Raw genomic sequence first — 70,113 nt, 5'->3', positions numbered from 1 at the left:
TATTGAGTCAGTTTTAGGTACAGGCGAGCTTCTTCGTAAGGATCACCATTTCCACGGTTCAGATGTTACGCCTAAGGGCTGTTGGTTAAATTTGAAGCCTAGAGTCAAAATATGAAATTTGAATATGAGGTTCGAAAATTTATTTGTTAACTGTTAAAAATAAGTGTGAAAATTAAATACAGAATCTAAAATTATTTGTTTGTTAATAAACCTAGAATATCTTAAATCTATTAATTTGACATATTTGCTATGTCTAGAGTTTGAAAACATGGGTCATTTGACATGATGGATTTTATTATTATTATTTTTTTTTGGAAGGGTGAGGGAGGGCTTGGGGATTTGAGAGGAGCAACCGGGGGTTTACAAATCCTCCGATTTGAAATCCAAGGTGAAAGCTTTGATTATATTTAAAATGTTTTCAAAAGTTGCATGTGTAAGATGTGTGACATTAGACTATTAATTTACTGGGCACATGGGTTATTGATGATATCTCAAAAACAATTAGATTTTCCATTGAATCACTATTAATACGATGATCTTAATTGTCCAAACATTGTCCATGTATATCAATAGTTTAAAATAATTGGTTAGTCATTCCGATATGATATTGTGCTTGTGGCCCATTCGAGATTTGAAATTTCATCATTTTTTAGCAAAGTATATATTTCAACGGGCTTATTAGAACCATTGTATCAAACAGTACATACATTAATTAAAGATGTTAATGTTGATTTATTAATTAAATTCAAACCCATTTAAATATATTATGCATAACTATTTTTGGATTACAAGAATTTTGAATCCAATGTGCTAAACACAACAGGAGGATTTGAAATCTAGGGGGTTACGGGCCCTTTTATCCACATTGTCCATCCTTTTTAAAAACTCATTTTAGCGTATGATGTCAAAAACTTCTCCTACGCCACAAATGTTTTGGATCAAGTTGGTATTTGTGTGTGTGAATGCTCAAGGAAACTTTTCCCCAACTTGCCCACTAAGTGTCTTAGTTAGATCGCTTGATGCTGCATAAGATTCATATATATATATATGAGAGAAAGAAAGAGGAATGCTCACCTCACATTCTAGTGAAAACTTTTAAGCCACAAATGTTTTGGATCAAGTTGATATTTGTGTGTGTGAATGCTCAAGGAAACTTTTCCCCAACTTGCCCACTAAGTGTCTTAGTTAGATCGTTTGATGCTGCATAAGATTCATATATACATGAGAGAGAAAGAAAGAGGAATGCTCACCTCACATTCTAGTGAAAACTTTTAAGCCACAAATGTTTTGGATCAAGTTGATATTTGTGTGTGTGAATGCTCAAGGAAACTTTTCCCCAACTTGCCCACTAAGTGTCTTAGTTAGATCGTTTTATGCTGCATAAGATTCATATATACATGAGAGAGAAAGAAAGAGGAATGTTCACCTCACATTCTAGTGAAAACTTTTAAAGAACTCATCTCTCGTGATATGAGCCTAAAATTTAAAGGGTCTACATAATGTAGAACCCCATGAAACCCCGGGCCCCAACTCTTACCCTTATCCAAAACTTTAGTGGACCTTGGCAAAAAAAAAGAAGGCAAATCAAGGGAAGAAACTGTTTCCATTTTCCATGGCCAACCAAAGTTTTAGATCAAGGTAAAAGTTGGGTCATGGGGGTTCCATAGGGTGTTATATCACGTGGACCATTTAGATTTTGGGATCATATCATGGGATATGAATTCTCAAAAAGTTCCAACAAGCTCTCGTGAGAATTGGTGCGCGGGTTAGCATTTTTTTATACGTGCGTGCACATGTGGTAATAGATTACTCGGATTTCTAATATGACATGATCTAGATACCTGGTAAGTCACAATGCATACTTATTTCATAAACCTATAGCATGGTATGCTCATTTGATATAAGTGATAGCATGTGAAGGCCCAAATCCAAGGTATATTCAGATTCAGTAAAACTCATAACTAAGACTTTCATACCCAAATCTTGTAAGAGAGGTTGATAATTTTAGATGCTTGGTTGATATGGGCAAGAACGTATAAAGGCTTATAATCAAAATCTATCTATATCCAATAGAACCCATAATTAAGATCTCTATATTCGAACTTTGCGGAGAGATTGAGAAGAAAAGCCCATAATTATACTTATATTGTTCATAACCCCTTATACAATATACTTGTATTCTTGGATGCTGAGCCCTTGAAGGATGGGGTGGGGTGCACTTGGTTTGCAATAACCCAATGTGATTATGAGTTGTAGACTACCTTTCACAAGATAAATAGAAGGCCCGATTGAGCATTGTTTTGGAGTTGACACTAGTCAAAATAAAGGCTTTAGAATCAATTACTGGCTAGAATCCGTAAAATTTCCTGGAGATAGGAAAAATCAAAGAAATCTTGACTCGAGTGACTCCTGTTTTGATATGCGCCATAGATTCTAGGTAAGGGCCTTGGTTACAGAAAAGAAAGAAGTTAGGTACTCTGTTCCGCCCTATGTAAAGAACGGTGTCTACTTTGTCGGGTTATACACTTTCAAAAGGGATTCAGAAAACTTCAAGTAAAATACTAAACTTTAAATGACTAAACTAAAAACGAAATTGTAACAGTTGAAAAAAGATTTTTCTATAAAAGTATAAAAAGAAAAAAAATACAGAGTTTTCGATTATTCCTTTAAGGCATGTATTCTTATACATAAGATCTTCAAGAAGGGTAATTGTAAAGCATACTTTACGTGATATTATAATAGAGCCTACTACCTCAAGTGTTCAAAGTAGTGAAGTTGGAATATACAAACTGAAAGAGAATAAATCGAAAGTATAAAGTTGGCTTTAAAGTTGAAATTGTTATGGACAGATGTCTTAAATCTGTCTGGTGGTCTGTCGATGATATCGATAGGGTTTTAATGACATCGAAGCCAGTCATCGATGACATCGACGGTTGCTCGATGCCATCGATAATTCAGATAAATTTTCACCCCTAGTCGCTGGACAGTTTTGGTCCGTTCTCGATGACATCGATGGCCCTTCAATGACATCGAAGATGCTACGCAGATTTTCTACGGAAACGCAGATTTTACGTTTTTTGTTTCCTATTCCGATTCTACTTCTTTCTAAACTTATATAAAGGGGTGTATGCGGGATTGGGAGGTATTCAAAGGCTTTCTAAAGGGTGTAGCAAGGGTGAGATTCGAAGTTGTTCGAATCGAGTAAGTCATCTCTCTTTGTAATTTCTATTTTCATAGTGGAGATCTGTCGCTTTGTGCCGTGGTTTTTTCCCGCAAGAGTTTTCCACGTTAAATCTGTATTCTCTTGTGTGTGTTTGGTGCTATTAGATTGCTACCCTAGATCTAGATCTGTGTGATTCTGCAGCGCAAATCCCTAACAAGTGGTATCAAAGCAATCGTTGGGGCACAGATCCGAATCTGCAGGATTAGTAATAATGGTGAGCACCAGGTATGATATTGAGAAGTACTCAGGGAAAAATAATTTTGAGTTATGGAAGATCAAGATGATGAGTTCCTTAATTAAGCAAGGCGAAGATGGTGCTCTTGAGGAGCGAAAGTCTACTATGACTGATGATGATTGGAATACTCTTGATAAGAAGGTTTTATCATCAATACGTTTATGTCTCACAGATGATGTTCTCTACAACGTCATGAGGGAGAAAACTACGGCTAAGTTATGGACGAAGTTAGAGGATGTCTATGCGAAAAAATTCTCTGAAAATCGCTTACAGTTGAAGTGGCAGTGGTATAACTTCAAGATGGCAGAGGGTGGAGATATGAAGGCTCACATCAACAACTTTAATAAATTGATTTGCAAGTTGCTGGATATGAAGGAAGTGATGAAAAATGAAGAACAAGCATGTATGTTGCTGAATTCTATTCCGGCGTCGTATGAGTCATTCAAGGACACTATGTGCAGCACGAATAAAACCTTGAATGTCGACACCGTTATCTCAGCCCTTCAAGAGAAGGCTATGAGAAAGCTAAATGGTGACATGAGGATATCTTTTGAGGCACTATTTACGAGGGACAAAAATTCTGAGCAAGGTATAGGTTCTTCAAGTTATAGATCCAAATCCAAGGGCAAGGACAAAGGAAAGGTAAAATGCTGGAATTGTGGGAAGGAAGGACATATGAAGAAGGATTGTGAAAATCCTAAATCGAAGAGAGAAGATTCTAAGACTTCATACAGGGAGGCCAATGCTGTCACGTAGATGGATCGAGTGGATGTGATGATAATGTTTTGTTTGTGTCTACTATCAGGCAACCATATGATGATCGTAAGGACGAGTGGATGCTAGACACAGGGGCATCTTTTCACATGACTCCTCATCGGAGTTGGTTCACCAGCTACAAGGAGTGTGATGGTGGATAGGTATTTATGGGCAATGACATTGCCTGTAATGTTGTGGCTGTTGGTTCGGTGCGCATTAAGATATTTGATGGGGTGAAGCGTACCTTGACTGATGTCAGGCACGTTCCTGATTTGAAGCAGAATCTGATTTCTCTTGGTGTACTTGAGGCAAAAAGATACAGGTACACAGGTATTGATGATGCTCTTAATGTATCTAAGGGGGCACGGATAATCATGAAAGCGCAATGACTCGGTAACTTGTACAGGTTGATCGGGATCACTTCAAAAGGCGGAGCTGCAGTGGATGTAGCGGATTCCACCTCTGCACGTGTATGGCATGTTGGGCATGGCCACATGAGCGGGCAGGGCATGAGGGTTGAGACACGCAGACAGGGATACAGAGTAGGTGAAGCAGCTACCTATGAGAAGAATCATATGGCATGATCTCAGGATATCGGCGAGGTACATGAACGACTCCAATATCGCAGGAGATTCATTTTCTATTCAGATGGCTCTAGGTGAGCATAGTGCTGAGAAGTGAAAGGTGACTATGGGCGATGTGATGGATTCGTTGTACCAGACCGACATATGGAAGCTGGTGGAGCTTCCAGTTGGCTAGAAAGCGATTGGATGCAAGTGGATCTTTAGGAGGATACGACATAGATACATGACGAGGTTGGTAGCGAATGGTTATGCTCAGAGAGAAGGGATCGGCTTCTCAGAGATATTCGCGCCGACGATATAGCAGGTGTCTATTAGATCCGTGATTGGCGTTGGTTGGCCAATGTGATCTTAAGTTGGAAGGATGGATGTGGAGTCTGCACTTCTACAAGGGAAAATGAAAAGCAGATCTACATGAAGCAACCAGAGCAGTTCGAAGTTAAAGGGGCTGAGAAAAGACTTTGCAGGAGGTCGTGGTTCGACCTGTCGCCTAGGTAGTGGTTTGATTCCTTCATGGTGAGTCAAGAATTGATGACATGTAGATCGCCAATTATGACATGTCTGAAATCAATGTACTGAAGACTCGGTTAAGTGGGACATTTAGGATGAAGGATCGGGGGACTGCAAAGATAGTTCTTGGCATTGAGACTGAAGGAAGAGTAGGTTTTGGTAATCACAGGTGGAATACCTTGTGTGTAGGTGTTGATCAATGATGTGATGGGCCAGGTAAAGCCGGAGAGCATTCCCTGCGAGTCTCTCCTCAAGTTTTCCTCAGGACATGTCCCAAAACAGATGAGGAAAAGCAAAATATCTCATGAGCCTTATTCGAATGCAATTGGTAGTGTATGCCATGGTATGGATTAGACCAGTTAATTCATAGGCTATCAATGTTGTGAGCAGGTACCCCGACAAACAATATTGGGTAGCGATGAGATGGTAAGAAGACTACGTCCTTCCTTATGAGAAGACAGGAGCAAAGATGGTTGAGCATGTAGATTCTGATCCAACGGACATGCTCTCCTAGATCGTTCCTATAGAGAAGTTCAAGGTTTGTAAAACTTCTCTGGTCTTGGCGATGGCATAAAAGGAAGACGGAGTGTGCAAGAGAAACTATGATGTGGTGTAGAAATAAAAGAAGAGGACAAGAAGCTACACGGATGAAGATTGAAGACATGGTGGAGATTGTTATGGACAGATGTCTTAAATCTGTCTGGTGGTCTGTCGATGATATCGACAGGGTTTCGATGACATCGAAGCCAGTCGTCGATGACATCAACGGTTGCTCGATGCCATCGATAATTCACAAAATTTTTCACCCCTGGTCGCTGGATAGTTTTGGTCCGTTCTCGATGACATCGATGGCCCTTCGATGACATCGAAGATGTTACGCAGATTTTCTGCAGAAACTCAGATTTTGTGTTTTTTGTTTTCTATTCCGATTCTACTTCTTTCTAAACTTATATAAAGGGGTGTATGCGGGATTGGGAGGTATTCAAAGGCTTTCTAAAGGGTGTAGCAAGGGTGAGATTCGAGGTTGTTCGAATCGGGTAAGTCCTCTCTCTTTGTAATTTCTATTTTCATAGTGGAGATCTGTCGCTTTGTGCCATGGTTTTTTCCCGCAAGGGTTTTCCACGTTAAATCTGTGTTCTCTTGTGTGTGCTTGGTGCTATTGGATTGCTACCCTAGATCTAGATCTGTGTGATTCCGCAACGCAAATCCCCAACAGAAATAAAATAGAATAGATCAAAAGACCAGAAGTGATTGAGAGAAAGGAAAAGATCTAGAGAGCATGAGCCTTTGTCTCGGACCCTCTTGTCTCTTTTCCTTTTCTAGTTGTGAGGGAGAAACCCTCTTTTATAGCGTTTGAGGTAGGAACACAAAAACTTGAATGGATAAGATTGAGCAGGTTCGGTTCTCTTGAGACTTGGGCTTTGACATTGATGTCAGGCTCGAGCAAACCGATCACTACTAAAGAGATAAGAGCAGCTGAGCCTAGGATGGAGCCTAGGATGGAGCCTACGTGAGCCTCTTGAAGAGATAAGAGCAACTGAACCTGAGACAAAGCGCCCACCGCATGAAATGACATTGAAATCCGTAAAAAAACCCGTAGACAACAGTATCATTGGCTTTGTGCAAAAAGTTGGCACTCATCCTCTTGTGCTGCTGGCTAATTTTGGCTCAATTGGGACTGTTAGTTGCCTTCCTATGGTGATTTTAGCTATGTGTACCCTCTCGGATTGATGGCCACCAAAGTTACAAAGCTACGTTATCGTGTTTTGATTAGTGGGGTTTCTATATTTTGGTCTCTTCATCTAGGTCTTTGTGACATTATTAACAAGTTGGATGACAAATAAATATGCAATTGGTCCCTTGAAATTTTTAATGGTGGGGATTTAGGTCTTTGTGACCTAATCAACAAGTTGGATGGAAAATAAATATTCCCGATGGCCCCTTTGAAGTTTTTAATGGTGGGGATTCAATCATGACTGTTGCCTGTGGTAAGGGTAGCATCTAATCCACTCTCACCGTAGTAAGCAATCCTGTCCAAATCAGGGATCCACCAAAGTCAGGCCCGCACCTAGCTAGAGATCGATGGTCCTATCAGGGGCTCTATGGGGCCTACCATGACGTATATATTTTATCCACACCGTCCATCCATTTTTCCATGCTATTTTAGGGCATATGACCAAAATGAGGCAGATGGTAAGGCACACTACAGGAAGTAGTGGGAATTAGGTGTCTGCCATTAAAAACCTTTTGGCCCCACAGAAGGCACTGATGAAGCTAATTTTCATCATTTTTTTTTCCCTTCATTCAGGTCTCTGTTACGTAATCAACAAGTTGGATGGTAAATAAACATTACTGTGGGCTGTAGGAAGTTTTTAATGGTGAACGTTCAATCACCACAGTTTTCTTGTGGTGTGGTTCACTTGAGATTTGGATTTGCCTCTTTTTATGTATCATGCACTAAAATAATCTCTCAAAATAGATGAATAGTTTTGATATAACGTATATGTCATGGTGGGGCCCACATAACTTGACGTCAGGTCAGTAGTGGCACACCATGCAATCATTGTCATACACAATCGAAATGCAGATTTCTTGCTAAAGCCTTTCACGGAAACTTCCTGTGCTGGGATGCTAAGTGGGGCCCACCGTGAAGTTTATGGGAAATTTACCATGTCCATTCCTTTCGCAAGCTTATTTTAGGACAAAATAATAAACAAGGTGGATCCAAAACTCAAGTGGGCCACATAACAGGGAACAATGGGAATTCGGTGCCTAGCATTGAAAAATTATTAGGGACATGGAAGACATAAAAATGTTAGATGGCAAATAAACCTCACAATGGTCCTCAAGAAAGTTTCAATGATAGTCATTCAATTCCCGCTGCCTTCTTTGGTGTGGTCCACTTGAGCTTTGGATGTACTTCATATTTTGGGCTCATTCTTTTGAATGATCCGGAAAAGTTGATGGATGGTGTGGATCTAACACAAAAATCATGGTGGGGCCTAGAAAAGTTCTACAAGTTAAAAGTTGGGTTGTGTATCTACTCCCCATTAAAAAATAATAATAATAATTCTTGACAATATGCATAAGGGTAAATTTGAAATTAAAATATTTTTTAAAAGGAGGATTTTTATTTTTATTTTTGAAATTCCCTCACTGAAGAAACTCTGTGAGGTTCATCATGATTTATGTATTTTATCCACTCTGTGGATCTATTTTACCAGATAATTTTAGGATTAAACACAAAAATAAAGAATATCCAAATATCAAATGAATCACACCACAGGAAAAAGTGGGAATTAAACTTCTAGGTTGAAAATTTCTTGGGGCTGGAGAAGTTTTGGATCAAGCTTATATTTGTGTTTTCCCTTCATCATCTCTGCATGATCTTATAACAGGTTGGATGACAAATAAACATCACTGTGGGCCCTATCCAGGTTTCAACACTAGAAATTATTATTCCCACTGTTTCCTCTGTTATGATCCACTTGAGCTTTGGATATGCTTCTATTTTGAGCTCAACCCCTTAAATGAGCTGAAAAAACGGATGGACAGAGTGGATAAACTACATACATTCACGGTGGGCCCAACTGAGTTTACTCAGTACAGTAAGAGTGTTAAGAGTAACTCAGTAGGCAGTCCGATTTCGTGAAGGCCACCATATTTTGTAGGACAAAAATCTACGTACACTGTCATTACGCACTATTATTTACACGTGATGCAGGGTCGGCTGGCCCCCACACACACAAGTAAAGAGCAATTCTCGTTGGAGAGCTTGTATTTGGAATGGATCAGAATCCAAATCACAAATACATTGGAGTCAAGGTCATTACAAATCCTTGGCCATTGTGATTGAAGTGCACTTTTTTCAGTTCTCTTTTTTAATTGGAATGCACTTGTTTGGCTCAAAGTCAGTAACACGTGCGCACTATGTGAGGCGTGCTGGAGCTATATGTGGTGAGATTCAAACCGAACTCTTTTAACCCCAAGTGTAGAGATGGACTGTGAGACCAAAAACCGAAGGGTCCAGCCTTGTGTTCGGCTATTTATTGATTGAGATCATGCAATTTGCAAAGGGGGGCTGCATTCTTCTACAAGTTTTTTTTTTTTCCTCTCCCAGTCAAAAGGATAATTTACAACTGCATTAGTGATAGTCATTCAATAAAGATAAAAACCTTAACAAATAGGAGAATTGGAATCACATTAACAATATTCCAGAGAATATACTTAGAAACAACTTGATGAGTGATTGTCCAATGGTGATGAGGTTAATGATGAAATCAATTACAATTAATACCTTTTGCAATCTAGTGGTTGTGGCATATAGACGAATGGAGTGCCTCAGTGGTAGAGACTAGCAAGAGTTTCAACACAAGGTCATGGATTCGAGTGTACCCATTGTGGTGAAATTCCACTGTGGTATGAGTGTGTGGGTGTATAAAAAAACAAAACAAAACAAAAGACGAATGGATCTAAATAAAACTAAAAATCTATACTGAAAGCAACTTTATGTTTACTTTACTCTTACGACTCTTTTTGTTCGTTCTTATCTTCTCAGTTATCCAACATGTGTGCCATGACCTTGTGCAGTTAGACAACATTTTTATGACCTCACATGACTCTTCTGCTTTCAGTCATAACAGTTGTTCGACCGTCAGTGTAGTTGTGAAGATCTTGAATTTGTCTTATCTTTAGATATTGTTGCCACATGGCATTATTTGTACAGTCCGATCTAACACTGTCAAATTAAATATCATCAACATTGGAATCCAAGCTTTCCATTTGGAATCTTGTGATTAGAATGTGTTGGAATTCTTTAGTATATTTATAGAACTGAAATTTGATTAACTAGATCAGCTTTAATATTCGACATTAGTATACATATATGATATTGATAGAATTTTTGTAATAAGCCTATTGAAATATATACTCTGGCAAAAAATGAGAAAATTTCGAGACTTAGGTGGGCCACAAGCATAAGGATCACAAACGAGTGACTCATTGATGTTTTTTACCCCTCAATTTAGTTGGTCAATGTTTAGGCAGTTTGGATCATTCTATTGATTTGATTTTAGTGTTGAAGCTAATAATTGAATTGCTTTGGGGTATCATCAGTGTGCTACGTGTATGACGGATTAATAACTTAGTAACACATTTGTTACACTTGTGACTCTTCTACCTTTAAAAGAAGTTAAAATGGCATTTCACTCAAATTACAACCGAATCTCAGCAAAGATATGATATTTGAAAACACACCAAAAAGTATATTTCAAATACATTCGATTACATTTACCTCCAAATACAAAGGCACCAAAAAATGAATTTAAGGCAAAATCCACCCGTATCCCTTCAAAGACCCTCAAATACAAGGCGCCAAACAGTATCTTAAGTATAAGAGTGGAAAAGTACATTAAGCTTTCTACAGGAAACTTGAAGAAAAGGAAATTAATTTCTTAATCTCTTTTCTTTTACAACCGAGAAAAATTATCACATCTAAGGAAATTATTTTCATCTCCTCAGCTACTCCTTTTTTTTTTCTTTTTTAAAATTTTATAAAATCCCATTTGGAATTTTACCATAAATTCCTTGGAAATCAGGATTTTATTAAATAATGGCTCTACCAACCAAAATGTCAGCGAAGTACTTTGAAAGACATGAAATTATGATAATGCCATTGTACACTTTACCGTATATAAGTGGAAAAGTTGAGAACTGTGGAGCCCACATTATATTTATGTGATATTCAATCTGTGCAATAGATGTAAGCCACCACGATGCTTAGAAGATCCAAAAATTTGGCTCATCTAAACATAAAGTTGGCCACACCATAAAAAATAATATACACCACTTAACAACATTAAAATGCATGTGCAGTCCATCATAAAGGCTTTGTTGAGTGTGATTATCATGATTGGATGCATATATTTGATAGGTTGGATGTCATATACATAACATGAAGGTAGGCCCTAAAATTTTCTGACTTTAAACTTAAAATAATAAAAAATATATAAAGTTACTTTGGTAACTTCCCTTCTCAAAAAGCGCTACCAGGTATTTTGATTCACGAAGGAAATCTTTGGTAAATGTGGGGTTTGTGAGGAATTTCCCCCCAAAAAAAATCTTCTACCAATTGAGAAAAGAACTCAATTTCAATGTAATAGTGAAAACTCGGCATAATGTATTGTATAAGTATTTATAGTAAGCCTTTGTTATTCTAGACAATTTAGACAATTGACTTATTATTCTAGCCTATAATTGTTGAACAGCTTGAACGAGTGTACTGATGCGATTTGATTTGATGGTATCCACACAACCTTGTGAACCTTCACACAAAGATAAATATGAACGGTACGTTCAACAGTTTACCTAGCCACTATGAAAGCAGAGAGGATCTTATCACCCTTCTAACTTTGTAGTTAAAATGAGCCATAGGTTATGATTAACGATTTAAATCGTCTAAAGACAGTCTTAATGAACAGTAGGTATTATTCCTCTTTCTTCTTCTTCTTTTTTTTGCTGGAAAATTCCCTATATTGAGATGCTTTCTAAAATTTGATATTTAAAATTCTGAGATAATTGAAATAGGCATATCAGGAAAAAAAAAACATGTGGGACCCACCCACTAGTGGTTACATACAAGTGCGCCTACGAGCCATATCCAACAATAATCTCAACCATACAATGGTTAAAAAAAAGGTAAAACTAGTTCTAACTTGAACAAGAAAACCAAATAGAAAAATTTGCCTCAACACAAGAAAATTTGTCTGACAGAAATTAGATTGCCATCAACCAGTTAGGGAACCTAGATCATCACTGTCTGGTAGAAATCCAATATCCATGGGCCAATGATGTCCATAACTGCTATTCCCCTCCCTGTTTTACAATTTTGATTAGCTTGGTCTGGGAGTTCATCAAGATGTGTCTATCTCCAAACATGGAACCTGATGCTTGTTACCTTAGACTCTTCTAGTTGAAAAGGACTTGTCCTCGAGTATCATGTAGAGGAAATCCTTACAGTGATAGATACTTCCTGTGCAAATAGAATGTGTCACAACTCATGAATTCCAAGAGAGGTAACTAAATTGGCTTAGTGAAGACTTCTCACAATTAATCTCCAAATAGGCCATACAAAAGACTTCTATCATTGTAACTCAAACGAGAATAAATGGAAGTTGGCATATTGTCTGCACTTGACCTTAACAATCACAACAAGTCTATCCAAACCAGCAAAGTGTTGATGCAGCTACATCTAGCTGCTCATCATCATTAAAGGTCATGCCAACCTCTTGTATCTTTTCGTCGAAGATTGGATCTCCAACACCATTTTAATACTCAGCAAGTTTCCCGTCGAAGGTGGGATCTCCATTGAAGTCCTAGTACTCGTTAGCTTCCTCATCAAAATATTTGATCTTTTTTAAATTCAACTCTCTAGCATGTACATTGGGTACACAGAGATGCTAAAAGCCTAAGAAATTCATTGATGGCTGTGGGCCATTGGATTCATGATCAACAAGACCAAACCTTTTGAGCATCAAGTCATCCACGGCCTCAAGTTAACGAAGCCATGAGTGAAGCATGAATTGAATTTGTGAAAGCTGTGGAGCATATTGGAGTTTTGGGATGGTGATGGGTGTTAGATTCAGGCTGATGATAGCTGCAAGAAGGTGCACAATTTGGGTATAGACAGTGTGGTGCGCAGTGACGGAAAGGAAATAGAGATGATAGGGGAGAGTGAGATATGGATTGATAAATTCTCAAACGTGTGGTGTGTGTAGTTACAGTCGCCCCTCTCAAAAAAATTCAGTGATGGTCAGGCGATCCATTAAATTCATGCAGATTAAAGCTAGTTCTAAAACTCAGTGGGTTGACTTGAAAACCTGCCGAGTCAACTTGACTCAGTGAGATTTCAAGCTGAGGCTGTTGGAAACTCGCTGGTGACCCTGACTCAATCTGGACTTGGCATGACTCATTGAGTTGACTAAAAACATGGCCAAGTTTATTCAACCAAGTCAAAATTTGAGTAGGCAACTTAAATGTAGGAGTTTAGAGTCATTAACACTGGTATATTGAGCCTGCTTTGTTTTCTCTTAGATATTTTACTACTTTATAACTTTCTAAGAAATTTAAGGTTTTTCCACCTTTTTAGATATTTTAAATTTGATTATTAAATACCAAGTTGAGTGTTCGAGTTAACCCAACCTGGCTAGACATTGATTTGAGTCAAAATTTTGAGTTTTTGAACTATGGATTGAAGCTGCAACGGATCCCTCCAAAGAGCCTAAATGCGGATATGGCAGTCATACTCTACAGTCACCATTCTTCATCAAGCTTTGGTGCTAATCAAGAATACTGTTGACTAGTCGTGATCCAGCCGACACAGGATAGGTAATGTCAAATCCATGACATGATCCGCTGCATGGAGAGAATTCCAACATGGTGCTCAATTCAATCGCTGGAAAAAAAAATCATATGAAATTAAGCGATCCTCGAGTGACTCAAGTGACAATAAGACCCAAAATCAATAAACAAGAGAAGGATTCCATCCACCTTCCTCCCTCTCAAAAAAATAAATAATAGATAATAAATAAATAAATAAAACTGTTGCCCATTACATTGTGTAAGTACTTGTACTAAGCCATGACATCTAACAATCTAGACCATTGACTCATCACTTCAGTTTCTACTATCAACCATCTAATATTAAAATAAATGAACGTATTAAATTCAACCTTGAACTCAAGTAAGAAAGAAAAATAAGAAGAAATTTCTCCAAGTAGGAAGTAATGTCCAGTGGAAATCAGATGCCAATCAATGAGGGATCCCTAAACATCACTTTCTAGTGGAATGGGATTCCCACCAACCAGTGAGAGGAAATCCATTATTCACTGGCCAGTGATGCCTCGCAATAATATTGTTTTCCCCTGACTATATATGGTTTGATTGCTGTGGTCTTGAGACAATCGTGGCCCAAAATGGAGCTTAGTCATGGGTCTTTGTCAACAAATTTCAATTGTTTGGTTTGATTTTTTTGAATAAGTTTTCCTTATTTGGCAAATAAAGCAAGTCATTATAGACCGAGGGATAATAAAAAATAAAAAATTTGATTCATTCATGTGCAGATCATGAATGTTCAGAATTCATATTATGCAAGGAGACATTGCTTTTGCTAATTCAAATTGAGGGGTGATATCAAATCTAGCTATCCTCATGTACCATCTTTTACCCTACAGTTCCCCTTGATCTCTAATATCCGCCACAGGATAAACCACCACTTCACCAAATACCCATGCAGAAGCACATCATAGCACATGCATGCTGAATTTTACTAAAAATGGAAGCTTATGTATTGATTCGGATCAATGAATGCCCATTCTATATTTTCTCCTTGGCAAGATAACTAAAATTTAAAACGGTTTGAAAGATAAGGGTTAAGGTTTCTAAGTCATTTTCAGACTTTGGAAAAAAAAATCCTTCAATAACAAGAAGAATTTGATCACTCTTAGTACAAGAGGGCGTTATTGAGAAATGTCTCTGCTTCAAATCATTCAGAATATGTTTTTTTTTTTTTTGAAAGATAACTTGTATTAAAAGATAGAAAAAAAAAAAAAGACAAAAGAAGGGAGCTGCTGAGGAGGCAAACCCTTAAGACAAAAGAAAAGAAAGATCTACATTGAGCCCATCCCTATGGTACACCCATTCAGCAATGAAACATTTAACATAGGAGGAAACTAAGTGGGAGGGCTTCGCTTCATTTTGAAAACACCTCTTGTTTCTTTCAATCCAAAGATCCCACCAAACCGCCAAAATTACCATCCGCCAGATCCTAGATTTGGATTTGCCTAATCTGACCCCATGCCAGGCTTTAAGGAGCATGTCCACATCCTTAGGAAAGCACCAACTAATCTTGAAGCAAGAAAGAATGGCAGACCATACTGAATAGGCGAAAGAACAATGGATTAACAAGTGGTTTACCAATTCTTCAAAGGACATACAACATAAACAGACATTCGAGAGGATCATTCCTTTTTTCCTAAGGTTATCCAGAGTAAGAATTCTATTGTTCCCAACCAGCCAACTAAAAACCTGAAGCTTTGGAGGAACAACGTATTTCCAAATGAAATGGGGATGTTGAGGGGGGACAGTACCATTGTTGGCCGACAAAATCTTGAAAACGGACCTCATCGTGAAGACAGACGACTTATCAACTTTCCAAATGATGTTGTCGTTGCGGGCCTGCTTAAGAGAGACGTCTTGGATGAACTGCATCAATTCCACGAGCTGATCAACTTCCCAATCCTCAAGGTTCCTCCTGAAGGGAACATTCCAAACAACCTTGTCTGCTACAAGGGAGTAGTTATCAACTATGGAGTTGTTCTTCTTGCTCGCCACCCGGAAGATGGAAGGAAATTTGTCCTTGAGCGGCATATCTCCTATCCAAGTGTTTTGCCAGAATCGAATAGTCTCCCTTGCCCACTTCAAAACCGATCATACGGGTGACCTCTTCTTTCATCCGACTGATTCCTCTCCATATAGCAGAGGCCCCATAGAGGGAAGAATCATCCGTCCACCAGCCTCCATTCGATCTCCCATATTTACCTTTAATAATAATATTCCATAGACTATCCTTTTCATAGCCAAGTCTCCAGATCCATTTACCTAAAAGGGCCCGATTCATCAGTCTAAGATCTTTGATGCCGGCACCACCATCTTTGAAATGTTTACAAACTCTTATCCATTCCATCAGACTGAATTTCTTCCTGTCTTCCTTGCCACTCCAGAGGAAGTTGTGTTTGAGCGTTTCGATGGACTTGAGGACTGCAGCTGGGCAACGATAAAGAGACATGAAATAGGTGGGAAGATTGGACAAAGCAGCTTTAATAAGTGTGAGTCTCCCACCGATGGAGAGGTAACGACCCTTCCACCCAGCTAAATGGTGATGGAAACTCTGAAAGACTTTATCCCATTGCTGCTTTTTGGGCTGACCAACACACAAGGGAAGGCCAACAAAAACAGTTGGGAAGGACCCCGAAACGCATCCGATAAGATCAGCCAACTCTGCGGTCTCCTGGGCATCCAAATTAGCCCCAAATAATTTGGATTTAGACATATTCACCTTCAGCCTTGCAACAACTTCAAAACATCTAATCACTGTATGCAGATTGGCAATGGATTTAGGACTTGCTTCAGAGAAGATGAGGATGTCGTCCGCAAATTGGATGTGGGATAACGAATCTTTCACACCTTTCATTTGAACTCCCCTGAAGATGTCTTCCGTTTGAGCTTTTAGGAGCATAGCAGATAAGGCTTCACCGATGATGAGGCAGAGGAAGGGGGAAAGGGGATCTCCTTGTCTAAGACCGTGACAACTTTTAAAAAATTCTTTCAGGGATCCGTTTAAAATGACGGAGAAGTAGGCCAAACTGATGCATTCCTCAATTCATCTTCTCCAGAGATCACCGAAACCCATACGCTTCATCAGGTAGAGGAGGAAATCCCAATCCACGTGATCGTATGCCTTCTCCATGTCCAAGTTGCAGAGGATGAACTTCTTCTTCGACCGATGGCTGGAGTCAAGGCATTCGTTGGCGATAAGAGCAACGTCGGTAATTTGTCTTCCTGGGATGAACGCACACTGATTTGGGTTTATAAACGAACCAATCACTTTCTGCAATCTGTTGGCGAGCACCTTAGCCAGAACTTTGTACAAACTGCCAATGAGACTGATAGGTCTATAATCCTTCAACTCAGAGGCTCCCGGGCGTTTCGGAATCAGCGCAATAAAGGTGGCACCAATGTTTTTTGACAATCTTCCTCTTTCATAGAATTCGTTGAAGAAAGACATCACTTCCTCATGGAGGAGGTCCCAGAACGTCTGAAAGAAGAAAATGGAAAACCCGTCTGGGCCGGGAGCCTTATCACCACCCAGGTCCATCACGGCTTTTTGGACTTCTTCCAGGGAGAAACGAACTCCAGAAATCTACCATCTTCTTCACAGATGCGTTTGAATGGAAGGTTGTCCAACCGTGGTCTGGCTCAGCTCTCTTTTTGGAGGAGTCCTTGAAAGAAGGATACCGCAGTTCTACTGATCGTGTCTCTATCATCAGTCCAGACACCATCTGAAGTAATACAGCTGATACAGTTGACTGTAGCTTGAAACGTAGCGACGTTGTGGAAGTAGCTTGTATTCTTATCACCTTCCTTGATCCACTTCGCGCGGGCTTTCTATTTCCAAGAAATTTCCTTCTGATAAATTTTTGCTGAGAGAGGTTAAACTAACTGGATTCTGTTCGCCAGAGTCTGGATTGACATAGGACTACTTTCAGCTTGAGAATCGATCTTCTGAATTTCCACAAGGATCGAATCCAACTCCTGCTCCGATCTGTGCTTTTCCTCTTTAGACCATTGCCAGAATATGTTTTTTGACATGGCAATCTACAAAAGTAGTTAGAAATAAATTGCATACAATAGCTTTTGAACCTATACCAAAGGTTTAGAAGACCTCTGTCCCATCCATTAGACAATGACTCCAAATGAATATCCAAATGCAGTGCATGTGCAGCCCACAAGTAAAAACCCTTGCTGTCCATGTGAAGCTTCCAAACTTTGGTTATTCACAGACCATGAATACGATCGGCTCAGTGATGAACAATGTGGCAAATGTTGTAGATAATTTGAGCTTTGTACAAGGTGGCCTCGTTACAACAATGGTCACAGAAAAATCAGGCCAGTTCGACATAGACCATTGGCAATTTTAATTAAACAGATCATCTTTTTGTGTAGGGGTGACCCACTTGATGAGTGGATCAGCACAACTTCTGGGCACAGTCTTCTTTAGGTGGGAGCAATACCTTTGCTCAAATGTCCCACACTGTTCAGGTTGGCGAGTGTGCTGCATGTAAATGTTCATGTGAATAACTTGCATGTGAGGTGGCGATCCAACAGTCACATGCAATGCCCATGCAGTGTGAGAGGGTTAGGACCCATCAGGCCAGAGAAGTGCGCAGGTGAGTTGTTCGGGGAGAGATCAAAGAAGTATTTTGTAGGACACGGCCTCGTAGTATTTGTGTGCAAAATTTGAACCTTCCATCTGACAGCCCCTACAAACTTTCTCTGGCCCAAAAATCAAGGAGATCCACTCGTTAGGTGCGCCAACGTATTGGAAAATGAAACAGTTGGGAAAAAGATGCCTAGATTGGATTCTCATCTCACAGATGAGACCCACCCAATGAGTGGAACTGCACTTTCTAGATCACCTGGGCCTAATGTCAGGCTGGTTAACTCATAAGGTGGGCCACAGTGTACAAATCAAATGGGCAGCTAGGAAAAGAAAATCATTTAACCCTTTCATTTCTTTTGTGCCCTCTGGCCTACCTGATTTTTGGGCCAGATAATATAGATAATGTGCCTGAAAGAGGCGCAGTTCACTCAAAAGGAAGAAGTTGTCCACGTCCAACAGGAAAAACTCAGACCTTGATGGTCACGGCTGTCCAATCATTGTGATTTTCCCCTATCCACACTTGGTGGCCCTCTAGTTCAACTGCCCCTATCACATACACGTTTGATAGACTTTTAGATTCATACTCTAACGAGATCAACTGGGTGGAGTTGACTCCACGTAGTTTTTAATCTCCTGTGAATCTGTTATCAAGGAACTCTGAACTCAGTCCTAGTCACTGAAAAATCAAGCTAACATCTAAACAGAATCTAGGGTTTCCGGACATAGGTGGCTCTGTTTTGAATCCAAGCCTAACTACAGCTTAGGCATGCAGCAGACCCACAAGTAATACCAACGAAACCCAAAGAAAACATTAGAAAACCCCAAAAGTCTCCCCAGATCAAACAGATTCCAGATTTCAGCTTGCTTGTGTCAATCTCCAGCTTCGTCTTCTCACGGCTTGGCATGTTGGAGATCTTTTAATGGCTTGGCATGCAGTGGCCCTTTGGAAAAAATTAAAATTAAAATTGTTTGGAGGCTGTCTTCTCACTAGTCTATGGTCAAAATGGGGAGAAAGGAATGGTAGATGCTTCCACAACGAGTGTAGAAGTGTTGAGTGGGTTTCTAATTCTGATTGGCTACTTGTAAATCTGTGCCGCGGTTAAGGGATGGTTAGAAAAGCTGTAATTAATTATTATTATTTTTTCTTCCTTTGGCCTTTGTTGGATTTGCTTGTGTTTCTGTTTGTGGCGCTACCTCAGCGCCCCTTTTAATAGAAACTTTTGTTATCTTTCAAAAAAAAAATCTCCAGCTTTGTGCATCCAACCAGTGGGGACCATACCATTCAAGAGAATCAAAAGGTCGTGTTAAATGTAATCAGAAACCTTTTCTAATCACCGTGTACCAATAAAAACGCCGCCCCATTTCTCTCTAGCTAAATTCGCCAGATCAGACTCCTTGGCTTCCTGAAATGGTGTAAAAGCAAGTGCTGCAAAGCCTCGGAATTCTAGGACAAGTTCAAAATGGAATCTTGAACAAGTAAAGTTCCGAAACAGATCCTCTTAAAAGAAAGATCTAGTCTCATAGAAGCATTCCATATCAATCTACCAAATCTAACTCAACAGGATATATTGTGCATCCATCCTCCCTAACTAGAATAGATTTGTTAAGGCCCTGTTTGGTGTTGGCACTTAAAAAAAATGGTTTCATCACATTGTAGTTGATATTAACTATCTATCAGAGATCACATTTTATATAATTGTGGATTACCAAGATTATTTCTAACCCCTACAATTATGGCAAATATCACAGAGATTTTGAAAATCTTGCGGAAAATTGCTTAGACGACTTATTGCAAAAATACCACAAGATTTTTACAATCTCGGCACTTAAAAAATCGTCACAAGATTATCACAGTTTTAATGCATATACTTAAAAATTCTTAATTAAAAAAAGTATTTTTTTAATATGTTATTTTCTGCAATATTTTTTTTTCTGAAAATATCACAAGAAAACGTCAACATATAACAATAACCCAAGACCAGAATGGCAAAATCTAACTGTCAACTAAAATGAGATGAGCTCATTTTTAAGTGGCAACCAAACAGGCCTAAATGGTTTAGAACTCCACTTTGGTCAATAATAAATTTTAACATGTTTGTTGTCTTCAATAAGAATGAAGCATTGTTGGTTTCTGTACCTCCTTCTTATATAAGAGTCTTCTAGAAGATGACTATCTTGTTTTTTAATGCTAACTCTGATGGGGACATCATGCACACGCTCCCCACCCTACGCACATATTCAAGGAGGAGGCGGGTCCCACTTTCGATCTGGATCGACGACGACGACATCTTTAGAGGGCCTCACAGTTAGGGGCTGCGCTATGAGGCTTTGGAGTGGACCTGATCATCACATAGATTCTACCATCAGATCTCATGATCGTGGCCCACTAATTTAGATGATCTAGGATTTTTAGTTTTAATTACTTTTGTTATTAGAAACTTCATGAACTGTTTTGATTGCTTAGTATTTATTTGCTTTAAGTTTTGGTATTAATGCGCGCGCATGGCGCAAGGGTAAAATTGTTTTTTGGGATTTAGGGTTTTCTTATAAATAAAGCAGCCCCACGTAGGTATTGGCATGATCTTTATGAATAAAAATTCCTACATTTTCTTCTTCTCTCTTTCTTTAGGTTGAAGAATTGAATTGGGTGTGAAGCCCTCCCTTCCTCGAAGGGCTAACTACTGTGGTGCGAAGCTACATCCAATCCAAACCATCTCCATCTTCTTACACACAAATTCCATCACCCTCAACACCCCTCCCATCATCAGATTCACCTCTTTTTGCATCTAAGTTTTCTCCTACAGCAGTGCACAAGCAGATTTCAAATTCTGACCCATTTGAAGGGCCGAAACTTCGGTGAAGTACTACACACAAACCGTGCATCAGATCGACACGAAACTTGGAATGAAACCTATCCATCTCTGGCCGATCCCAACCTAGGAGGCATTTTTCGATTTTGTGGGTCTCACGCACGTGCAGACGATCCATCACGCACGTGCGTCCAGGCCCCATGGCTGTCTAGCGTGCACAACCTTCCCAAGTGGTCTCTTTCCTTCTATTTCCTTCTCTTTTGACTTTGAAAACTCCTTAATCCCAAATCCATAACCCTAAAAAGTCCCAAATCCTAATTATCCCCAATTTGCAAACTCTGGATTTTTTCTTCAAATTGAAATTTAGTGAATCTCTTGAATGGGGAATAATCCTTTGCAAGAATGGATGGTTCTTACACTCCGTTGGGCTTGTTTGGCTTGTAATTTTATTTGATCCTGCCCTAAAGTTGTGTAGGCTTGGGCCCCATAGATTCCCCTCTTTGAATGTTTGATAGTATGTAGGATGTGGAATTTTGTGATTATTTAAAATTGGTATAATCTCAAGCTTGATCTCTTGCATTACATATTTAATTTCATGTCCTGCATCAAACTCATTAAATGAAGCTGAATATGGTAAGTAAAATTGAATGGTGCAGGTACAAAAATCACAAGTCTTATTAGATAGAACATTGCATATACGGTTTTTTCTAAATGGTAATATTGCATATACAACAACGATTTTGTGATTACCTTTCCAATAAATATAATTACAATGTATGAAATGGCCAGTATGAAGGATACCATTGCATATACAATAATGATTTTGGTATTACCTTTTCAATATATATAAATACAGTTTATGTAATGGCTAGTATGGAGGCTTTCATCAGAAACGATCTGCAATCTGTGGAAACCGTTGTAGTAGCCAAGTCACTCCACTAATAGCAACCTGTATGTTCATGCAGGCAATCCTTTAAGCTTTGACTAGTATCTATACTACCTAAAAAGGTTTTTAAAAATAAAAAACAAAAAACCTGACCTGATCAGGATTTTACACCTGCTACTTTAGTTGACAAAACCACCCCTAAGGGACCCTACAAATATTCCCTCTAATCTAAGGTTAGCAAAGCCCAGATATTTCTACAAGGGAGCCCATCTGCATGTCAATCCAAGCCATTCATCAGATGGGTTCTGCTGTGTTGTCCTTGCCCAGAAATTGGACCGGTCCAATGGATGGATCAAGAACCTATGCAAGCTTTTCTAAACAGTTCTTTCGTTCATAACAACGTGGACCATTTGATGAATGGACCATACTGATTGCCGGGCAAGGGCTTTTATATGTTGAGACCCAACTAATGGACGGCTTGGATCTCACTCCGTTCACCACTTGGATCCAATGGCTTATCTTATAAACAAAGATAGCAAACCTCCTTACAAGATGCACAGGTACTTTATTCCATGTACTAGACCAAGTTTTATTATTATTATTATTTGAATTAAACTATTGAGGTTGGTGTCATCTCAAAAATAAAATAAAATAAAATAAATCTATTGAGGTATCTGACCATGCATAGGGTGCTTCATCATAAGTATGGCAAAAAATCAGGACGTTCTTATCTACAGGAGTGGTGCAGGTGTCCAATGAATGTGGAACATTGGCAAGTTTTCCAAACCATCAACGGATTTCACGTAGGCATGGTCCATTTGATGAGCAGCCTGGCCAGATATTTGGGTAAGGGCATAGATATGGTGGAACCCACTTTATGGACAGATTGTATCTCACACTTGTGGCAATTGGGCACGTGAGATAGTGTGTAGTTGTGCTCCCTTATATGCATGTGAGCTAAGCTCTTCCACTTTTAATATAACTGTCGCCACATGGCTGATCCACTCCTTTTGGCTTCTTGTTATTATGATACACAGGGACTATTTCCATTGGATTTGGGGTGTTGTTCCCCAACTGTTGATCTGACAGGATACACATCTTAAGGTGGCTGCAGCAGAGATCATAAAGATCAGAATATCCTAAACTTCAGATAAATTGCCCACAATAAAGTCGCTAAGGAGACTCCATATTCAAAGGAAAGGAGTTAAATGACCAAAGGGTTGAAATATTCTGATCTGAGAGCTTTCACGAGTATCCCCCATCTACAATGACACCCAGCATATAAAAAGTTTATATAATTGAGACACGACCATGGTTCAACTGAAATATTCATAGCGTATCCTAATAACAATCATGTCCAACTGAAATAGCACCAGTATTGTAGCAAATCTCCTCTAGCCACAAAATCCTATGATAGTTCACCAATATGTCAAGAATGATGGTGACTCCTTAACCATAGAAATGACATGGTTGTATCTTGTATGACAATCCAGACTGTGCTAATCACTAGCCAATTGTGGATGGAGCATAACTCGAGAGTTACACTGAGAAGATGAGACTAACCATCTGTTTGGCCATTGGAATTCAGGCAACTCACTATTTTATGTTTTAACCATCCATCTGATAGCCATCAACTGGATGGTTAGATTGTTGATCAGTGTAATTTTACAGATATGTTCAATCCACAATCATCATCATCTAAGCTTTATCCCAATTACTTGCAGTCAGCTACATGATCCCTGTTCTGCTTGCTTGATCTGCAATGTGCCTCACAATTTGGCTGGCCTAGATAGCCATGCATGAGTGCCATATGAGAGGAGGATTAGCCAGCACCATCTTCAAACTGGGTGTACTATAATCGGAGCTTAGCGCAACTCCTGAAACGCAAATTAGTATTCTTTTCTTGGAGATTTTCCAAGGCCATGCATTTGTACAAGGAAATCCATCAACATGCCAACCCATGTGCCATGTGGAACACATATTTGAGATCAAAGTCATCCATCAAATGGGCCCCACAATGTAGATACCCTTGCCCAAAAATTGGGCCATTCAATAGATACGGTAAGCTACATTTAAGAAAGTCTGAAAATGACAACATGAAGTTTTGTTGATCGAGTGTTGCCAAAACATGTGCATTTTACTTGTAAAAGAGAAGGGGAAAAAAAAAAGAAAAGAAAAAAAAAAGAGGGTTTAAAACTGAAAATATAAGTAGAATGTGTATGATGCACTTAAAGAAGAATTATAGTGTCCTCAATCCAAGGCTTATTACAGTATACTCAGGTGTTTTATTCGAACAATTGAGGCCAATCATTTGGTAATCCAGACCATTGGTCTATTTTGACCTACCCATAAAAGATCTCAGTTGGAAGATCCTAGCCACTCTATTTTAACCATTGGGAATTTTTAAGTTGAACTAGAAGGTTGCTGTAATTCTTTTCTTGACCATTTATTTGTAGGCTGCCAATTGAAAGGTTAGCATTTTCCTATCAAGCTGGTTTCTTGGGTGTGGTCCATCTACAGCAGTAAGTGACAAAACAGAAGGCTAAAAAACTGATTTCTTAGATGGTTTCTTTGATCTTGTTAAAAACTGGTGGCAGAGCTTTGAAATAGAAGGCCCAGCTGTATACCAATTATTGCAAAAACTCAAGTTACTAAAAGCCAAACTAAATGAGTGGAAAACGGAATTCCTAAACAATAGAAATAAGGCTGTGGAAGAACTAACCAGTGAAATTCATGAACTAGACATTAAGGAAGAAGGGGGTGGCTTAACTGAGGAAGAGTACCAAAGATGCCCGCTGTTATCTTTGGAATATTCAAAGCACTTGAAAGAAGAAGAAATCAAATGGTGTAAGAGATCAAGGGCATTGTGGTTAAAGGAAGGCAACAAGAATACAAGTTTCTTTCATATCATGGCTAGTGCAAGAGTGTGAAACAATCGGATAAGCAGTTTACAGGTTGAAGGACAGAGGGTGGAAGAGAAGAACCAAGTATGTTCCGCTATTGTGTAGTTTTATTCAAGCCTACTATCAAAAGAAGAGGGGCGAAGACCTATGTGAGATCATCTCTCATTCGAAAGCTTGTTGATTCTGGAAAGGGAGTCTCTCAAAAAGCTGGTAACGTAAGAGGAAATCAAAAGGGTTGTCGACTTAATGCAGGGGCATTTTCACACCAAGCTCGAGTGGGGTAGCTTGTGGGATGCAAGGACACACTCGGGGTGGGCGGCCCATGTGAGGCGGGCCCCACCCGTGTGAGGCAAGTGGCTCACATGAGGCGGAACCCATGTGAAGTGGGGCCCACGAGGGGGTTCAGCCGAGTCCTAACCCATGAGATGTGGGGCCTGGGCTATGAGATAAAGAGATTGATTCGCCATGCTCTATCAGTTCGAGCTTTTAGAGTAAGTGGTTAATTATCCTGCATCAAAGTGGTATCAGAGCAGGAGGTCCCGTGTTCAAAACTCCTCACCGGGGGTGATTAATGCAGGGGCATTTTCACACTGGGCTCGAGTGGGGTAGCATGTGGGATGCGGGGACACACTCGGGGTGGGCAACCTGTGTGAGGCGGGGCCCACCCATGTGAGGCAAAACCCATGTGAAGTGGGGCCCACGAGGGGGGTCCGACCGAGGTCCTAACCCATGAGATGTGGGGCTATGGGTATGAGATAAGGGGATTGATTCGTCATGCTCTATCAGTTCAAGCTTTTAGAGCAAGTGGTTAATTGTCCTGCATCACGATTCCTTACATAAAGACAAAGCCCCGGGGCTTGACGAATTCCCTTTAGCTTTCTATCAAACTTTTTGAAACATGGTAAAGAAGGATGTGTTGAGTTAGTGGAGGAATTTTGGACATCAGGGCAATTAGCAAAAGGGATGGGGGCTACCTTCATAGCTCTAGTACCGAAAAAGGATGGGGCTGAATCGTTGAAAGACTTTATACTGATTGGCCTTATTGGAAGCCCATATAAAATCTTGGCTAAGATATTAGCATCTATATTTAGATTGGTGTTAGCCTCAGTTATTTCGGAGAATCAATGAGCCTTTGTTGTGAACAGATAGATTCTAAATAGTGTTCTTTTAGCCCACAAATGCATAGATTCAAGACACAAAGAAAGGAACAAAGGTGTGGTGTGCAAACTAGATATTGAGAAGGCCTATGACCACATCGATTGGGGGGTTTTTGGAATATATGTTGAGAAGTATAGGGTGTGGAAACAAATGGATAACTTGGATGCATGGATGTTACTCTTCTACATCTTTCTAGATTTTGGTGAACGGGTCCCCAAAAGGTTACTTTAAAGCATCTAGAGGGATAAGGCAAGGGGATCCCCTCTCCTTGTTCTTGTTTGTGCTAGTTGCAGAAGCTCTAAGGAGAATGTTGGCAAAAGGACAAGAAGTGGGACTCATTCATGGTTTTAAATGAGTACATGAAGGAAGTTGGATAAAACACTTGCAATTCGTGGATGACAAAATTGTATTTTGTGATGCGGAGATATCAAAGGTGGATAACCTAAAGAAAATTTTGGGTTGCTTTCAGGCAGCATCAGGATTGAAGGTAAATGTAAGGAAAAGTGAGATGCTTGGAATCGATATGTCTAAAGAAGAGCTTTCATTGTATGCAACCACATTTGGTTGAGCAGCTGGATCATTCCCATCTATGAATTTTGGTCTTCCATTGTGTATAGGCAAATCGATTAAACACATTTGGGACAGGATCATCGAGCGATTGGAAAGGAAGCTATCTAGACAGAAAACTCACCACCTATCATTAGCTAGGAGCAGTGTTCTTAATATCGATACTATCGGCCGATATTATCGTTATCGCTGCCCATCGAGACGAAACCCATCCGATACCCTCGGAAATTTTTTTAAAAAAAAACCAAAATTATTTTTATCGTGCGATATATTGCATAATATTGCACGATTTTTTTGCGAAATTGCCGATATTAGCAATACTATCATGTTGTATCTGCAGATTTATCGGAAAAAAAAAAAGAGGGAAAATCTTTCATAAGAGGGGATTTCGGTACCTGCGTGATTGGAACCATGGGGCCACTCGATCAAGAGCTAGCGGTCTGCCAAAACTCCGGAGATTTGGGAGATTTTTTAGAAAAGTTTTAGAATTTCAGGGTTCCGGGATGACCGGAACCCTGTTTCTGTTGAGGACGCCATCTTCAGAAGCTGGGAATGAGCTGCAGCTTTGAGGAATTGGATTGGCTAGTGTACCACACACCAACTATATAGCTGGTGTATTGACGTCAGCAAGTTCTGCGGGTCCGATCACGAGGTATGTGTTATATCCTAACCGTCCATCCATTTGGCGAGCTCGTCTTAAGGCTTGAGCCGAAAATTAAGACAGATCTAAAGATCAGTTGGACCACACTGCAAAAAGGAGTGATTGAACGTCTACCATTGAAACCCTTTTGTGGGTCACAGAAGTTTCGTATCAATATGAAATTTGTTTTTCCTCTTCATCCATGTATTTGTGACCTTATTAATAGATTGGATGGAAAATAAACGTTATGGTGGGCCCTACGAATTTTTTAACGGTGAAAATCATTATCCTCGCTGCTATTTTTGGTGTGGTCCATTTGAGCTTTGGATATGATTCATTTTTTGTGTAATGCTCTAAAATGATCTCTAAAAATGGATGAACGGTGTGGATATAATAAATACATCATTGTGGGGCCATGTAACTTTGATCTCCTTTGAACCGTTCGTACAACTCGGAGCTCGAGGAGCGTTGGCGCTCGTCTTCGCACGACACGTATCTACACCATCTATATAGCCGATGTGTGGTACACCAGCCAATCTGCTTCCCAGCTTTGAGTGCCACGTGATGTATGGGTCTTATCCACACTGTCCATCCATTTTTTCATATCATTTTAGGATATAAACCCAAAAATAGGTAGATCCAAAATCAAGTGGACTATACAATGGGAATTAAACTCTTACCATTGAAAACTTCTTGGGGCCACGGAAGTTTTGGATGGAGCTGATATTTGTGTTTTCTATTCATCCAGATCTACGTAACTTTATGAATAGGTTGGATGGAAAATAAACATCACGGTGGGCCCTAGAAAAGTTTCAACGGTGAGAATCATTATCACCGCTGCTTCCTGTGGTGTGGTCCACTTGGGCCTTGGATCTTCCTCATTTTTCGGCTTATACCCTAAAATGATGCCAAAAAATGGATGGATTGTGTGGATAAGACCCATACATCACTGTGGCCAATCAAAGTTGCTACCCGTTCGAAGCTGGAGACGAGCTGTGTAGGATGCAATTTGGATACTTTTTTAATGAATGCACAGAGACGGACAAACGTCTGTCATGGGCTCTGTGGGGTTCACATTGATGTATATGTTTTATCCAGGCCGTCCATCTGTCTTTTCATATAATTTAAGGATGTTACATGAAAAACTAAGCAAATCAAAATCTCAGGTGAACCACACTGGAAAAACTGGTGAATGACCATTGAAAGTATTTTATAGGCCACAAAAGTTTTGGTTTACATTAATCTTTATATATTTCATTCGTTCAGCTTTGATTGACCTTATCAACCATTTGGATGACAAATAAACATTAAGGATCTACTTAAAGTAGGCCTTGATATATTTTTAATGGTGAATGTTCAATAATCACTGTTTCATGTGATGGCTAACTAACACTCTGTACCAGTAGCCAATAATGTATGTGTTTTATCTGCGCCATCCATCCATTTTTTCAAATCATTTAGGGCATTAGCCCAAAAATAAGGTTGATCAAAATCTCATGTGGACCACACTAAAAGAAACAGTGGTGATTGAAGGTTTCATGTTGGGCCCTAGGAAGGTTTCAACGGTGGGTGTCACTGTCCTCACCGTTTTTTGTGGTGGGGTCCACTTAGTTGTGTTTTCATACATGTTTTGATACATTTATAAATGTTATACATTATATTTGAATATAGTTGACTTAGTTCAATCAGACAGCGCATGGCTCATGACCCAATACAAAGGAAACCTATTGTTTGCACTTTTTTTAAAAGATGTTATGATTTAAAAGTGCGTATTAAATTCTTTTTTAACCATCTCTGAAGTTTCATTAAAAAATTCAACCATTTTCCCAATGTTTTCCTATGTTTCCCAAAAAGTACGATAAATTATGCGATACAAACGATATATCCTGTGCGATAACCGATATGTATCTGTATCCCAAGGGTGCGATACATTGTGCGATACCGATATTTCGAACACTGGCTAGGAGAATTACGGCAATTAAAGCGGCCTTCTCAAATCTTCCCGTATACTTTGTCTTTATATAAATGTCCAAAATCAGTGTTAAACAAGTTGGAAAAGTTAAGTCATGACTTCTTATGCCAAGGGGTAGAGGAAAAATAGAAATTTCATTTGCTAAAATGGGAAGAGGTATGTAAGCCAATAGCGGAAGGGGGAGCGGGAATCAAAGTGTTAGTTTATGAACTTAGTACTTTTGGGCAAATGGCAATGGAGGTTCGGCACAGAAGAGGGGAGACTAAGGAGGGAAGTGGTAGCATTCAAGTATGACATTTAGGGGGGAGGAGATAAAGAAATCTTCTTATTGTCATGCTTCGGGGATATGGAGAAACTAAAGTTTCAGTTAATCCACTATTCAAGCAAGGATTGGCTTTTTCACTAGGCAGGGGGAATCGCCTCTGTTTTTGGGAGGATGCATGGTGGGAGACAAATCTCTTGAGCATGATTTCCCTTCCCTGGCATCTCTATCGCCATCAAAGAACATCGTAGTCTCTGCTTGTTATTCACTTGTAGGTGGTTCTAGAGTGTGGTGCACCCCCACCCCCCTTGTAGAAGAGCTCTAACAGATAAGGAAGCGACATATTACACTTTATTACTGGATAGGCTCTGCAGTTTTCACACAATTCCATATCAGAAGGATTCGAAGGCTTCACATTCGGGCTTATTTTCAATCAAATTGTTTTATAAATTGTTATCGGATCCCAAGGAAACAAGAATTCTTCCGTGTATTCTGGCACACTATGGGGCGCCTCCTAAGGTGGCCTCCTACTAGTTGGTTGAAATCGTATCTTAACCATAGATAATCTCCAAAAAACGATATATGATTCTCCCAAATGTGTGCCTATTATGCATGGAAGATGCCAACTGCCTGTTCATTCAATAAATTTGGGCCTTCTATTTATCATGCTTCGAGGTCTCATGGGTTATGCCAAAGTTGGTGCTTGATTTACTTTGGGAGTGGCATGGAAGTGTATTACCGAAAGAGAAGAAAGTAACATGGCGGCTCGCTCTGCTAGCAATAGTCTGGAACATATGTTGGGAATTAAATCAAAGATGCTTCCTCAACAAACAAAGTTCACATGATCAAATTGCCAAGTAATAAAAAAGGAGATTCTAGAATGGGCTGCTGGAAATCAGGAAATAAACATGGAATTTGTGGCTTCTATGTTTGGACCATAGGGCTTGCATGTTCAATTTCTTCGTGATCCAACCCTTTAAGGTTGTTTGTTATGACAACCCCAAGTGCAGGGCCGTGATGTAGTAATAACTCGGTGAGACCAAGGTCGTACCCATAGGGACTTGCTTTTGTGCGATTTCTAAAATACGTTAGAACTAGAATTAGAATCTAAAATAACTACTAAAATCTGATTTAAAAGAGTAATTGTGACACAAAATATCAAAGATAAAATACTAGAGTGCCAAGGATCCACTTATAGCTTTCTTAATGTTGATTTACTTGATTTAATTGGATCACACAACTAGAATCGAAGTCCTATCCTATCCAGCCGGATAATGGAGCAGTTAAAACATCACATATATATATTCTAAAATAGATATGAACTTTCATTGAATTGGTTCCCTCGTAAAGCATCAGTGATACGATTGTAGTATATTCAAAGCATCTATCGTGCCTGAAGTCAACAATAGATCAATGGATTCTACAGATCAATCCCTCATAAAATAGGTAAAAAATATATTTAGTCTTCCTAAGCATCCAATCTGCCCGGAGTCGACAATAGATGAAAGTAAACTAGAAACACTTCTTCATTCAAATCAAATATCTATGAATTGTTCGACACATAAGCCAAATAACTTAAATCAAAGTAAAATAAACATTAAGAAGAACTACAAGCTTCACCTCTTAGCTCTCGCTTAGAGATTAGCCAAGCATAGACTTGAATGAACTAAAACTCAAATAGAAAAACATAAAACTAACTAGAACCGAAGGATTGAAGTGGATAGAGGATTCCTTAAAACACCACAACTCCTTACTCTACCCCTTCTACCCTAATTCGTACTTAAAAACTCCTAAAACATCCCTTTATACAGGCTTGATTCGCACTGTCTTCAAAACCGACTTGATTTTACGCAATTATCGCAGCTTTGATGGCATCAAGCTCCCATCGAAGAGTCCGGGTGAAATCAGGAAACTGTCCGGCAACGAACTTTCAAAATTGCATATTTTCTTGATGTCATCGAACCTCCTTCGATGAGATAGAAATTGGCTTCGATGGCATCGAAAAGTGCACAAATATGTCCAGCAAGAAAATCATATTTTTCATGATTTTTGCGATGGGATCGAAATGGCTTCGATGGCATCAACACTTTCTTTGATGGCATCAAAGGTGTCTTCGATGTCATCGAAGGATTGATTTCTGCACTTTGACTCAGTTTTCGTCCTTCCTCACTTGGTTTCCTTGGATCTTGGACTCTTGAATTCTCCAATCTTGACCTCCATAGATCCAATCTTTCTCTTGACAATTCTTTGAGCATTAAATCCATGCTTTAAGCATCCTTTTCTCCTTAGCTCTCAAAATCACCTTGTAAGAGAAAACATGTATAATTAGATCAATTAAGCACATCCATGTTCTTAAAACCAATGCATAACAAGGGGGAAATATACAATATTCACTCTCAACATTGTTTGTAAAGGAAGTTATTTAGGTTGTAAACTTGCTGCTTTTCAGCATCTATCGAATAAAATAACATTATTTCACTCTTCCCCCCAAAAAAGTGACAGAATAATGGTTTGGATTGCCAAACCATGGACCCCAATTGTTAGAATGAGAAAGAAAAAGAGAGCAAAAGGAAAGGAGGTAGCAGAGGGAAGAGGATCGGAAACTTGCCCGTCATTACACGAGGACTAGGTTTCAAGATCTTTGAGAGACTCCTCTAGAGCCTCCAGCCAATCCTCAACCCACCATTCCTTTTCCCAATCCCACCGTAGTGTCAAAAGCTTAAATGGGGATTTTGTATGGGAATAGGGCTCTCGCAAGATATCTGTTCCCAGCTTTAATAACAGGTATTATTCTAACCCAACCCTGGCTGGGAGTGATGGAGCTGTGGACGATGGATCTATCATCTACTATGGGTGTCGCTCTACCCGAAGACAATCCATTAGTCAAGAGCTGCAACCTCGGCAAAGAAGTGGTCTACAATGTGGTTGAAGAAGAGGTATAAGCAAAGGACCTATCAGAACCCCATCAGTCCTTTACGGGTTCTCCCTACGCTGTATGTAGCAAACTTTCCGAAAGAATGGATGGAAATCCACTTCCAGAGGGCGTTTCGAAAATTTGGTATAGTAAGGGAGGTTGTGATTCCCAAGGAGAAAGGGACAGGTATCTACAGGGAATTTGCATTTGTAAGGTTTAATTTTGAGACAGAGGTGCCCTCTATTGTGGCTAAAATGACAAGTCAAAAGTTCTACAGGAAGGAGATTCTGGTGAATGTGGCTCATTTTGGGCCGGCCAAAACAAATCTTGAAATGTTAAAGGATGTAGTTTCGCCTCCTCGTTGGTCGTTGCACCGTGTTTATTTTGCTACCTCCCCACCTAGGTTGGAGGAAGGGGTTTCTGGTTCCTTAGCTCACCCTGGGAGATCTTTCAAGGAAGCCTTGCTGGAAGAGGACCTTTTTACTCCCTCAGTTGTTATCGCCTCAGTTGCAGTGCTACAACCGCCGGGTCCTAGCCTTAAACCCATTGCGCATACTTCCTCTATATCTCCACCCCCCTCCCTTCTGTGCTTGCGACATCTGTGCCCCATCCATCCCCTCCATCAACCACTTGATGTCCTGTTTCTCCTTACCCAATCTTTGTCCGTGAGCTTGATCTTCCAGGGAACATCCCCTCCTTTAGAGTTTCAGAGTCTATCATCCTTAGAGAGAAGTATTTCAAATGGTATGTGGTGGTCTCCATTCACCGAGAACTTCCATCCAAGATCTCCTCCTATGGTTTCAATTCTTTTGTTCTTTTGGTCTTGACAATGTTGTCATATGGCCTTTGTCGAAAGATTGTTTGGTTTTCCTTGTTTCCAGGTGTTGATATCGACTAGGTAACCTCCATCGGTAAGCTCCACAAAGTGGGGCTTATGAAGGAGATTTGTAAGCTGTTAGAATAGTCGCCCCTTGGGTATGAGATTGCTTGGTTGGGTCCATACTCCCACTCCGATGGTAGACTCTTGGGAGTTTCAACACCTGGTTGAGGGTTCAAATACCCATAGGTGGTGAAATCCCACCATCGCATGTGTGTGGTGGTGTGTGTGCATGTGTAAAAAAATAAAATAAAAAAAATAAAATAAAATAAAAAAAGGAGAGAGACTGCCTGGTTTGTCTTCAATAATGTTCTAGTCAAACTTTGGTTTATGGACTTCTTCGCCACCTTGGGGTCTTGTTGGGGGCACTAGTTCAGATTGATCGTGCGCAGTGTTGTCAAATGCGATCGCATATTCACATATTATGGAAGAGATCGCATATGCCATCGACCATGGCAAGTATGCCGTGGCATACTTTTATATGCAATCGCATATGCGAGCATGCAAATGGCCCAATGGTTAGAAGTATGACTGTTGAGACTATTTATTTTTATTTTTTTGCAATTTCAGCCACTTTCGCCTACAAATAGGCACTTAAATCCCTCACATTTTCACTATTGATCTCCACTCTAAAGCTTACGATCTCTCACTCTCTCTTTCACTCTCTCTCTTAATCTAATCTCTCTACAAGACTACATTAAGTTATCAAGTTATCCATTTATCAACAAAATTTCTATGTTTGAACCTTTTTAATAATTAATTTTCTCTTAATGTAGCTTGTTGATTGTTTTTTAAAATTTATGTAAATATAATATAAGTAATTAAATATATAACGTAATAAAACACTCAAAACTACAATGAAATAAGTTATCCAATCACTTTGGCAAGTTTTCCCTAATTTTTAGAATTTTTTTCAATATTTTCCTTTTTTATTTTTTTATTTTTCAAAAAACAAAATATGCGATCGCATATGCAATCGCGAACAGCATATGTTGATCACATATGCTATTTGACAACATTGATCGTGCAACTGAGATGTGGGAGAATCTCCGCTCGGTCCGGCTGCTCATGATACTCCTCCTTCCCTCCTCATCAAGGTGGGACTTCAATCTCTTGAGATCTTGGTTAGTCGTGATTGTTCGGATAGTGCGAGTGAGGGTCTTCCGTCTAGCCAGCCGCCGCCTCCAGTGCCCCCCGATCTGCCCCAAGCTTTAGCTTTGCCTTCCATGGACGACGGATCTCCGAGCTCAATGTCCTATGGACCAACAGAGGACGAGACTTGGGCATGTGAAAGTTTTGATCACGCGTGCCAAATAACTGGTAGTCTGGATGAAGGACACATACCCCAGGCCCTGAGTAAATGACCTACACTCTTGACAAGTGTTCTCGAAAGCCTGGAGGATTTTTTCTACAATTGCTGGCCTTCTCGCGAGATATTGACATCCATCTCGTCTGGCGATATCTTACATGTTGATATTTCGAGCGGGATTAATTCAAAAATCTTGATGCAGTCATAACACTTTAATGTTGGCCCTTCTCGAGAAGATTTGGGGGCTACCTTGACTGATGAGCAAAGGACGTGTCAGTTGACTAAGCTGGCTTTAGGCCCCATAATGGCATATCGGGACACGTGGACGATCCCTACCAATTTCTAGCCGTCTCCACCAGCAGTTTCGAACACGTGGCAAGTCGAGACACGGGCAATCAACAATGCTTTGGTTGTTGTCTCCGGCTCTTATGGAATCGACGTTTCTCGATCTCTGAGACCTGCAGTAACGGCTGATCTGTTGGAGAAGGAAAAGGACCCCATTGAGGGATCGAGTTCAAAAGTAGAAAATTGGCACGAGCTCCTGACGAGGCCCCAATCCATGCCTATCGTTGATACGATCGAGCAAGTCGAACCAAGGAGGATCCAAGATCAGGTCTCAGGTGAATACAATCGACTAACCCTAGAGAAGTCTAATTTGAGTGGGGATTCACATTCTGGTTGTACAACAAGTCTTCCCTCTATTTTTGTTAGGTCAATGTGCGGTTCTCAGCACGTCGGTCTATCCTTAGCTCAATGTCATGAAAATAGTGCCACCCCCACCCCTACGTCCCATCTCTCAACCTCCACTGACCCTTTCGAATCTATTTGATCCTTTGCATGTGGATGAGGATAGTTCCATGGCTTTAGTTCCAGCATAACAGAATTTGCTTCTTCATCTTCAAGAGGACGAAGATCTAGCATGGTTATCTGCTGCGGAAGTTCTTGTCATTTCTCCCATTCGGGCTTTCTTTAACCCCAGGGGTCATCTGTAACACCCCGGACTTTTCAGTACTCGGGTGTAACATAGAAATCTAAATTAATTTAAACGTGTGTGGGGATAGTACATGTAACTTACATTAAACACCTCCATCCAGCGATTCACAATCTGTCCATCTTGCCCATTTGATTCAGACTATGGCAACCCACAATGTATTTGCAAGGCCTGAGATCAATTCACCTTGAATTGACCATTGATTTTTCAATACATGATTATATCAGCGACGATTATTCGACCCACAATCTAAATCCACCCGCTGAGGCAGGTGATAATGTACCTAAGAACCCCATATCAATCCAAGTACAAAGGCAAACCAATCTCTCTATGTTGGTCCTAAATTGACTTGAACAATTTTCATCCTAACCATGGAATAAGTCCAACTAGGCAACCAATATCGAGATCAACTTATAAACTTAACTATGCATAAATCAAACCATTCATTTTAATATCGGGACTTGGATCTTCCGATCCACCGTCCATCAAGCCCACCACATCCCATAAAATGAACCACCACTTGATTGCACTAATCAAACAATATAAGTGTTAAATCGAACACTAAAGTCCACTTGGATAGTTATTAAGACTACTCGGAACGTTGATAAATAATTTCGAATCAACCCAACCATTGATTTGTAGAGCAAACATGGCAATTAATCATACATCGTAGGTCCCAAAACTTGGATCATCAAATCCTTCATCTATTGGGCCTACAACACTTTGTCCATTGATATGCAACTTGATCATACTAATGGAACCATCTAAGCTTAAAGATTTAATGTCGAAGTTCATATAAATTAGCCTAGGGACCCTACATCCATGCAGAATCAAATTAAGGTCATCCAACCACTAAGTCGATGGAAATCCATAAATATGAACTCAATCAATTGAGTATGGCCCACCTAAGCCATGATCCGCCTCAATACTGGTCAGATTTCCTATTAGGAGTCTCTCGACAATTAATACGCAACTTTGGAATGATCCTACCAATAGATTCACAGGAATCCACAATTAAAGCTACAAATTTAGAGGTATGGCCCACCTGATCTTTTGATCTGCCCAACCTTTTGTTAGAGACCTTGATTAGGGCCTCCAAAGGGAATGAACGGAGTAGATTTGTCAAAACATCTCTGTGGACCCCACAATTCGGGTGTGTCCAAAAATCATGCGTGCACCCACAGTGCACCAAACCAATGGCTTGGTCAATCAGGTGGTTGACCCGATACATTTTGAAAAAAAAGAGATTTTCTCTCCCTCCATTTCCGCCCAACAACACACGAACGGACGAAGTCCGTTGTCTTGACCAGTGGACCACCATCATGGTAGATCAGACCGTCCATCATGTGACGACGGGAGTTTCGACCAAAACCTAATCTATATCTCGCCTAGTGGCTCGTTCACATGCACACAAACACGAGCGGAATTCAAACGAACAACGTTCCTTTCTGATCAGCTGTAGCCCATCATTCGTTTACGTTTGGAAGATCCAAACCATCCATATTGTAGAACTCTCAATCCGAACAGAAAACAACTCCCTTTGCACGTTGAAACACGGGTACGTGTTCACGAATCCAAGCACAAACAGAGGTAGTGTGCTCCATTTTTCTGAGAATGGAAAATGTTCTTCTTGCCACGCTGGCAATCCGAGTTGGGATTTTTTGCATCATCTCAACCCTTCAGTTAGGAAAATCCTAGCCTTCCGATTGTTTCCTTTTAGGGTTCTTTTCTTTAACTAGAACAATAGGTGGAAAGAATCTTTCCGTTAAAGGGAAGAACCGATCCCAACCGCTAGGATGTTTCTAGAAGGCGCTCCGAAAGCATCAGGAGCGTCCGTTTTAGGGCAAGCAATGCCCCTATCTTGTGGAATGAAAAGACTCCGCGAGAAATCCTCCTTCGTGTGAGAATTTACACGGCTGAAAATACCGTCACACATCACTCATATTGGAATGTTGTGATGAATGGTGGGTCCCACAATGATCATAGGGCCAATCCAGACCATCCAGGTGCATTGGATCAAGAGATCGACCATCCGAAAGTGATCCACCATTAACGGCTAGATCATCTTCTCCGTCTAGCCAAAAAACCCACCACCTGGTTGGGGGGCACTTACGCTGATCTAAAGCGTACATTTAGTGGGTTATAGTGCCAAAAGTTCATTTATAATCTCGGATTATATCCATGCAAACAATTTTTAAAAATATCAACAACAATGTCTCCTTGCCAATTGAGATTAGTGGACGAAACTGTAACTAATCGGCTGATTAAGAGCTGATCCTTCTAGGCTCCCATAAGGCTATAATAGCCTCTTTCCTTTTAGGGCAACATTTTCCAAAAGAGGAAAGCGAGAAAAGAAAGAGAGAGAAAAGAGCGTCGTTGCCGCAACTAGCGAGTCGACTCGGTTCGAGTCGTGGTGAATGTGGGCTAAGTCCCAACTTATCTGGATGTGCGGAGAGAGTCAAGGAGAGAGGAAGAAGGGAGAATGGAAGAGGAGATCGAAAGAGCTGCTGCCTTCTTGGCCGAGTCAGGGCTGTTACTATCGTGCTGCATCGAGGCTAGACTGAGTTCGGTCCAAGATGGGTGCGGATCTGGCTTGAGTTCGAACTTCACAAAAAGTCCAAAGAAAGAGAGAGAGAGAGAGAGAGAGAGAGAGAGAGAGAGAGAGAGAGAGAGGGCGCCGTTTTGGTGCCGCACAAGGTTAAGTCGACTCGGTTAGAGTCGTTGCGAGTCGAGCCAAGCCGTGTTTAGTCCAGTTGCTGGACATGAATTGCAGAAGGGAGAAGATGGAGAGAAAGTAGAGATTAGAAAGAAGAAAGGAAGAATAGAGGGAGGGGGAGTTGGGCGATGCTGCATTGAGCTGCCGAGTTGACTGGATTCAATTTGCTGGACGTCGAGTCGGGGCAAGTTCGGGTCAAGTATTGCTGAGTTTGGACCGAGCCCAGGGCTCCAATAGATCCAGAGAAGAATTAAAAGTAGAAAGAAAGGAAGGAAGAAAAAGGTATAAGGGGGAAAGAAGGGAGAAGAAAGAGGAAGAAAGAGAGTTATGGACTCCCAAGTGCTACCGAGTTGACTCACTGAATTCCATCGAGTCGAGCTTTATTGGACGTGGGTTAAAAGGATACATGAAAGAGGAAGAGAGAGTTTGGGCTGACTCGCTGCCGAGTCAGCTGGGTCGAGTTGGGCGTGGGCCTGACTTGGGTTTGGGCCTTGTGAGACTCTAGAGAGAGTAGAGGGAAGAAGGAGAGAAAGGAAGGAGTTTACACCAAGTTTGACTCAGTTGATTCGAACTGAGTTGACTCGATGAGTCTACACTGAGTTCGACCGGGTTACGAACCAAAACATATTCAAATCCAATTCACTGAATTGCAGACTTAATCCTAAAGTACTTGCACACATACTTACAAGCGATCCTTTTTGGAAGGTGAGGATTACCTTCAAGCTTTTTCTACATCTTAATAGTTAGCTTGTTTATTCATCGTCATTTATTTATCTTATTGATTGCTTAATGTAGTTCATTGCTCTAATTGATTTTGATTTCCTTATAATTGATTGATGAATTGGATTTAAATTCATATATTTGAACATGCTATGGATTACAAATATTTATATTATACTTTAAGATAAGTACCTTAAATGTGTAATTGCTATCGATGTTGTTCGTGGCTTATTTTGTCACTTGAGGTTACTTGATGGTGTTTTAGGAGATCCTTGAACTAGTGGCCATCTGTGAAATGGATTAAATAAATTTACGTTGTGGACTTACTGCCTTGTGGATCATTTGTGCCTATGTGGCTTTTGGGAAATAATCCCTTCTTATCGCACCATTAAATGGAATATTTGGCTCTTGCGGCTTTTATGGTATAATCACCCTGTGTGGCTTTGATGGAATTTATTCGTACAACTTTGCGATGGTAAGTTCCACTTCTTGAACAACGATTGGCCACAAGTTGAAGAGATCACCTTTAAAACATAATATTTGTTAGATTCCCCTGAGTTGAAAATGGTGATATGGAATATTATGTTGGGTTGTTGGCCTATGTTGAGTGACGAACCCATATAGTGCCTTTAAGTTTTCATAAATTTAATGGTTGCAATTGGAATAATAATGATTGGGCTAATCATGCATCTCATGGCATGTGGACTTTATCGGGTGGTCGATACAAGACGCAGGGTTTTCTTGGGTCCCTACGGGCTGTACCATAGAGTATTTTACCTGGTGATCCTAAGTTTTCAGTGCGTGCATTCGACTACCATGGGTTGTCCTTTTTGCATGGACTTTTCCGGGTGTCTAATTTTCCTTGGACGTATCATAGAGTAATCTTCCAAGAAGCTAGGTCACCTTGGGTGTCCCCGTTGCATGGTCTTTTCTGGGTAACTAGTGACCTTAGGGCGTACCTTTGAGTACTTTTCCGGGTGGCTAGTTCTCCTTGGGCGGCCTTTTTGCCAGCTGGATGTGCATCCCCAGGTCTGTGAGCATGTGCATGCATTCATGCATTTAAACAAGAATATCTTTGTGGAATTTATTCAATGTATGCGTATCTGATGAACTTTGTCTCATTATATTGATGATTATTCTGAAATGTTCATTATAGACTGTTCCTGATCAACTATGCTTAATTATCTTGATGTTTCGATAAATTTTGGGGGTTATACCTCACCGCGATAGCCATTGACGCTATCAAACCATATTCAGCGTGCAGGAGACAGATGATGTGCATGCCGGTGTTCATGTGGAATAGTATTAGTCAGATGATCTCGTAACTCTCTATTGTTAATTCATTTTTATTTAATTTGTACTATCATGTATCTTAAAAACTTAAGACATTGGTCTGTATATGTTTTCGGGTAGTCACTTGAATATTTGGTTGTGTATATTTGGACTCCCTCTTATATTTGATTTGTTTCTATTCCGTTAAATTGCTAACTCTGATAAAGAAAAAAAAAATGTACATGAGATTTGGGCTATCTTTAAAGGTTAACACTCAGGTTTTTGGAAAACGAGTAGTGTACTCGAGTTTCAGGAACCAGGGTGTTACATGATCAGAGTGTGGATTCCCCTCCCTCCATCCCTGCAGAGACTTTGGAAGGTCTTCTTGAAGTCATTAAGAAGAAAAGATGGGTGAGGGACGCAGTTGGCCATGTTGGGAGATCGTTGGGAGTGGTGTTCAAGGATAATGATGAAGAATATATTGCTCTTTTAAAACTCATGGCAGAAAGAGGCCTAAAGATTCAATTTGAATGATTTATGGGGGGAGGAGTGCCTGTTAAAAGCACTCAGCAGAACAGGGAGTTGTTGAATTTGGGGATTTTGCCTCCGAGACTCCTAGAAGCTATTCTTAGAAGTGAGAGGAAGGGGAGGAGTTCGCAGAGCGATCAATGAAGATATTATCTTGGAATGTGCGAGGTTTGGGTTGCCCTCAAAAGCAAGCCTAAGTTAAGGAAATGTGTTTTCGTTCCAAAGCTAATATTTTTGTTTTGCAGGAAACTAAGTTGAGCTCTGTCGATAGAGGTATCGTCAACTCCCTGTGTAGGAAGAAAGGTAAGGATTGGTTGGCCCTTGACTCGATGGGGTCTACTAGTGGTATCCTTCTTATGTGGGATACATCCAATTGCTCTTTGGAAGACTATTGGATAAGCCAATTCTTCATCAATGTGATTTTCCGCGAGTTTGCCCCCCCTCCCCCCCCCCCCCGGACAGAACTTTCGTCTGTCCCTGATAGATGGAACCTCTCGTGGGTGGTGGGGGGAGATTTTAATGTTATATGACTTTTAAAAATTAAATGGCGCTAGAATTTCTTCGTCAATGCTAGCCTTTTCTAATTGGGTGGGCATACATGGATTGGTGGATCTGCCCGTGGGGAGCGTCAAGTTCTCTTGGTCTAACGGACAATCACCCCCTGTTATGTCCCTCCTTGATAGATTCTTAGTCTCCCCAGAGTGGATCCACTGATTTTCCTTTGCTCGCCAAAGAGGACTGTCGAGACTGATTTCCAATTATTGCTCGATTTTGCTTGAAACTGAAGAGATTAATTGGGGCCCCAAACCCTTTCGCTTTGAGTTGACTTGGTTGGAAGTTTAGGGATTCAGGAAGCTAATTGGCCAGTGGTGGAATTCTCTCCATTTTGAAGGGCGACCTGGCTTCTCTCTGTTGAAAAAACTTTAAGGTTAAAAAAATTACCTAAAGCTATGGCACAAAGAGGTGTTTGGCCAGAAAGAAGTAGAGATGGAGAAATTACTTAATGATATTCGTGAGGAAGCGGGTCAGATATTCGAGGATGACATTGAATTAAGGAATTCCTTGTCGGTTGACTACTGTGCCAGACTCAAAGAAGAAGATATTAAATGGCGCCAGCAGTCTAGGGCCACTTGGTTAAAGGACGGAGGTCAGAACACTAAGTTTTTTCATAGTATGGCTAATGGTAGGCCAGATCGAATTCCAAGATCCTATCTTCGGATCAAGTGACTCGTCCTCGTATTGATAACCTTCCATTTCGTTCCTTGGAAGCAGCAGATATTGCACTATTGGGAAAAAAAAGAAGAAGAGGAAATTGAAGAAATTAAAGAGACAATTTAGAGTCTAGGTAGATAAAGCCCCTGGCCCAGATGGTTTCCCAATTGCCTTTTTTTAATCATTTTGGGATTTATTAAAGGAAGATCTCATTGCTTTTGTGTTGGATTTCTTTGAGAATAATAGGTTGGCCGCAAAATTAGATAGTACATTCTTAGCTTTAATTCCTAAAATCAAAGGTGCATAGGAGATTAAGGATTTTCGTCTGATCAGTCTGCTGGGTAGCCCATACAAAATTGCCTCGAAAATTTTGAGTCAAAGGCTCTCGCAGGTAATCCCCTCTATCATTTCTCCCTTCTAATTTGCTTTTGTAGATAATTGATCTTGGATTGTGTTTTGATTGCTAATGTATATATTCACTCATGTGCTCGTGCCAACAAGGAGGGTATCATATGTAAGTTGGACCTTCAGAAAGCGTATGATCACATAGACTAGAGCTTCTAGGATTACATGTTGGATAGAATGGGGTTGAGTCTCAAATGGAGGACGTGGATCAAAGTGTGTATCCTCATACCTTCAAGAGCGATTCGGCAAGGTGACCCTTTATCGCCTTTTTCTTTTTGTCATTGTTTCCGAAGCGCTTAGTGGGATATTGTTGAGGGGTCAAAACGTGGGTTTGTTTTCTAGGTTCTCAATAGAAAACTTCCAATTCCCAATTACGCTCCTTCAGTTTACTGATGATACTCTCCTTTTCTGTGAAGCAAATGACAGGATGGTAACTTTTCTTGGGATGACTATTTGTTGGTTTGAAGTGGTCTCAGAGTTGAGACTTAATATATTGAAAAGTGAAGTCTTTGGGATCAATCTCCCGATTGAGGTAACTATATCCTTAGCCTCTTCTATTGATGCAAGGTAAGCTCCCTTCCCACCCTGTATCTTGGTCTACCCTTATGTATCGGCAAACCCCTATTATCTATATGGGATAGATTGATAGAAAGAATGGAGAGCAAATTGTCATCCTGGAAGCTGAATCTCCTATCCTTGGGAGGTCGGTTGAATCTGGTTAAGGCATCCATTCCCAACACGCCTACTTATCTCCCATCCCTGTTCCATTGCCCCAAATCGGTCACAAGAAAAATCGACAAAATCCGCAGACAGTTTTTGTGGCAATCTGGAGAAAAGGGTGGCAAGTTTCCTTTGCTTAGGTGGAGTGCAATCTATAATCCTTACTCTGATGGAGGGGCTAACATTAGAAACCTGGAAAGCATGAATATTGCTCTCCTTAGCAAATGGGTCTGGAGATTTTCCAATGAAAAAGATAGTCTTTGGAGACAGATTGTTGCTGCCAAATACAGCCTATCTCCTCGGGTTGGTGGACTACGCAATCCTCCTTGTACCATGCTTTTTTCGTTTGGAAAGGGATTGCTAGAATAGCCTCGCTGGTCTTTCAAAGATGCAATTTTTCTATGGGCGATGGGGCGAATATCAAATTCTGGTTGGATTGTTGGGATGGCAATTCCACATTAGCTTACTCATTCCCTAGCCTGTTTGCAGCTTCCTCTAACCCAAATGCTTTGATTAGAGATTGCTATCAGATTATTGATGGGACCGGGGTGTGGATCGCCCCAACCAAACGTAGATTGTCTGACTCTCAAATCCAAGAGCTGGCTCAACTTATTTCCCATTTTCAATTTCTTGCCCCTTCTCCATAAGAGGAGGATGGTACCAGATGGTCTCTTGCGGGTTCGGGGTTCTTCTCCATCAAATCCTTCCACAAGTCCATCTCTATGCTAGATATTTCTTCCTCCTCGTCTCATACGGCTCCGCTATGGTCCTATGGTGCTCCCCCTAAGGGCGTATCTGGCTGGGCGCATTAGAGTGGAGTAGATGGGATGGAATACGATTTAAGGTAATCGATGGACTGTCGGTAGCTGTCCATTGATTCCATCAGATTGCAATAGTCAAGGATGGGGAAGGAAGCGTGTTTGGATGGGTCATGGGATTGAGTAATGCTCCAGTGATAAACGATGGTAGTGTTTGGAAAATGCACTATTTATTGGTACTCCCATGCGGACGGCAATAGCTCGCTTTGAAAGGAATCGATCCAAATAAAAGATAGAAAGATAAGCAGTCTGGAAACTGAAACCGAAGAATGCTCTCATCTTATTTGGAAAAAAAAAAAAAAAAAGAGTCTAAAAAAAAGAGAAAAATAGAAAAAAATAAAGAAAACCCACTTCCAAAATCCATCAGACGACATCCAACCAAGTGCATTTGAGCTAGTTCTCAGGGGAAAAATCATAAGAAGATCCAGAACTTTCGCTCAAAAAACTCCGTTCTTTAGAAACCAAGATCTCTATGTACTCATCCTCTATCTCTAAAAGACCTAAATCTTCAATGGATAGAAATCTCTCATTTTCTTCTTCTTCATCATCATCATCAAAACAAGCTTCTTCCTGGCATAGAAGGTTGGAGAGTGATACAAAGGCGTGGCGTGCTTGTCACTAGAAGAAAACTGTCCAAACCGTGAAATCCGCTAGGTAATCCGCATCTGTTCTAAGCCCTACGTAAAACATACAATTCCGTGGGGCCCACCATGTTGTATATGTAAAATTCACTCCGTCTATCAGGTTTTATCATGGATTTTAGGCTACGTAGTCAAATATCAGATGAGCCCACCACTGAGTTAAGCCACATGACATGGAACAATGGGAATAATATGCCAACTGTAGATTTGTGTGTGGGGCCATCATGATGTAAATTGTTCATCGAACCCGTTAATCAGGTGTAAATCACCGGAATTATATATATATATATATATATATATATATATATAATTCAGCCTCATATAAAACTTAGACGGGTCACAACGTGTGAGCTTAGTAGTTTTATATTGTTCCCATTTTTATGGCCTATATTTGTCTTCTTTCAGCTTATCTTCTGTATGTATGGTCAAAATAATGCTTCTCGCCTGATGGACGGAGTGGATTCAACATATAGACATGGCGGACCCCACAAATCTTGGGTCTTTTAACCAATGACCTATCCCGAATCCCACGCTATCATGAGGGATGGGCGATGTCTGCACTTGGGATTTGCCGAATCCCCTGGGCAGCCGGTTGAGTTTGCGAGGCCGGTTGCAGCTGAAGTACCATCGCCTTCCCAAACACACTGTTGGATGGAAAACAGCATCATAACCTACAATTCCACCCACCCCGTCTGGCCAAACACACCTTAAAATGACAGCCTTTGGTTGGCTGGGTGGAAGGAATATCATCCTTATGATTGATAATCTTAGGAGAGGAGGGTTCGTTGTCCCGAATATGTGCCTCCTTTGTATGAATGCGGAGGAATCAATGGACCACCTCTTCATCCACTGCCCTTTTTCCAACGACATCTAGTGGAGTGTGCTTCATCTAGTCGATGTCTCCTGGTTTAGGACTTCGTCCCTGGAAGCTTTATTCTTCAATCGGCATGGAGAACTTGGTAGAGGTCTTGGAAAAAATAAGTGGAGAGTCATCCTTCTTGCTGTTATTTGGGTGATTTGGGCGGAAAGAAACAATCAATGCTTCCATAATAATAGAGTGCCTGCGGCCGGGGTCTTCTCTAGAGTCCTTTGCCTTTTTAGGGATTGGACGCCGTAAAGTTTTGGGTTAAGTTGGGTTGGGTTGCAGTCGTGGGACTGTTGTGTGTTCTTTCTCTTTCTTCTGCTTTTCTTTGTTGTTTTTTGTTTTCCTGCTAATAAAATTTCATCTTTCAAAAATATATATATATATTGAAAACCTGAGTTACTGTGCAAAGCCTCTGGCAAGCATTCTATAATTCCTCCATGGCTAATGAGAGGGATGAGATTCAATGTTAAAGGGTATTTTTCTCATCTTGAAATTCAAAGCAGAAAAAAGGGACCAAATAGGGCTTATTTAATAAGATAGAAAATGATAGCAAATTTCCAAGGGGGAGAGAGATGCACTGAATAAAGGAATACTTCTCATGAAGGGTGAAATCCTGAGCAATATTAATCATTTAATATTGCTGAGATATGATAACATGAGTCAAGGCATTTCAGGAATAACAGATATGCCGAGATATAGATAAGACACATTTAATTAAAAAGGAAGGTCTAACCACTGTTCAAATGAAGAGTACCTCAACCCTGGGTCATCTTAAATTTTAAGACAATAACCAAAAAATAAATTTCAAGATGGGTATTGGGCTGCAATTTTGATGAGGACATCACGTCGTGTACACCTTTATGTACGTATCAGAAGAGGAAGCGGGCCGTGCTGATTTCCCTGTGGCTAGGCGAGTACCTGTGATCGTGCTGAAGACCCCATGTGTATGTGCGAGCATCTAGAAAACCCTACACTGGGAAGATGCACATGGGCTGTTTTATGAAGTGATTCAGACCGTTGGATCGGAGGAACGCGACGATCGGGCTATTGGATTGCATGGATCACATGATTGGGCCATTGATCGTTAATCGTCCACATCAGTTTTAGACTTTATCATATTTTAGAATTTAATTTTTTATTATTTTATATTTGGACATATTATGAGTGTTTTATTTGATTTTATTTAGACTATAGCTATTTTCGTTAAAGTTCACAAGAAAGGGGATTTTTGTAATTTTTGAAACTTCTTGGATGTATTAAAGAGGAGGGCGTTGACTTCTCCCTCATTGAACTTTGTGATTAGAGAGAGAGAGAGAGAGAGAGAGAGAGAGAGAGAGAGAGAGAGAAGCTCTTGCTTTCTTCTCCCATCTTCATGCGATTTGAAGATACTTTCATGCGATTTGGAAGGAAGATTAGTGTGAGGCTAATCTTCATCCGCAGAGGTGCGAAGTCTCCATCTATCCCCACACCGCCTTCTCTGTTCTTCCCCATCCAGGTATTTCCTTCAGATTCTTAATTCTCCCATCCCAAATCTTCGTATTCTCCTAAACCCAACTTTCCCATACCCATCCGCAATCCAAACCCTAACCCCAAACCTAAAATTCTCAATTTTCCTACTTTCCCAAATTACCCGAATCCTAATTTTCACCCTAGGTTGTATTAGGTTTCCTGTTTTGAAATAAATTATATCCTATGCTAATTGGATGTCCCTACATCCATTAGATCCTAGTTTCTTTTTATTTAATGATTTTGAGTTATGATGTTGGTAGTTTAGACTAGGATTATGCATGGTTTTCTTTTGATTTTCATAATATTTGTGATGATTATAGCGATGTTTGTATTTTTTTGTTAAACATCTTAATTCGGCTATTTGATCTCACATGTTACTTAGTTCATGCATCGGTACTGCATCAAATTTCCAATGAGGAATCAACAAGGTGGGATTTTAATTGTTTAATAGATCTGGGGCTTTTTGGATATAACAGAAAAGGGCACAAAGACTTCAGAAATCTAATATTTTTGGCCATGCTACAAGGTCTAACTGGCTAGGTCAGCAACATGAGTCAGTGTCTTGTCTTTTCATGTGTGCGGTTGGACAAGTCATCCCCCAAATTTGAATCAGATTTCTAGTTTAATGCCACTGTGTGTGAGCATGGTGATGATCGTGGTGATAATGCAGTTTCTTTTCTCTACGTGTGTGAATTTGGGTGAATGTGAGTTTGCAAAAGTAAGCAACAATGCACGTACCAAAGCCAACTCCCCAGGCTTAATAGCAGGTTCCACACTGTCTCGTCCATAACTGTTTCAATAGTCGGTGTTAGTCTTTTACATAACCATGTACTAATCACAAACTTAGTTTAGGCATGCTAAGCAACAATATTAACAGAAGACCCTCTTTTCTGTCAAAGAGGTTCTCTCCTGTGGCAGCGGCACCACTGTAAGCTTACATTGGCACCAGCGGATGTGGGGCCCAAGGGATATGTGCAGTGCATCCAACCCGTCCATCAGATATGTCATCTCACGCAGCACCTGGGTATCAGAAATAGACCAATCCAACACTCAGGTGGGCCATGGCACAGGGAATGAGATGGAAGGGAACACCCACCCTTGACTTTCACTGGGGGCTACCTAAGTTACAAAACAGACTGATTTTTTGCCAGACCCTTATCCCAGGTCTGAATGGTTTGGATTGCACATACCCAACATGGTGGGCGCCCCATGGAAATCAAGGGTGAGTATTCCCTCCCATCTTGTTTCCTGTGCTGTGGCCCACCTGATTCATGGAATGGCCTAATTGTTCGGCCCGTGGGGCAATATGAGCTTAAATATCTGATGGATGGTTTGGATTATGTGGGCCCCACATCTGCCTGTTGCTACAGTGATCGGTATAACTGAAGCGTGCCCTTTTGTCAAAAATAAGAAAAACATGTTTATTTTATGCAAACAAAATGAATATTTCATTTATTATCATCAATAAAATTAATACCCTCATATGTTGTGAGGTTCAATACCCTCATGGTACACGAGACACATCCACAAAATAATAGCAACAAACACAGAACTAAAAAGTCAGTTTTTAATTTAAAATTGTCTAATAGATCACTATATTCTTATTGATAATAATTGAAGTCTTATGCAAGTAGGAACCAAAATATTTATTCACTTCAAATTTAAATAACATTTTGCTTGCATAAATGAAATGGTAGGCGTGGACAAAGGGAAATAAATAACATTTAATTCAAAGGAAAGGGACAAAGTACCACAAGGAGAATTTTTCCTTCATTCATTATAAAATTATGAGAAATACTTTGATACACTGGTGGATGATATGCAGGTAATTAGAAATTACAGAAAAATTGTACACATGGCATCAAATCAATTAAAGAAATATATTGTCAAAATTATGGGTCCCAAACTCCCAGTTTAGATGGATCACGAACCAAAATTACTCTTATTTCATTATCTAGATATAAGATTGTTGGACATTTATTGGAAAGTTAAAAAATGAAAATATACAATGGTCTCATTTTAAAAAACAAGTGTCCAGAAATCAGAGGATAGGATTGTTCAACCAATCTGATTTTCAGAATGTAAGCGACAGTGGATTCCACAATTTAGTCAGCTTAATTTGAATTATAGAATGCCATTTGAATGATTTCTAAGTGGCTGCATATCAAGCGTCATACGCAGCCAAAGTATCAAATAACTTTCCTAAAATTATTGCCATTTATCAAACACATCCGGCATTAACAAATGATGAACGTTGACTTCAGCTCACTGACTAACAATTTTCTTGCAGCAATTCAAAAGTTCAGCAACAAATAATAGTCAAGTTCCAGAAATTCACAGAATACACTAGTCTTGATATATCAAACTTACATTATCTGTCTCTTCCCATTAACCACCTCCAGGCGATAAAAGCTGCATCCCTTGCTAAATGGAAAAGGCCTTCCCTTCCAGTCTGTTATCATGATCATGTTCAGCTGCAATATCTGAGGCAAGAGGCATCTAACATTCTTATGATGGAAAGAATTTAATTCATCTACACACCCAAGTGCCACGTAACCCCAACAGCCAATGAATCTTCGCTAGATATGTCATCAATAGCAAATTGCAGGTCTGCACTGATGGAATCTATGAACTTCTGGAAAAACTCGAGAATTGCCTGCCATGTTTAAAGAAGTTTAAGAAGCTCAGAATAAAAAACCTAATTCAAAGAAAGAAGAGAAGCATAATGCATGAATAGGATTCAAGAAAATCATTCATGGAGCCTTAAGACTCCACATTTTAGGGATGAAGGCTGTTTTGGCTCGCAGGATTCATTTCTTTCTTTTTTCTTTTTAATTTTTCATAGTAGTAGCCAGCATGGTGTGCGGTAGAGGCTGTTACGGGGCTGTAGAGGCTGTTATGTAAAAGGTAATGGTGACAACCGTTACACATTACGGGGTCGTAACGGCCATAACAACTGTTTTATATATATATATATATATATATATATATATATATATATATATATATATATATAACCTATAACTGCCGTTATCGGCCCATTACACTCCCTGTAAAAGCCGTAACAGCCTCGTAATGGTTTGTTACAGGACAAATATAGGTTTTTCGGATATATTTTTTTAACGTTACAGGATAGATATAGGTTTTTCAGGTTTTTCTTTTAATTAAAAAAGCGACCGTAACGGCCATTACAGGCGCGATAACAGCCGTTATGACCGTATCGTAAAGGTAACAGTGGTGGCCATTATGGCGACCGTTACCGTTACGGAATACCTTGGTAGCCAGTGACTCAACAGAACCTCCGACAGTTTAGTAGCACATGAAATTAACTGAAATCTTACTGCTTGGAACCTCCAACACATGGTGCAAGCCCTCGTAATTGGTGATCTGAACTGTTCATTTGGCGAGCCCACAACTGATGGCCGAAATGGAAATCTTGCACTGATCATAGGATCCTAAACGTCCAATAGATGGCCATTTTCTTGTTGGACGTAAAAACTTGGACTTTTTAATTTTAACAGTCTGTTTGCAGAACTTCATGATTGGTGATTGGAACCGTTCATTTGGTGAGCCAACAACCAGTGGCCCATAATGGAATTGCGCACCACTTGGATTTTTTATTTATTTATATTGTGGACAGCATGTTTGCAGGCCCCGATTAGGCCCACCATATCATCCAAATGACATAGTTTTAGCACTGTCAATCATGCACAATATGCCCCTGCTGAATGAACGGTTCTGATCATTGAGACTGGGCACAGAAGTCCAGAGACATATACTATGGGATGGTCCAAAAACAAGATAGCTTCATGCCTTCATCTTTCAGATACCAAAAAAGACCGAAAATTCAAGGTTTGAACAGACAATTTCACTTGCCTTGCGTCCGACGAATGGTCGAGAGAAGATCAGGTCCTCGTATACGCAGTTTTCTGCGATGAGAAAATCGACGGAGGCGAGATCGCGGCCGTTGATTCCATCATAGAACTTTCGGACGACATCCGAAGCGGAATCGATCGAAGAAGAAGATGCAGGGAGAGGAGATGTTGTAGTCAGCTGGTCCGCAGAAACATTAGCTAGGGTTTTGAGGGGTTTTGGGGATTTTAGGGTTTTGGAGGGAAAAGATATAGTAGAATTTGAAAGGGAGAGAGGAAAAATAAGAGAAGTATGCTTTGAAGGAAGAAGAACAGAGGAGTTGAGCAACGAAGCTCCTTGCATGCTGGATTTTTTATTCGTATTATTCTCTTTGGACGGATAATATATAACCTGCGCTTGGGGTTCACGGTCTTATCGTGAACCCATGAGTGCATCGAAACCAACGGCTCGCGCTTATGACCCAGAATGAATAGGTGTTCCGTGAAGGTGGGCCCATCATTCATTCACTTAGCTAATGGCTTTTTACTTCTTTGGGCCATGTAGTGGGTCCATCTTTCATCCGTACAGGATTTTGTTCATCATGAGACTTGGCGTACTGGATGTTAGAATCTTTGGAGTCTGATCATTCATCCAGCCAGCACTCTTGCTGAGAGCAATTTCCTAATTTCACAAGGTATTTTATGTGAAGAGGGATGTTATCATATGGAGAATGGTTCATTGCTTTTTCGCCTTTGAGCCATGGTAGATTAATTTAAATCTGATTTATGGTTTAAATCTTTTCTCTATTTTCTTCTGATTCCAATATTACCGTGTGGCTGAGAAAAGATCCTTATCCCAACACTAGATTAAGGCTGATTTGAGTCTAGATTAAGGCTGGTTGAATTGACTCCCATCTGGCTTAGGCAAGTGGCCAAATTGGCAGCCCAGCATTTATGTGTAATGTACTAAAAACCTCCTCCAGCAAATGATCCCAACCTGCAATCACAGAAAGCAGGCGTCTTATTTTTCTTTTCTTTTTCCTGCAATCACTGAAAGCAGGCTTCTTATTTTTCTTTTCTTTTTCCTGCAATCACTGAAATCAGGCTTCTTTTTTCTTTTCTTTTCTTTTTCCTGCAATCACTAAAATCGGGCTTCTTCTTTTTTTCTTTTTTTTCTTTTCTTTTTTCTCCATATGGGTGCATATGAGCAATAGGTCCACCTGATGAATGGTTCAGATCTCGCCACAAAGAAGAATAAACCTCAATCCCTTTAGAGCAAATCTCACAAGCATTTCTTGGTCTCACAAATCACAATGCTAAATAATTGGTAGCTCTGATCTTTTGGAAATTCTCTCCAAATTAACAGATCATCTCCATAAACCAAGAATTTATATCATTTTAGTTAATTATACCTAGATGTCCTCATCATCATCATCACTACTATCCAACTTCAAAGCCTGACAAGCTTGTGGAACACAAGCCACATATGGTTCACCCCATTGAACATCTCAAAAGGCATCGCAAAACAAATAACACTATCATCATCATCTAACCCTCTTTGATAGACACCTACAAATGACTTCATCTCATTTTAGTTGGCAGCAATTTTCCATTAGACATCTTAATCTCTAATAATAATTAATGTTAATATGAACAAATTATGTACTAGAGATCAAGATCTCTAATACATAATTACTGTCAACTAAAATGAGATGAACTCATTTTTAAGCGTCCGCCAAACAGGGCCTTATCCCAACTAATTGCAGAGCTATTCACATTCAACCAAGAAAAAAGAAAAAAGTGGGCGTTCTGCTCTGATTGCAGGTCCCAAAAGCTGGGTAAAGGAATGGGGTTGAGTAAGATTGCCAGCTGTCATCAAACTTAACTCATTTGCACACACACACACACACACACACACACACACACACACAAGTGGTATCTACACTGACCTTAACTCATTTGCTTGTGCCCATTTTCCATTTTGGAAAAAATGGAAATGAGATGGTGCAAGTGTCCTATTTCAATTCCCAAAATAAAAAATGGGCATACATCAAAAGAGAATCCAAGCAATGCTCACACCTAATGTTTGTATCAGTACAGTTTTGCGTTCGAGCCTATACAATGGTGGATGGATCCGTGGTGCGAACCCATTGACACTTGGACCCCTTAATGGATGGCCCATGAACCTAAAATCTCCCATATGGAAGATCCTAACCCTTCAATACATGGCCACAAAAAGAAACACAGCACCAATGCACATTCAACCCCCCCAAAAAAACAAACAAAATGGCGAAGGATTCGATAGCTAGGGTATTCTAAATAAGGAATTTTTGGTGAATGTTGCTCCCATTGGTGAGGCGTATCATGTCAATGGTATGGACCTCTATACCTTGAGCCCACCTGTACAAACTGAAACCTGATTGTATTGTACAAACACTCGGCTAGAGAACTGTGTAATGTACCTGCAATGCAAATCACATCTTGGGTGGATGTACATTAGAAAAGGGAAAAATCAATCATAAATGGCCTTCAAGTTTGCCTTCTTTATTCAGACTACTCATTTAATAATCTGGTTTCTTTTTTCTTGTGTGTAGAATCTTCACTATAATCGTTTCTTTGTTTGTCTTTTTGTTCTACCATCTGCGTCATTTCCCTTATGAACTCATCAAATGCAAAATTGTCTTGCCTTCCTGTATCATCTGAAGAAGGCCGACATGGTGACAGCTTCAAACCTTGAACCCCTCAGCCCGAAGGCACTTAAGATGAGCTTCAATCCACTTCGTGCAAGCGGCCTCGCCATGCTCCACGATGCATTCATCCCGCAGCATCTTGGTGTCTGGGCAAGCACAGCAGATCTTCTTCTTCGGCTTTGGATTGGACTCAGAGGCTGCCGTGGTTGATCGTTGGCTAATGTTCTGTGAACTTGACAAAACCAATGAAGGGGGCGGGTCCCGAATAGGCACCCCAACCTCTGCGACACCCATGGCAGCAAGTTCAGGACTGAAAAGGCTATCCTGCAAGTGTTAAACATTCCATGTAAAAGAGGAATAAGTGGTGCAAAATTTTCTTTTTTCTAGTGAAATGGTGTATTAAGAAAGAAAAAGAAAATGCAAATACAGGGGAGGGACTACCTAACAGGTAAAAAAGCCAAAGGTGGAACATGAATTTAGAAAAGAACACAGCCGACAACTATTTAAAGGAGATAACAGTCATGAAAATCTCAAGGAGTTTTGCAAACCCCGTGCACCCCTCCAAAAACACCTTTACATGAGGAACACCCATACATGGACGCCTGAGTCATCCATTAAGCAGGCCCCATAATGCAGGGGCATTTTCACACCAGGCTCAAGTGGGGTTACCTGTGGGATGCAGAAGCACACTCGGGGTGGGCGGCTCGTGTGAGGCGGTACCCATGTGATTTGGGGCCCACAAGGGGGGGTTCGGCAGAGGTCCTAACCCATGAGATGTGGGGCCTGGGCTATGAGATAACGGGATTGATTCGCCATGCTCTAATAGTTTGAGCTTTTTTAGAGCAAGTGGTTAATTGTCCTGCATCAAATTGGTATCAGAGCGGGAAGTCTTGTGTTTAACACTCCTCACCAGGGGTGATTAATGCAGGGGCATTTTCACACCGGGCTCGAGTGGGGTTGCCTATGAGATGCAGGGGCACACTCAGGGTGGGTGGCTAGTGTGAAGCGGTACCCATGTGATTTGGGGCCCATGAGGGAGGTTCGGCTGAGATCCTAACCCATGAGATGTAGGGCATGGGATATGAGATAAAGGCATTGATTCGCCATGCTCTAACAGTTCAAGCTTTTAGAACAAGCGGTTAATTGTCCTGCATCACCCCACGGTGCAGAAGACCTGGCAAAAAAATGAGGCCGGTCTACTCCTCAGGTCTGACACCGCTTTAAAACGATGGAAAGTTCAAAAAACCTGCCAAGCATTTTTAAAAAAATAAATAAATCTGCCAAGCGTCCCCCTGCATGATGAGTGAACTTGTCTGATTTTTGTGTGTAATCATCTTCCTAGTGAGGGCAGGCCCACATCATGCACCCCTCAGATGTCCCACACACATGTCAGGTTCTCATTGTGTGGTATGTATAAGATGCTTGGTTGAGTGGTGCATCCGGGCTAGCAAGCTCAATCTCAAGAACACTCAAGTCCACAACCGAATGAACAAAAGCAAAATAAAAAAATATATATATACATCTATTCTGTGAAAATTAAAACCACATCTCTTTTCTTCTCTAAAGTGTCTGACGGACACAGCCACTGGAACAAAAGCCGATAACTCCAAGATGCCCATCTCCCATGTGGACGCAGACAGGGGTAATCGAACAACCCCAGGCTTTTAGAAATCTTAGTGTAGCTAATTGGTTGGTCCTGATTTTTCAAAGGGATCAGACACGTGCTCTACACAAGGTGAAATACATTTTGGACAATCTTAATTGGATTTGTCTCAAATTGAACTTACAGCTGAGCTGGTGAAGATCCAACAGTCAGATTGTATATCAAGCCTAGATTAGGACCACCTAAGAGTCCTGATCACCTCAACCATTGGGCATTAACCTCCTAAATTTGGATTGTAGAGAAATTAAAATTTGCAACACAACTCTTTTGACCATCACCAAACACCCATGAAATGGGATCATATTGGTAACAAGGAGGGTCATGAGTAAATAACTTCAATCTACTTTAAAATGGACTTAGGTCCAACATTTCACATCTGTGTTTTAAATTGATGCATGGCAGTGATGAATCATAGATGTGGACTGAATTACATACAACATTTTTTTGTTAGGTCATCAGTCCTATACTTCATAACTGGATAGTTTTCTGTCATTTCTTCTTCTTCTTATTTTTTGAAAGATAAGAAATATTATTAAAAACAAGGTTGAGAGGGAGGTCCTCTCAAAGACAAGGAGAAAGACAACAAGGAAGAAGAGAAAAAAAAAAAACAAAAACAGAGAAAAAGAAGGGAAGAAGAAGATAGAAAACAAACTGAAGGGAGGAAAAAACACAAAAACAGGGCCACGCCTGGAAAGAAACAACCCTCAAGAGATACAATAAGGAGCCCAATCCCTAAAGAGAGCTAACACCCTCGAGAAGACCCCTGCTGAGGCCACACTTTTGTTCCTGAAACATCTATTGTTTCTTTCCGCCCAAATTGCCCAACAAACTGCCAGAAGAAGAGTCCTCCATTTCCTTTTTCCCACAGATCCTCCTGATTCTTCTGCCACATGCCGAAGAGGGTGTTGACTGAAGAAGGCATGACCCACTAGACATCGGCCAATCTTAGAACACCCCACAAAACATTGCAGGTGTAGTGGCAGTGGATGAAAAGACGATTCTAAGACTCCTCGTTCCTAAGACAAATCAGGCTAATGTTGGGGAGAAGCATTCCTCTTTTCTTTAGGTTATCAACCGTAAGATTTCGGTTTCTCCCTAGCAACCAGCCAAAAGCAGCGACTTTTGGCAGCACCCCATGTTTCCAGATTGGACCAACATGGCCAAAGCACGTTGGACTTTCTGAAGATGCCAGAGAGCGATAGAGAGATTTCACCGAGACTTGTCCAGTGGTAGATAAGGTCCAAAAGAGCAAATTTTCCACTTGGGGATTGGTAAAATAATCCAAAGCTTTTGAATGTCAAACAAAAATGAAAAGTCATCAAATCTGCCAACTACTGGCAATTGAAGTAGGGAACAGCTTCTAAATATATGGCTTGTGCCATATGAGAATAAAGAAGAACGAAGACTTCCGTGTCATGAACTAAAAGAATCAAATGACACACCTTGTCGGAGGGGTTTAAAGTGCATTTGGCTGCATCACGAATCATGAAATTACATAATGTTTTGCGCTGATTTAGACTGAAACTCATGAAATTTCATTATATTTAGTGCGACCAAACGCACCACTAGCCTTTTCTAAGTGAAGTATAGAGTTTCAACAAAAGACAGCCATGGCAAGAACAGGTGAAAGGAAGAATATGATGGCACTGTCTGAATGAGTAATTGGAAAACAAAGCATAAGATTGGCATGGTTTTTTCTATCATTTGTCAAATCAACAAGCTGAAGAATCAAGCACAACAAGAATTTGATATCACCAAATGACAGGGCTGGCCCCAAAATAGAACAGTGACCTGAGTTACTGGAAATTGCAAAAGGCGAGAGTGAGAATGGTGACAAGTAGAGAACAATCCATTTAATGAACAGAAGCATCTGGGTAATGAAGATTCCTAAGGAGAAGATTTGTTCAAATATAAACATGACTAGCGCTAAACAAATTCAAGAACCTAGTTTTTTTTTTTTTAACAATCAGAAAGAAAAAAGGAACTTGCTGAAAGGAATATAAATACAAAACCAGATACTCCAAAATACCCAGGACAACATAGAAATACAGATCATAACATGTGGCTATTCTAATGAGGATATCCAAGAATGCCAGTTCTAAGTGCTTTCTGATATGGGGCTATGCAACTTGGACAGGGACATGGGGATCAGTGTCAATCATGGACACAAGATGTCACAGATAGGTGAAGGAGGAAAATTGATGTCTGGTATGCCACCACTGTAAAATTTCTGCCAACCTATGTTTAAAAGCTGATCCCAAATTTGCTGGGAGAAGGCAAAGATGGCAATGGTGATTATATATTTTAGTTTTCTCCACATTCATTGCTCTTTTGCTATCCATGTTTGGGCCTATGTTCTTGCGAGATTCAGCCTAGCGTGGTCCATGCCTTTCAATATTGGCGACGTCCTTTCTGCTTGGCATGGTGTAGCCCTCAGCAAGAGTTCTTGTGTGTTATGGAGACTGTCTTCTTGCGGGCTTATGGCCAATTTGGGGAGAAAGGAATGGGAGATGTTTCCATAACAATTGTCGTAGCGTGGTTTGGGTTGCCAATCATGCGTACAATATTGTGTTAGTTGTGTTAGAATGGGGCACAACCTTGGGTCGTATGAGTTAGTTTGGTTTCTTTGTTCTCTCTTTGTTTTTTGTTTCCCTTTTGTTGTTTGGCTTTTTGGTGCTATCTCCGCACCTTTTCAATGAAAATTTCAGTTATCTTTCCAAAAAAGAATATAAGATATTTTTTTTTAAAAAAAAATGTCTCTACATGACACTATGACAGGAAATGCATAAGAACTAAATAAATAGTATACAAAAACAGCTAAAACACAAAAACTAAAGAACAATAATGGTTTTTTTTTCCCAATTGTTGCATTGAAAGTGTTGGCAATTTGTTTAGAAAGTTGTCACCTTGTTACATTGGGACTCAGCCATTGATACTCAAATAGATTTAGAAGATGTGCATCTAAATCATGTGGCTGGTAATATAGATTTTCAATGGGGAGGTTCCTGTCTTTGATTAGGTAAACAGTCAAATGATGCACCGCATCCATTGGATGGGCCTAGCATGAATGAAGACCATACAAAAATTACACCAATGAGATTATTGTAGCCACATGACTCTTTGGACTGGAGGCCAAATCTCAGTTTAACTGTCCATCTTTGTGCTGTTAATCAGATGTATAAGATTGTCCAACCGATGCTTATCCCATCCATCAAAGCCAATCAGATGGACCTTTGGATGATCCTTACAGACAGCCAAGTGCATCCCATCCAATATCTCAATCTTGTTCTACAGAACCAACCGGACACAGTGACCCACTTTAACCGATACCCCTCATAATCTCTTAAACCCCCAAATCCCAAAACCTTCAAAAATCCCTCCTGTGGCGGGCCCTACTCCCCTAAAACCCTAGAATTTCAAAACCACCCCAAATCTCAAAAACGCTAAAATTCGAAAACCCAAGACGAGGTTATGTCCTTGAATCTGAAAATACCCAAGAGCCCTAAAACCCTAACCCTAATCCCAAAGCATAAACTTCCAAAACTCTCTACTGTCTTCGTCCAGATATCAACATGAGATTCTATTTCCGGACGAAATAAGGCATCTATGAAATGGAATTTTGCAGGAAATTAAAAAAATAATGATTAAAAATCGTACGGAAGAAGAAGTACCTCTTTTACCTTTTGTTATAGGAAGGACGCGAACGAGATGTTTCGACTCTTTCTTTTACTAAAAATCCTCTTACCTTTCGGGAGTGGATTGGATACTGAAGGGTACTGTAGTGACGTGGCAAAACGCCATTGGTTAGATACCAGTGGTATGTTACCTTGGTATAAATGCTTCTCCGTTAGATCCGTTAACGGATCTTTCTCCGTTTCCCCCGTGCACCAACTCGGCCACGAAATCAGACAATCTGAGAAAATTCAGTTGGGCCATTGTGAATCTATGTGATTTATCCACACCTTTCATCTGTTTTTCCATCTAATTTTAGGCGTTGAGCCTAAAATTGAAGCTTATAAAAATCTCAAGTGAACCATACCACATGAAACAGTGGAAATAATGATTTCCACTGTTGAAACCTTTCCAGGCCCCACAGTGATGTTTATTTTTCATCCAAACTGTTCAGAGGATCAAAAAACATGGATGAAGGTAAAAAAACAAATATAATCTTGATCCAAAACTTCTGTGGCCCCCAAGAATTTTTCAACGGCATGAATTCAATTCACACTGTTTCCTTTGGTGTGGTCGATTTTAGCTTTTTATATGCTTAGGTTTTGAGCTAAGGCTCTAAAATTATCTTATAAAATGGATGGACAGATCGGATAAAATACATAAATCACGGTGGACCCACAGAGCTTACTCGGTACGCAATCCGCTTCCCATGGCCACATACCGGTAAACTCGACCCCAGAACGGATTGGCTACTCCCCCTGCCACCCGCACGTTGATGATGGTCAGTGTTATGTGGGCCCTATCATGATGTATGTGTTTCATCCATTCTGTTCATCCATTTTTAAAGATCATTTTAGGCTTGATTCCAAAAATTAGAGGTATATAAATCTCAAGTAGTCCATGCCACATGAAAACAATAATGATGGGATATCTACTGTTAAAATCCTCCTAAGGCCCAATGTACTGTTTATTTGATATCCAATATTTTGATTAGTTCATACATGCCCAGATGAAGGGAAAAAACAAAAATCAGCTTGATCCAAAGCTTTTATGGCCCCCAAAATGTTTTTAATGGTCAACGTTCATTCAACACTGTTTCCTGTAATGTGGTCCACTTGAGAGTGTGATATGTCTAATTTTTGGTCTCATATTGTAAAATGATCTGTAAAAATAGATGGACAGCATGGATGAAACACATACATCATGGTGGGGCCCACAAAGCACCGACCATCAGCCAAGGGGGAGTAGCCGATCCGTTCCAACTCCACGTACGTTTTTTCTAAAGCGGATTTCCTGCTAAAGGAGAAGTTCCTGCGCTAGGAACCCATGTGGGACCCACTGTGATGTTTGTGAGAAATCCTTCCCTTCCATCCATTTTTTGAGTTCATTTCAGAACATGATGCTAAAAATGAACTATATCTCAAGTGGGTTGTACTAAAGGAAAATGTGATTAAGGAAATTCCTACCGTTAAAATTTACCTGGGTTCTACAATGATGTTTACAAGCCATCAATATCGTTAATAACTTCATTCCTACTGGGATGAACTAAAATCACAAATATTAGCATGACTCAAAACTTTTGTGGCCCATGAATATTTCAACTGTGGACGTTTAATTATCACGTTTTTGGTCCACTTGAGCTCTTGAAACGGTTTATTTTTAGATTTTCCTGAATTGAACACAAAAAATGGATGGACGGGTAGGATTTCTCACAAACATCACAGTGGGCCCCACCTAGGTTTCCGATGCAGGAACTTCATGCGAAAGTCTTTCCATCTGCGTCCTTTAAGCGGGTGTTTGGCCGGACCGATCCCATGGGATTAGGAGGTATGGGATCCGTTTTAAGGTAATGATGGCAGAGTCAGTGGATGGTCGGGCATCCATTGGGATTTTCATATCCCAATACCAAAAGATCTGCCTGTTTGGATTGCAACTACCATCTTGGGATCACGTCAGAGATAGTGTTTGGATTGACATGGGATTGGATTTGAATCCAACTGATCCCATGGGAAGCACGTTTGGAACTTCGAGTTTTACCGTACGGGATTGGAGAATGCAAGCGCTGACTAGGAACGATGCGCTGACCCAAATTGCATTGCCTACCATACCCCATCCAAACCGTCCGCTACTAGTGGCCGGTTCTCTGGACCCACAACAGCCTCTTGTGTCATCCGAACCCTCCATATGGGGTTTTGTATCATCCAAACCGTCCACAACAATGTCAACGGGGTTAAAAGTAGTATATGACCCGCACCTTGTTGCGTGCGTGCACTGGTTTACATGACATCTCATTTTCGTCTTCTGGGTCACGCCATAATGCACCAGAATTCTGTTTTGTTGCAACCCGGTCTTCATCTTAGCCATACACAACATGCTCTGATTCTCTTTATGAATACGTGTGGATTTTTACACGTGTGGATGTTTATGGAATCAGATCCACTTTGGGCGTTTTGATATCAGGTAATAATGTATGACCTACTATGACTATACCATCTCATGAAATCATCTAAATTTAAAGAGCTGTTTAAAGTATTAGTGTCACACAAAACATACCCAAGAATTTATAATTTAATCATAATATACAATGCGGAAAAAACAACCATTACTCCAATCAAGAGTTCCAATAATCTGTCTGCGGCTGAAGGGGGGAGATCATCAGTAGACGTGGGCCTCAACATAGTGGCCAGGGATGTCCGGTGGATAGACAGCATAGCCGAATGATGGACATCAACTGCGTCCACTGATCTTCCCACTTCTCGCGAGTGAGCGCCACATCCATGTGTCGGCGGTGCAGTTGCCAGACCGAAAAAACTATCCCAGTATCCCGTTGTATCTCTTCAATTCTTAAACGCTCGATGGCGGCTCCCACTGTATCCCTCAACCTCGACTCGCGCATCATCCCATGTAAGATAAATACCCGGTCGACGGCCAACCAGGACAACATAGTATTTTTCCTTCGCCATCTGCAAAAAGAGGTCCAGTATCGCAATGAATAGCAAGAAATTAAAACTCATATGTTTGTACATATATACACAGAGATAAAGCGGTGACATCCATGTTGCCATGAAAAGTATACAATCTATTAAAACCATTTGTAGACGAAAATATGGAAGTGTACCTTCTCTTCTTACGATGTGTGTGGTCTAGTTATACAACAAAAGGAAATACCCAAGAGTTAGATTAAATAGTTACATATCAAGTAGAACGAGCCATCCTGGGTCGAAGGCCAGTGTATACCAGTGGCCCTAGAAGATATGTGGAATCCAAAATTATAAGCAATATAAAGAAGATATGTGGAAGTTATTACATGCCCAAAAAAAAAAAAAATCAAAAATAACTTGAACCATCCAAAATAAAAGAGTTTCTTCTGCTAACTGTTCTCCACCTGAATTACCATATGAACAGTACCCAACGTTCAAAGTTTTTAAACCCCAAAGATCAGCAACCATCAAACAGAACCACCACCGTCATTACCCTTCAAATCGTCTAGAGTTTTCTTAAGCTAATCAACGCGACGATCCCGCCGTAGGGCAACAAAAAAGGAGGCAAGCTTCTCGTCTTTATTCAAGAGCTGACTAACCTCAATAAATTCAGCATTGGTTAGCCCCTGAACCTCTTCCAGTATGTCTAAGACACATCGCGTTCGGTCGACATCCTTTCCAACAAAGAAGTTACGCATTGCCTCTGCGACACTCGTGAGAGATAAGCCTACGACATCACATGGTCAAGCAGGTCGCATCCTTTTTGTTGTTGCACTTCCACCATGACTACTATCGGAATCGGTTCTAGGAGTGGGTGTGTCCTGAAACGGCTTATTTTCCTTTGTTTGACTGTCCGTTGATCGGCCATATATGCCAGGTGATTCATCAAGGTTTTCCTCAAATAAGTCCACGGTAGCATCTATATCATCGTCCAGCTCTCTCCACGAATCATTCAAGTCTCTATAAACACGAGATGTGGATGCCACAATGTTCCGACTTCCTTGTGCATATCTGCCCGTCGCCTGGTCTGACTCGACAATCACTGATAAATCATCCATCTATTCAATTCGCTTACCACGCAACCTCTCAGCTCGCGGATGAGACTATACACATAATAATTTCGAATATCAGTAAATGTCAGTTGAAATTAAAATTTGTATACAACCAAAACAACAATATAGATTACCTTTAAATATTCCTCTCAAACCTCGTCTAGGGCCATCACCACCATGCGCTCCCTGTCCCAACCGAAACCGCTTGCAGCCAGCATGTCCTTTATATCACCGTACTCCCTCTTATGATACCTCAATCTATTTTGAACATTTTTTCAGGTAAGAAGTATCTGTGTATGTCTATGGACCGCGTCGGCGGCCGCTTGATATGCTTTTCGTTTGAAGTCATTATCTCCCTTTCTACCTAGCGCAATTTGCTCAATTAAGGTGTCAAACAAAACTTGATCCATAGTTTCAGTCCATTTTATCTTCGTAACGCGATAGGATGGCTCTGCCAGAGATATTACGGACTTCTCACGTGGTGAGGGATGTGTCGGTAGAACCGGGCAACGCAACGGCGATTGCGTTGGAGTAGGAGTAGATCCACTCAAATTGGCCGACATATCACCTATGTGCAGATGGGAAGGCAGTTACACAAAGAGAATAATGCGGAATACAGTATGTGTCAATTATAAGGTTTAGCCGAATGAAGGAAAATGTACAAGAATAAACAGTTGTTGATGTATGTAGCAAAATTTGTGAGCTTCGGTGTACAAAGTGTAAAAAATCCTACTTCAAAGTTGTACAAAAATCATTAAGCATCTATTACTTTAATTATACAGTATGTCATGATTATCACAATAACCAAGTAGGATTATCGAATCCTGCTATTGTTTTGAGCGTCTTCCCACATGCGCTCCGCGATCCTGTCATGAGTTCTGATCCAGTCATCCTTCGCTCGTTGAGTGACTTGGACTAGCCATTGCCTTTCATCAATTGTCGATACCTCATTTGGGGTAGGTATAGCCTCGTCATCACCCACTGGTACACCTATGTCACGCAAGTCTTGGTTTGATCCATCTTCACTCTGTATGAAATTATGTAGCACACAACAAGCAACGACAATTTTAACCTGTGTATCAAAGGGGTATTGTATAGCTGTCTTTAAAATTGAAAATCTTCCCTTCATTACACTGAAACAGCGCTCAATTGCATTTCGTAATTGCGCATGTCGATAGTTAAACAATTCTTTCACATTCATGGGTGATCTCCCGCTACGATATTCCTGCAGATGGTATCAAACTCCACGATAAGGGGCTATGAACCCTGGTGAATGAGCGTAACCTGCGTCTACGACGAAGTACTTTCCTACACAATAATATGAATGATTCTTTCAATCTTGCACTAGGACAAATTATACGCACCAATCAACATTTAAATGATACTGAATATTATTTACCGTGGGGCACAATAAGTGGATTGTCTGATCGCGTCAGGACATTGTGTAGGACCCACGCATCCGACGTTGAACCTTCCCATCCAGCTAACACATACAATATTGACATATCAAAGGAATAAACAGCAAGTACATTCTGCGACAAGATACCCTTTCGGTTACGAAAGCTTGCATGTTCTGATGCTGTTATGTGTGCCGGAACATATGTCCCATCGATCACACCCACGCAATCCTATAGTGGCAAAGGTCTCGAGCCTATAAGATTAGTATCATATTATATCTTTATTTACGTGTAGATTAATAAATGATTAGTTGGTTTAAAATGATACTTAAAAATAACTGGACCAACGTGTATTTTCCTGAATCTCAATCGGCGTTTGTGCGCCTGCCTGCTTAACATATTCAGGGTACAGGGAAACAATCGCATCTAAAACTCGATGAAAGTGACAACTTATAGTTTCACCAGATCAACAAAATCTGTGTCCTATCACACGATTTCGGACGTTATGGCCAACTGTATGCAAGAAGTTCACAAGTTATTCCTCCAAACTAACGTTACGTGTATCGCGTAGGGTCGTCTTATCACGCACTACTTCACATAGATGGAAAAATGCGTCCTGCTTCATCCTAAGTTGGGTAATGCAATCTCTATCATTACTCCGAATAATTGAATTAATAAATCTGGCACGTGCATCATCCCCTATCCGAGCCGGTTCTTTAAACATATAGTGTCGATAGTATTCCCTAACAGCTACTACACATGCAGCTGTTGCAAGAATGACAATGGAATCAGTCATCTCTTCCTCGTCTTCATCATCCATCACCTGTCAACCACATACGTATACAGGTGGAAATCGAGGATTTTACAAAATCGTCAACCTCTCAATTAAAGTGTTACAAAAATCGAGTTGATAAAGACGTTCCATGCAGAATAAGAACCGAATTGTTTTGCACTGACCATCCCATTTGCCATTTATAGCTGAAAAGTGTGCTCAATGTGTCCAACAGCCTTCTGGCAATACCTGTTTGAATATTTAAAGAGATCCATGATGGAAACCCTCTTAAAGTCTTACTCAATGATGTAAATAGAACTCTCTTCCTACACGCTATATCCTAAGCAAGTTTTAAAAAGAAGAAAACATCGACCTATAACAACAAGAATCATTAAATTATGATGTTTATGCAAGGAATTATAAGATGGTCATGTGCATGGCAACTGTAAGCTCCCGACCAAGCTTTCAAAGAGCACCACCAAATCATGTACTCTATTTTTGAAAACCCAATGGTGGTATGCCGGTGAATTTCACAAACTGTAAGCAATTTCAGAGATGTATGCACATGAATATCACATATTGCCATGAACATGTTCAAACTAGCAGTATCCACAACAATTGGGTTGTGATAGAACATGTCGAAAGTGTCAGTTGCAGCTATATGGACGCAATATCGCTATAAGGGAATGCCTCCTGTAATCTGGAAAACCCAAGCATGAAAGAGGAAACGTATTTAGTGCTTAAACCAATTGACCATGACAATTGAACTGATTGTCAAGCAAGAGCATCCATCAAATGAGTTGAATCTGCATAATTTTTCAACTCATGCCGTGAAATTATCTAACCTGAAACAGATCTCATTTTATAGTTGTAACACGGACATAGGGAGTGCGCTGCAAGTTTTTTACCTATGGCCAGCTGAATCATTATTTTGGTTTTATACAAAGAGATGTCCATTTAAAAGAAATGCATATCCTGCAGCCATTTCTTCCTTCGGTGTTCAATTTGGTGCAGCACTACTTTTGAATTAATGGTGCAGCAGCAGGGAATTCTTAAAACTATTTCGTATGAAAAAGTAACCCAATCGTTGTGAGTATTTGTAGATATGCATATACAGTTATTTCGCAATATTCAAAATAAAACAGTATGAGCTATATGCCTGAAATACAAAAATCCTACTAAGAGCAACGTGTGAATGTGTGGTCTACAGAATGGGTCCTACTTTGGAGGACAAATGCTTCTAAATCTATATTGAGACTGTCTTTTATGGCTTGGGTGGCTCTTATAGGCAAACCAAAAACGTGAAATATGATGCTCTAGTTTAGAATTATTTTGATTGGCACCTGCTGCTTCTGTGCATCTTCTATTGAAACTGTCCCAGATGGACATGCGGATTTTAATTTTCTTAATGTTTTTATTCTTTTCGGCTTTATAAATGAATCTATTTTAACATGATTTGGTGACCTAGCTTCTTCTCTCCCATTGAGCATCTAAAGATATCTCAAGCTTATTCTCATGTTCATGAAGGTCCATATTCAGCCAACAAAGGTCCATATCCAGCCATCTTCTTTATGATTCCACATACTTTTGATTCCAATAACAGTATAAAAACACAACGGAACATGTGGTACCAACATAGACTGAAGAAAGGTATATCAAAATCGTATCAATTCAAAATAGTAGGCAACAGAGATGAACAAAGATTGAGTATTTTATATTATCACAGCTACAAGCCCTGAGCCATCCAGAAATATGCACTGATTGCACACTAGGCAATCATGTACAATAAGTGATCATAGTAATAAGGTACAATAAATGTTCATAACATTTTCAAAGTATAAGCCAGGTCCTAAAACCGGCTCCCAATCTTAATCCATGCATCAAATATATAACTTGTGCTGATCATAGATATCAGGTATGAGAACTTCTTCACCCACTGACATGAAAATGAAGAAAAGAGGACGAAAGACATTTTTATTTCGAAATTTCAACGTTTCCAAGAATAACAGAAAGAAACTCCTTTCATAATCTGATAAAATAGTCACATTCTAGAAAAAATTCTGGGTCACACCATGCTGCCAAAACAGATACAATAAAGCAGAGATGAAAACACCCTGGTGATGCTAGGTAATGAAGTAGCGAGTGTTCATCATGTGAATGCATGTGGATGGTTAAGAGTAGTATGACATGACCATCCACATTGCAAAACATTAACCGTTCGACAGATTTTCTTAAGCCAATCAACACCCAGAAAAAGAAATTTCAAGTACTACGCAATCCGTAGAGGGAGATCACAGAAACAGTCAACATACATAGAGTACAATAGCCCAACGAAGACATTACAAGTGTACCTGCAAACGATGTTTCTAAAATTCTAGATATGTGAAATTCAGATACAAAATTTCAGCAAATTATTTTATATTTAAGGATTTCTTAGATTTGAAAGGTAGAAAGTAGTGAGGAGTAAACCGTAACCATCCATATCATGCAACGTTCACTACTACTACAGGGGATCAAACAATTCACAAATCAATTGAAAGATAAATGAAATGTGAATCTGAAATAGTGATTCCATATTTCATAATTTATCCACTGCCTGAAAGTGCATCCCTCACATTGGGAACTGCTATCGAAGTCAGTGTTCTCAGCTACTTGAAAAAAGACGGCACATCCTCACTGTACAACTGGGGATTGTTATACTGAGATGTAGGACACCCGCAATCAAATTGGAAATGCTAAGCCATGAAAATAAGAAAACCTTGCTCAGAACGATTTCAACGAGTCGGTATAGATAAATGGTGACGGTAAAAGAGAACAACCATCATTTCATTTTCATCATAGTAAGAAAAAACAGAAGAACAAATAAATAGAAACAAATATATGGAACATATATCAAGCTGAAGTTCCAACGGACATCCTTTGCCATTCACGAACACCAAATTATTCGGTGCCGATAACGGGATGCCAACAGTAACAGACAATAAGTGTACTCAAGTAATATATAAAAAATAACAAAACACAAAGCTATTCCAGTATTTTTTCATCTTTTTTGGCTACTCAATCGGCGTCATGCAACAAGTTGTAACTCTCCAACACCCACTAACCATGTCATGAACGACCAACTGACGTTATCGTTCTATGTTAGGTCCGAGTATGAAGGATTTTCTTCAGAAATCCTTTTCCAATCCATCTCCTGCTCTTAGCCAAAAGAGGCGTTAATCGTGGGTGCATGCGTAGGTACAGATCATACTGCCGTACCTTGTTGCAAAGCATAAGAAAGAATGGATTTTGAGTACTTGACTACTTGGAAGTTGAAAGAGATTAATTTGGTGTTCGTGAACAGGGACGGCATCCGATTGTAGTGTAGATGCAAACCGAAACCACCCGCAACAGCCAATTCCTAAAGCAAGAGACAAATTGGGGGAAAATTAGGGCAAGGAAGAGCATACCTGACGCAAGAACGGCGGTCCACAGCCAGAGACCGGAGCTTACCTTCTCTGCGTAGGCCGATGATGGGAGCTCAACATGCCGTATCCATGGCTAAATAGCCGCTGATGGATGTCACTGACCGACGCCATACCATCGATTGATCATTTCTGTTGGTACGGTCCTGATGGTGGGAAGGGATGAAGCAGGTGCGACGCCGTTTCCTCTCTCCGTACTTGCGTAAATCCATCTGTAGACTGCAGGGTGAAATCCCACAGGATTTGTTGCGGGGCTCGAGGAGAGTAGGAGGTAGGATGGGATATCTCATCCATATCCAACCGTACACGATGACCGATCCCAGGGGATAGGTTTGAAATGCGGATCCCGTGCGAAAGCAAACGCGCGCGTGGGATGGGCACGCGGGATCGCGCGATCCCATCCATCGTAAGTTGTGCTACTGCGTCTGCCCAAACACGCCCTAACGGATCTCCATTGGGATAACATTTATTGGAAAGAAACAACGGAGTAGTATCCACCAATGCCATTTTGCCATGTCACTTCAGTATCCTCTTGGCTACTGAAGCGTTCCGTATCCAATCCGCTCCCCTTCCTTTCCTATTCACGAAAGGTTGCTTCAAAGGCTACTGAAGCGTTCCGTATCCAATCCGCTCCCCTACCTTTCCTATTCACAAAAGGATGCTTCCGAACCAATTGATAAAAGTAAAAAGACGTATTTGTCCAAAAATAAACTAGACCTAATAATCAGGTGGATCGTGGTTATTGAACATCTACCATTAAATTTTTTTAGAGAGCACCCTAATATATCTTTAATGTTTATTTTCCATCCAATATGTTGATAAGGTCACGTAAGCCTGTATGAAGGGAAAAAACAAATATCAACTTGATTCAAAATTTTTGTGCCCCATTTCTGATCAATCACCACTGTTTCATATGGTATGGTCCGCTTTATAATTAAATCTGCTTCATTTTTAAGATAATGTGCTAAAATAACTTAAAAAAATGGATGGACAGTGTTGATACAAAATACATACATCGAAGAGGCCCTATGGCAAGGGTCGCACCGTCCTTGGTCAGGTGTTACCTATTCCATTTTCTAGGCTTTGCTAAGTTTGACTTTGCGCCTGCCAATATGTTTATGAGAAATACACCCAGTATATCCATTTAGGAGCTTGTTTTACAACATTTAACAGAAAATGAAGCAGATCCAAGACTCATGTGGGCCATATTAGAGTAATTAGTGGGGATTTAATGACCACATTTGAAACATTTGTATGGCCACAAATTTTTTTTATCAAGCTATGTTTTCTTTGCTTTCAATTCAATTCTTCGTTGCAGTGAAAATGATTTTATAAATGGTTTCAATGGCATATAAGCATAGCTGTAAACAATTCCTTCCTCAATTTTCCTTCATGTGGCCCATTTAACTTTTGGATTTGTCTTTGTTTAAAAAAAAAAAAAATCGATCTCCAAAAATGAGCTTGCAAAACGGATGAAAAAAAGTGGATTTCTAATGGAATAACTTCCTGGGAAATGATTTTCCAAGGAAATCTGCCAGACAGCTCCACGCAACCAAACGTCGAGGCGGATTTCA

The 70,113-nt window shown here is 40.2% G+C and overlaps 2 protein-coding genes across 6 annotated transcripts; both read right to left on the bottom strand.

Moving 5' to 3' along the window:
* Positions 1-21,769: 21,769 nt before the first annotated feature.
* LOC131242777 (uncharacterized) lies at positions 21,770-51,337 on the bottom strand. Of its 5 annotated transcripts, none has more exons than XM_058241646.1 (5): positions 50,874-51,323; positions 49,539-49,653; positions 49,368-49,449; positions 47,736-47,787; positions 21,770-22,061 (listed from the first exon to the last, which is right to left on the bottom strand). In XM_058241646.1, the coding sequence occupies exons 1-5, from the start codon at positions 51,210-51,212 to the stop codon at positions 21,999-22,001; spliced, it is 651 nt and encodes a 216-aa protein (XP_058097629.1). In that variant the 5' UTR covers positions 51,213-51,323; the 3' UTR covers positions 21,770-21,998. The 5 variants fall into 5 exon arrangements, with proteins under 5 accessions (XP_058097629.1, XP_058097632.1, XP_058097633.1 ...); XM_058241647.1 differs by lacking the exon at positions 21,770-22,061 and adding an exon at positions 22,141-22,206 and having other exon boundaries at positions 50,874-51,329; XM_058241648.1 differs by lacking the exon at positions 21,770-22,061 and adding an exon at positions 31,005-31,802 and having other exon boundaries at positions 50,874-51,328.
* Positions 51,338-53,360: 2,023 nt separating this feature from the next.
* LOC131242776 (cytochrome c oxidase copper chaperone 2-like) lies at positions 53,361-58,956 on the bottom strand. Its single transcript, XM_058241645.1, has 2 exons — positions 58,873-58,956; positions 53,361-53,862 (listed from the first exon to the last, which is right to left on the bottom strand). Exon 2 carries the CDS (start codon positions 53,830-53,832, stop codon positions 53,575-53,577), a length of 258 nt encoding a protein of 85 aa, XP_058097628.1. The 5' UTR covers positions 53,833-53,862; positions 58,873-58,956; the 3' UTR covers positions 53,361-53,574.
* Positions 58,957-70,113: the final 11,157 nt, after the last annotated feature.

Source organism: Magnolia sinica, chromosome 4, assembly GCF_029962835.1.
Source record: "Magnolia sinica isolate HGM2019 chromosome 4, MsV1, whole genome shotgun sequence".
Lineage (NCBI taxonomy): Eukaryota > Viridiplantae > Streptophyta > Magnoliopsida > Magnoliales > Magnoliaceae > Magnolia > Magnolia sinica.
This window is presented reverse-complemented; position numbering and strand designations above follow the sequence as displayed.

What these genes read in the sequence shown, in the direction of transcription:
- LOC131242777 (XM_058241646.1), bottom strand. Translation starts at nt 51,212, where the DNA reads ATGCAAGGAGCTTCGTTGCTCAACTCCTCTGTTCTTCTTCCTTCAAAG. An exon ending in GACCATTCGTCGGACGCAAG is followed by an intron (nt 49,654 to 50,873) that starts GCAAGTGAAATT and finishes TAAACATGGCAG; the next exon opens with GCAATTCTCGAGTTTTTCCA. An exon ending in AGCCTGGGGAGTTGGCTTTG is followed by an intron (nt 22,062 to 47,735) that starts GTACGTGCATTG and finishes ATGAACATACAG; the next exon opens with GTTGCTATTAGTGGAGTGAC.
- LOC131242776 (XM_058241645.1), bottom strand. Translation starts at nt 53,832, where the DNA reads ATGGGTGTCGCAGAGGTTGGGGTGCCTATTCGGGACCCGCCCCCTTCA.